This window comes from Vombatus ursinus, unplaced genomic scaffold (genome assembly GCF_900497805.2).
Source record: "Vombatus ursinus unplaced genomic scaffold, bare-nosed wombat genome assembly UNPS02014811.1, whole genome shotgun sequence".
Taxonomy (NCBI): domain Eukaryota; kingdom Metazoa; phylum Chordata; class Mammalia; order Diprotodontia; family Vombatidae; genus Vombatus; species Vombatus ursinus.
The window spans coordinates 8,248,719-8,320,807 of NW_020954589.1; the positions used below are offsets into that span (position 1 = coordinate 8,248,719).

Genomic DNA, 72,089 nt, shown 5'->3' on the forward strand with positions numbered 1-72,089 from the left:
AAACTGTTTATATCTCTACAAAGGAAGATGACACTTGTAACTCTTGAGAACTCTATTGTTATTACACCATGTTAAAGGGGTATACATAAAGAGGGGGGTGACTTTGATGTAATGAGAAAAAAAATCTAATCAAGTGGGTTAAATGGATCCAAGTAAATGGATTAATCTGATCTAATTAAGAAAAGGTACTGAGAGAAAAGGAAAGGAGGAGGCAGACAAAGGTAAATTACATTACAGGAAAAGGCACAAAAACCTATTCCAGGGAAAGAAGGGAGGGAGATCAGCATTGTTTGAACCTTAATCTCATCAGATTTGGCTCAAGAAGGGAATAATATAATCAGTTAAGTATAGAAATCTAACTTGCCCTATAGGCAATAGGAGGGAAAAGGGGAAAGAAAAGGGAGGGAAGATAGAAGAGAGGGAAGAAGTAGTAAGGATAAAGGGCAAGAAAAAGGAGGGGGCTAATAGAAGGGAAGCAGGACTGAGGGAGGTGGTGGTCTAAAGCAAAACACTATTGAGGAGGGAAAAGGAGGAAGAAGAAAGAAAAGCATAAACAGAGTGGGGGGAAGGATGGAGAGAAAGACACAGATAGTAATCATAACTGTGAATGTGAATGGAATGAACTCTCCCATAAAACGGAAGTGGATAGCAGAATGGATTAAAAACCATAATCCTACAATATGTTGTTTACATGAAACACATTTGAAAAAGGGGGACACACACAGGGTAAAAGTAAAAGGCTGGAGCAGAATATATTATGCTTCAGCTGAAGTTAAAAAAAAAAAGCAGGGGTAGTAATCCTGATCTCAGACAAAGCAAAAACAAAAATAAATCTTATCAAAAGAGATAAGGAAGGAAACTATATCCTGCTAAAAGGCACCATAAACAATGAAGTAATATCATTACTAAATGTATATGCACCAAATGGTATAGCATCCAAATTCTTAGAGAAGTTCAAGGAGTTACATGAAGAAATAGACACCAAAACTATACTAGTGGGGGACCTCAACCTCCCCCTCTCTGAACTAGATAAATCTAACCACAAAATAAACAAGAAAGAAGTTAAGGAGGTGAATAAAATATTAGAAAAGTTAGGTATGATAGACCTCTGGAGAAAATTGAATGGGGATAGAAAGGAATATACTTTTTTCTCAGTGGTACATGGCACATATACAAAAATTGACCATGCACTAGGGCATAAAAACCTCACAATCCAATGCAGAAAGGCAGAAATATGAAATGCATCCTTTTCAGATCATGATGCCATAAAAATTATATGTAATAAAGAGCCATGGAAAGATAGGCTAAAAAATAATTGGAAACTAAATAATCTAATCCTAAAAAATGATTGGATGAAATAAAAAATCATAGAAACAATCAATAACTTCATTCAAGAGAATGACAATAATGAGACAATATACCAAAACTTATGGAGTGCAGTGAAAGCAATTCTTAGAGGAAGTTTTATATCTCTAAATGCTTACATGAACAAAATAGAAAAAGAGGAGATCACTGAATTGAGCACACAACTAAAAAACCTAGAAAAAGAACAAATTAAAAATCCTCAATCAAACACAAAATTAGAAATATTGAAAACCAAAGGAGAAATTTAGAAAATTGAAATTAAGAAAACTATTGAACTAACAAATAAAACTAAGAGCTGGTTTTATGAGAAAAAAAATAAAATAGACAAATCTTTGATTAATTTAATTTTAGAAAAGGAAGAAGAAAACCAAATTACCAGTATCAAAAATGAAAAGGGTAAATTCAGCACCAAGGAAGAAGAAATTAAATTAGGAACTATTTTGCCCAACTGTATGCCAATAAATTTGACAATCTTAGTGAAATGGATAAATATTTACAAAAATATAAATTGCCCAGATTAACAGAAGAGGAAATAAAACACTTAAATAACCCCATCTCAGAAAAAGAAATTGAACAAAATGTTGATGAACTCTAGGAAAAAATCTCCAGGGCCAGATGGATTTACAAATGAATTCTAACATTTAAAGAACAATTAATTCCAATACTATATAGACTATTTGGGAAAATAGGTGAAGAAGTCTTACCAAATTCTTTTTATGATACAAATATGGTGCTGATACCCAAACCAGGAAGAGTCAAAACAGAGAAAGAAAATTATAGAATTTAAATACCAATAAAATGGACAAATAAGAGGATTGGACATGATAAGATCTCTTAGCACAGCTTGCTTTTCTTTTAAAATATCCTGAGTTCTACCTGTAGATTTCAAAGTCAATATGGTTGTGCTTCTTAATAGCCTTCCTTCTGTTCTCTGTTGTTTTTCTTTGAAAATGCCTCCATGACTTTTATTTGTTATCTCCTTTCCTCTCTCACATAACTCCGCCATTACCTTGCTCCCAAATAAAAAGACAAAAAGAAAAACCAAGGCCTTAAATAAATATGAATAGTGGAGCCACCCAAATTCTCCCATTTTCCCTGTCTGAGAAATGTCTGGCTTATTCTGTGTCTTGCATCAATCAGTGTGTCCATAATGGGGCAGCCTCCATCAGTCCTCTAGAATCGTTGAATGACAGTGATCTGAGCTTTTCACTCTTTCAAAGTTGTTTTCCTTTACAAGGTTGTAGCAGCTGTTCTTTTGGCTCTGCTCACTTCACTCTGCATCATTTCACAAAGGTCTTCTCAAATGTTTTCTGAAATTGGCAATTTTTTCATTTCTTAGGATACAAATAGGATTCCATCCCATTTGTATACTGTAATTTCATCAGCCATTTTCCAATTGATGTGTTCCCCTTCAATTTCTAAATTTGGGGTGCTACAAAAAGAGCTACTGTAAATATTGTTGGTTCTTTACCTCTTTCTTGGAGGGGTAGTAATCCTGATCTCAGACAAAGCAAAAACAAAAATAAATCTTATCAAAAGAGATAAGGAAGGAAACTATATCCTGCTAAAAGGCACCATAGACAATGAAGTAATGTCATTACTAAATGTATATGCACCAAATGGTATAGCATCCAAATTCTTAGAGAAGTTCAAGGAGTTACAGGAAGAAATAGACACCAAAACTATACTAGTGGGGGACCTCAACCTCCCACAGGTTATAAAATAACCTAAAGAGGTTCTTTACCTCTTTCTTGGAGGCAGCTGGTTTGCCCAGTTGCTAGAGCACTATACTTCTAAGTCCTTTCCCCCTTTCTGTCATAGGTACCATAGTACCACTAGTAGTGGTACTCATGGGTCAAAGGATGTGCACAGTTTAGTGACTCTGGGGCATAATTTCAAAATGCTTTCCGGAATGACTGGACCCACTCACAGCTCCCCCAGCAGTGCATTAGTGTGCCTGTTTGCCAGCACCTACTCCAACATTTCTCATTTTCCTTTCTTATCCTCTGTGTGTGTGTGTGTGTTGGAACCTTTAGTTTGTATATTTCCAAATATTCATGATTTGGAGAATTTTTCATGCTAACCTCTACATAAAATAGATACCCTAGGTCACAGATATGAGGCTGCTCTTAGGGAAGTTGTCAAACAGGACACCAAGTTGGCTGGGGGAGAAGCTCAATCAGACTGCCATGTATTCAATCTGGCTTTCTAAGGCGAATTTGGCCTTTGCTTAAGCCAGTATAGCACTATCCCCATTTAGAGCTGTTTTTGTTCTTGTAAACAACCCATAATGACATTTCAGATTCTCAAAAATCCAGAATTTCCAGACCTTGCTTTTGTTTCATGTGTAGCTTCCTTTCATGCCCACAGAAACAATAAGATGGATTGCATGAAATTTTCCTTTGTGTGTTTCCATTCCAGTGGGATACTCCCGGTAAAATGTAAGCTGCTCCTTCTACTTCTTTTTTTAAAATATCCTTTTACTACTATTTCCACAATGCTTTATATTAAACAGATCCAGGGTCAAAAATAAAAACACTGGCAAGTAATTTTTACATTAATAATAGTTGTAGCTGAGAATTCATTAGGTTTTTTGCGGCAGAGCAAGGTCCTGGTTGAAGGCTCTACTCTGTGCACTTTTAAATTGCTATATAACTTTACTTCAGTTGAGGACATAATCTATCAGAATCACACATTCATTCATACTGCTTTAATAACACTAAGGTTAGAAAATAATCAACATGTCTTTAAAAATATTTTTATTATTGCCATTGTTAACAAACACGAACATTTTCCTGTACAAAGAAGAATGGAAAAAATAGGACTGTACCTAAAACTGTGACTCTCCAATATGCACAGTTGGGTTATTTTCTAGGTTTATTTCAGTCTTAACAAGATAGCTCCAAAACTGGCCTGCTCTGCTGTTTTCCCTTCTGAAATTCCTTCTGTTCTTTTCTATATTTTAAGGATTCATTGATGCTTTCTTTGAAAGAAAGAATTTATTGTAAGGGGAGAGAAGGGACTAGGCAATGAAAGCCTAGTTGTGGAAGCACATGCAAACACTGAGGTTTGTGAGCATCCTTCTGAAAGTTTGTAAGGATATAAAATGGAGAGGACTAGCTGCCCACTAAGAAGAGGGTTCACCAAATCCTAACTAGTTCCAAGAACTAGTTTCCTCTTACTCTGTCACAACAACTATTGCTGTTACCTTCCTCCTCCAACCTAAAGTTAAGAATCTGCTCTCACAAATGAGTGTGATTACCAAAAACAAATCTGCATATGAAAATTCATGTCTCACCCTTCACTTTTTTGGCAAGAGGTGAGAATTATCAGTCTTCTGCAGTGAAGATTGGTCATTGGTTTGATCATGGTTCTTAAGTCTTCCTCTGTTGTTTTCCTTTGCAATGTTTGATTCACGGTTCTCCTCAATTCACTCAGACTCAGTCCCTCTAAGTTATCCCAGTTGTTCAGAATAGTCCCTTTTGACATTGCACAATAATAGTTAATTATGCTCACATACTATACATTTTTCAACCATTCACCAGTTGATGAACATCCACTTTGCTTCCAGGTCTTGGTTACAACAAAACCTTTCAATATTTTTGTATGTACAATTCCTCTCTTTCTTTCTTTGATCTCTGGGGTCTTTATCTAGTAGTGGTCTTGGTGGGTAAGAATAATGGCAGTTTGGGGGCATGGTAGACCATAATCCACAGTTTTTAAAGAGTAGCTATTCCCACCTCCCAACCTGTAGAGCAATTTGTGTCTAATACCAATCTTAGCTGTATTTATTAGTAACCTCTTGTGTCATAGTGTTATGTCCTGGAGATACAAGTGAGGTCAAAACAGAGAAGATTGATAGTCCTGAAATACATCCACCTTAGCTTGCTTTTATGGGCCGTGAGAAGAGTTAGCTGCTCCTCAATCAGAAGAAGTTAATTTGTGCACTATGATCTAAACTGAGGACTAATCTGATCCAGCTGCTCCTAATATTTTTCCCCATTTATTGACTTGCTTTGTTTAACAAGTCAAAAATAATGTGTTTTGGGGACACTGATGCACACTCCTAGTTCCAGACTATTTTCTGGTGATTGGGGAAGATCCAGTTGTTTATACAGGTCCTAATCTCCTCTTATCGCATGTTGAACTGAGCCTTTAAGATGGCAAGGCACTTCCCCTCCAGAAATTCCTCTTTCCTTCTCTTTGCATTTCCCCCCAACTCACCCCCAAGAGAATGTGAGCAACCTTAGCTTTTGTTCCCAATTCAATAGAATACACAATACTTAAGTGACACAATTTTTTGGCAATTTTTTTTATTTTAAACTTAAATACAAAATGAGAAATGAAAAAAAAACACACTGTCATGTACACAGCAAACCATAATAGAGGATTCAATATAAAACAATAAACTTCCATTCCAAGAAAACATGTATAGTAAATGCTACACATTGTTTTCAAAGCTGCCCAGCTTTTCTTTGCTAATTTCCTTTTGTTCTCTTTATCCTTCCCTCCCCCCCACCACCACCATTGGGAAGATCAATGTGTACCATTACTGTCAGAATCTGTTATAAAATCTCTGAAAAACAATATTAACCCATCCCCCAATATTGCAGTAAAGTATTCCATGTAACTAGAGGAACAGGATATACCCTTTCAAAACACCAGGAAAAGAAAATCCTCCAAATCTAATCTCTCTTCAATAATGACTGCTTTATAATCTTTTTATTTATATATTTTTGGCAGGGAAAAAAATATACATATGTATTTTAAAATAAACAAATACACATTTCCAAGGAGGTAAGCCTGAAGAAATAGGTTAAAGAGTAAATGGAAGGCTAGGGCAGTGCCACCAGTGGACTCTGCTGTTAAGTCCTCAAAAAGTACTAGACGAATGGGTGGGCATATCAGTGCTTGGCATGTCAGGGTCCTCTGGCTGAGGATCTTATAGGATGAGCTGTTTAGAGATGTAACAATTCCTCCCTGCCCATCTCTGTAGAAAAGATACTACATACCTGTCATGCACAGACCCCAAGCTCATCCCAGCCAAGGGATATATCTCACGGCCAGGATGAGCTCCTGTCTTCCAAGGAAAGAAATGAGAATCAACTTCAGGACATCCTGATTTGGCTCTGGGGCCTCTCAACTCAAGGACGACTGTGCTCTCAACAAAAGCTGTGCCTTTTCAACAAAAGTCACTAGAGTCCTCAGTCCCATAGGGGGGACCTGAAACTGAGCACTTGTGTGTGAGGGGCAGATGAACTTGTCTCTCCAATAATAATCAGGATCTGATTGTCATGGAAGAGCCTGGACAAACTGTTCTTGAAGTTTAAAGATGTGGATACTTTCTCTCTGCTCTATGATTGACAGCTAGGTCTTTTTACCGTATACTTTGTCGATCCCCCAAAGCATGCTTTTTCCATTCTGGGGATGTCAGACATCATCCCAAAGCCCGGTGTGTTGGAAGTAATCTGCTTCCAATCCATATCAGGCTGAGGATACACCCAGCATTTGTTGAATCCTATAGGAATGGAGTCCATCTCTATTTCACACTGGGCCTGTTTGAACTCTCTCCTTTCTTTGGCCAAAGCACTCTGTATCATTGCTGCCTGGGACAGGGAGGCATCAGGATTCTTAACCATTTTAATGGGGCTCATATCCATGCTTTGTTTGGTGTGTCCTCTGAAGAATGGAGATTCTTCCTCAACCAATTCAATCTCCAAGGTTTCATCTTCTTCATCTACTTAAGGAAGGATTCCCATCTCTTCATCAAAGTATGGAAACTCTTTTTGGGAAAGTACATTGACTGCAATCATCTGTTTGAGCTCCCACTTCTCAGGATCTGAGATTAGGGTGAGGAGTTTCATTTCAAGAGTGTCATCTACCACTTCTGGGGCACTGATGAAGGAGAGGTGAGCAGGTTTATCAGGGTTCCTCATAGAGGTCTCAGTATCCTGATCCATATCCTTCATGCTCAGGCTGGTTTTGGTCCCAGTGACCAAAACAGGACTTTTACTTTAACGCTCTGGTCTTTGCTCACTACATTGACCACTCAGTCTTCCCATTGAAATCCAGAGATGTGAACTAAACCTTCCCACTATTTCCTTAGTCCTTTCAGTTGCAGAAAACATCCAAACTGCATGATACTGGTAACTTTGCCATTGTACATTTCCTCCATAGAAAGCTCTTCAGGAGGTGGGTCCACTTGTTTGTCTTGTCACATGTCATTATTCTTCTCCCCATATTTAACACAGTCCTCATGGTCTTTGATAGGACTTTGACTTCTGCTCCTAGATTGCTACACAAAGTTCCCTTTATTCCTATCTCAAGTCCTAGAATATGACCTTGATAGGGATTGATATCTCCATTTGTGGTCTCTGTCTTGGCTTCAACTCTGACTCCTACTGCTTTTCTTCTTTGCTGTATCACAGTGCTCAGAGCCTCTCTGCTTCTTGTGTGCTGCAGCACTAGGCATTAGAGCTTGTAGCTCTTTGAGGATATCCATAGCTACTTTCACATCATCTCCATCAAGCATGATCCAGACTATAGGATTGTCTGGTCAGCAAAGTGGTGGGAACAGGTCCTGGAACTTGTCCTTTTCTGTCTTTGGCTTAACAACTGGGTCTTTGTCAGCAGAAGGCTCTGCTGGGGGCTGCATGATCTGTATGAGACGTAACTAGTGACTTATAAAAGAATTCGGTACCACCTATGTTGATCCCTAGGCGGTTGTCCAGATTGAACACTTTGGATACCAGGGACAGGTACTTGAGTTTGATAAGCCCTTCCAAAGGTCCTGGCTCAGCCATGCAGCACCACAGCCTCCCATTAATTTAAGCCCAGCTTCTTTGCTCCTGTAATCTTTCTTGTTTGCTTGTTTTGGGAAAACTGGTCTGTTTTAATTGCTTTTTTTAATTCTAAAACTTAGAACAGGTCTCATTTCCTTTTTATTTATCTACAATTCTTACCTTTTTCATTATCTACAGTTCAGTCACAACCAAGCAACATTTCTATAATGAGAAAAGTAAGACAGTCTCCTTTGCGGCAGCAGAAAATTAGATAGAAACACATGAAGGTGCAAGTTAAACAAAAACCCTTCCATAAGTCACAGATAAGCTATGCAAACAAAATAAAAGGTTTGTTCATGTCATACTTAGAAAGGTTAACATCTCCCTCATGTGAGGACGCATGAGCTTGCAATGCAGGCCCCAAAGTTTTGTGAAGAGATGGGTCACTTTGGATGGCAGAACATAAACAGGAGTTTTCTTAAGACTGAAAAGAAGTTGGTTTAGTTTCCTTGGCAGAGTTTCCTTTAGCAAAAGGAGGACAAAAGATGAAAGAAAGTATCTAGGGGTGTTTGATTTTCAAATTTTGACCTTGGGTAATAGGGAAATAATACTTACTGATTCTTCTTAATGACTACTACTAGAAAAAGAATTATTTTAAAAATATTGTCAAACAATTGCTTTCACTCCAGGTCAAAGTTTGTGAAACCCCAAACACACAGAAAAATACATACAAATGTACAAAACTTACATACAAAAATACAAAATGAGAATTACAACTCCCTTAAAGGTTCTCAGAAGCTCCACACTCACCCTGACCTTCTTTTTTCCTGTACCGTTTAAGAAGCAAAGGACATTGTTACACTAGTGACCATTTTTGTTAATATCAGTTTAGCAAGGCTCCTCTACCTGCCCTGTGCTGGGGGGGGGGGGGGGGTTCCAGCTCTCTGGCAGTATCTCAGTACGTTATATGCTACCATGGAAACTTAAAGGAAAAAAATTACTCAAAGATTTATTTATTCTGTTTCAAAAGCTCCTTTCTTCCTCAGAACCTAGTCACTCTAGCAGGATGTTAGGGACCGCTGGGCTTTCCTGCATGAGCCCCCATCCTCATGGGATCCTGAGAAGGATAGTAGATGGGTCCTGGAGTTTCCATGAAAGGAGGTAGTGGTGCCATTGAGTGGCATTTGTGTGATCCAAAACCTGGTGGGTGAGGAGGTACAATCCCAGAAGGAGGGGGCAGGGCAATATTCATCAATACTGGAGGAACACTTGGGAGTGAGATTAAAATAATTGGTAAAGGCTTCTTCAGCTGCTGGAGGAGGAGGAAGAGCTCTGGGAAGTCCTGGGACAGGTACCAGCTTAATTCCAGAGTCTGTAGTTCCTTCTTTTTCCTTTTCTTTTCCTCTGGCTGCCTGAGATCTTCCCCATTTCCCATGAAGCCTGCATCCATTTACAATCAGTTTGTTGAAGGACTTCTCGGCAGCCATCTCTGCAGCTTGCCTTGTAGCAAACTGGATGAAAGCGCACTGCTGTCTCTGTTTAACTGTTATCGTTCGAATCTCACCAAACTGGTAAAAGTGATTTCTGAGATCCGTCTCACTGACTGTATATCCCAGGCCACCAATATATAGAGTGGTAATAGTCTTATCATCTGGAGGGGCCAGGTGATGCATTGTTGAAGCCTGCTTTAGAATCTTTTCTGCCACAGGATCATTAATACCGTAGTATCGATCTTTGGTGTTCTGATCAGCAAGAGGATCGTCAGGGTCTGTAGGCTTCTCATGTCTGTAGGGACATTCCTCTCCTCTTTTGCATTCTCCTTTCACCCAAAAGGAACAAACTTGAGGACGATTGCGTTTGTAGTAAGGAGTTGTCCAAGCCAATTTGAGCAGCATGTCACTTGCAGTTGTAGCCTTCCCAAGAACACCAACTGGTTGACTTCCATCAGAGTTAGAAATCTCTCGTTCAGCATTTTGGGTGTAGAATTCTTTGTTCACATCAGATTTAGGCATATCATCCTTAAAGGATAGTCCTGCATCACGGACCTGAATAGGTAAGCCATATTCTAGGTCTAAAAGGCAGGTCTGACATACATTTTTTAGCTTGCTGCAGGTTTGGCACGCTTCAGTCTTCTTAAAACGCATGCGAAAACCAGGGCACCAGCGCAACACTGTGAACGGCCTGGCACAAATTTTGCATTCTTTTCCATACTTTTCTTTGGTCATCCGGATGTAGGGGTTTTCTCCAAGGCACGTCTGACACAGAATAGGGAAGTCCGAATCCTCCCAGTTCTGCCTGTTGCAGGTGTTGGAGCCTAGAGATGTTGCCATCTTGGAAGTGGCGGCAGCCACAGCCTTGCCAGTGCAAGTAGGAGCAGCTCCAACTCACCTTAACCTAAGGCCGTCTTCTTCGCCTTTGACAATCTATTGGTTTTTTGCTTCCAGTGTTTTGAAGGTCACTTAAGCTCCTTCAAGGGTGCATTTATCGCTAAAGGCAAGACACTGAATTCAAACCTAAGGATAGATGGCACCCTCCTTTAAAAATCCTCCCACCTTTAACCAGTTCTTTCTTGTAGGAGTTTACATTCCCTCCATTTACATAGGAAAAAAGACCTCCTACAAAGGACTGTCATTGAAGGGTGGAGCCTCTTACCTAAGTACTCAGGAAGAGCAGGCTGGACTCAGACTTCAACTGGAATCTCACCCCGCCCCCAACCAAAACAACAATTTAATGGTAGGAGAGTTGAATTGGCCAAAAGAACCTAAATAAATTGAGTAACAGAAAGTTTATAAGAGGATAAAACTATAAAGTACAGAGAAGGTGCTAACTCATCTTATTAGTTAGAAGAAATCTCTTCATCCGGGGACTTCACTAGACCAATGAATTCACAAGTCCACTTCCATCCCTACAATTCTAAAGCCTTCTTTTACAAGGCTGGCAGCTGAATGAAGAGGGCTGGTGTGGAGAAAAAAACAAGACTTCCTTCAGCTTCAATGCCACCAGACCCTAAGCTGCTGGTCCTAAGATGGCCAGGCACTCTTCCTACTGAAATTTATCATTCCTTATCTTTGCATTCTTCCCACCCCGCAACTGACCCACAAGAGAATGTGAACAACCCATAGCTAGGCCAAGCTAATATAATAAAAATGACAATTCTACCTAAATTAATTTACTTATTCAGTGCCATATCAATCAAACTACCAAAAATTATTTTATAGAGCTAGAAAAAATAATAAAATTCAAAAGGAAGAAGAAAAGGTCCAGAATATCAAGGGAACTAATGATAAGAAATGCCAAGGAAGGTGGCCTAGCCATACTAAATCAAAACTGTATTATAAAGCAGCAATCATCAAAACTATTGGTACCAGCTAAAAAATAGTGGTGGATCAGTGGAATAGGTTAGGTACACAAGACACAGTAGTCAATGACTATAGTGATCTATTGTTTGATAAACCCAAAGACTAGCTTCTGGGATAGGAACTCACCATTTGACAAAAACTACTGGGAAAACTGGAAAATATTATGGCAGAAACTAGGCATAGACCAACATCTTACATCATATACCAAGATAAGGTCAAAATGGGTACATGATTTAGACATAAAGGGTGATATTATAAGCAAATTAGAAGAGCAAAGAATAGTTTATCGGTCAGATCTATGCAGAACAGAAGAATTTATGACCAAACAAGAGATAGAGAACATTGTGAAATGCAAAATGCATAATTTTGATTACATTAAATTTAAAAGTTTTTGCACAAACAAAGACAATACACCCAAGATTAGAATGGAAGCATAAAGCTGAGAAATAATTTTTACAGCCAGTGTCTCTGATAAAGGCATCATCTCTATAATATACAGAGAACTGAGTCAAATTTATAAGAATACAAGTCATTCCCCAGTTGAGAAATGGTCAAAGGATATGAACAGGCAGTTTTCAGATTAAGAAATTAAAACTATCTATAGTCATGTGAAAAAATGTTCTAAATCACTATTGATTAGAGAAATGCAAATCTGAGCAGCACATATACTAAAGTTGGAAGAATAAGGAGATTAGCATGGCCCCAGCAAAAGGATGACATGCAAATTCGTGAAGCATTTAAAAAAAAAAAAACCAAAACCCCAGTCACTTAAGTATTGTGTATTCTATTGAATTGAGAACAAAAGCTAAGGTTGTTCACATTCTCTTGGGGTTGAGTTGGGGGAAAATGCAAAGAGAAGGAAAGAGGAATTCAGGAGAGAGAGTGCCTTGCCATCTTAGGGCCATCAGGTTAGAGTCTGGTGGCATTGAAGGTGAAGGAAGCCTTGTCTTTCTCCCCACACCAGCCCTCTTTACTCAGCTGCCAGCCTTGTAAAACAGGGCTTCAAAATTGTAGGTATGAGACTGGACTTGTGAATTCACTGATCTAGGGAAGTCCCAGATGAAGTTCCTTCTAATTTATAAAATGAGTTAGCACCTTCTCCATGCTTTATAGTTTTAGCCTCTTATAGCCTTCTTTAGCAGGCTTATTTAGGTTATTTTAGCCAATATCAATTTTCCTTCTAGCAAACTGTTGTTTCAGTTGCTGGGGGAGGCAGGAATTACAATTGAAGTCTGAATTCACACCTACTTTTCCTGAGTACTTAGATAAGAGGCCCACCCTTCTTAGGAGTCACTTTTCCCAACAGAAAGGGAGGGAATGCAAACTTGGTTTCTTTGTGCTGCTGAAGAGGACAACAGGGTCTACATTTCAACCTGCAAGAGGTGGAAGAGGAAAAAGGGAAGATGATTTGAGTCAGCTTTCCAAACAATATTCAAACAGAGATCTACCTTCTTACACAAAGATCAAATACAGACAAACTACTAAGGATGCTCCTGAAAAGGTGAGCGACTGTGATTTCTGTAGAGAACTAGAAGAGAGAGAGTTGTTGCAAGAGAAAGACATAGAGATGGTCTGACTAGAGAGCATGCAACCTCATCTTCTGTGTCTAACAAACCTCAGATCAGATTCCTTCAGCGAACCTTGATGCAGATGATTCCCTAACAGATAAAGATGATGAAGACTAGGATTTTGAGGAAGAAAGTGTTGCTCTACTGGCAGAACTGGAGGGGGGGGGAACAACAACAAAGGGTTGAAGAACAAGCCCAGAAGAGACAAGAACAAAAGGCTGAAGAAGAGAGAATTTGGTTGGAAAATATCCTCAGGGGAAACCCTCTTCTTAATCTCACTGGTCCCTCTCAGCCTTAGGCCAACTTCAAAGTAAAGAGAAGGTGGGATGCTGCTGCGGTCTTTAAGAACTGTGCCAAAGGAGTAGATGAGCTAAAAAGGGACAAAAGATTTGTAAATGATACCTTTCAATCAGAATTTCACAAAAAGTTCATGGAGAAATACATCTAGTAATACATTTTATTTGCTTAATTATTAAAAAAGGGGCTCATTCAAACTTTAAGGGTCATTCTGGCTTTAGTTTGGTCAGAATTTTCTTTCCATGTTTTTATTGGCTTATAGATTTCCTGCATTTAAAATTCTAAAATACCTTTGTTTTGTCACTAATACTTTATTTAATAATGGCATCCTAGATCTGGGAATTGGTTGAACTCCTTTTCCTACACTCTTGATTTATCATTTAGTAAACCAGGTTGAGTTCTGTGAACATTTCCAGTTGTTTTATTTTTTCTTGTAAAAATGTTGTATGGGAAAATCTTGTTTTCAATAAAGATTTTAATTGCCTAAAAACAAAATCCTTGCTCTAATAGAGGAAATGCTCCTGTCACCCTCCAAAACCTTTCTTTCCTTTTCTCCTTTAACAAGGTCCTGCCTCAATGAAAAGGAAACAAACAGTATTTAGCCAGAAACAGCTTCCTGTTCTCATCAATTATTTTGAAGACCCGTATTGGGGCAGAGCCAAGATGTTAGAGAGCAGCCAGGGAGTTGCCTGAGCACTCCCTATTTTCCCTCAGAAACAACCACAAATCAAGCCTCTAAATGGGTTCTAGATTGACAGAACCTATAAAAAGATGAAGTGAAACAATTTTCCACCTTAAGTTAGAATGATTTCAGGAAAGGTCTGTTTCATTTGGGCTAAAGGGAAGTGCAGCCCAGCCCAGACTGTGTCCAGGCAAGCCAACTGGAGGCTCATAGCCACACCACAGAGCAGCAACCAAAATCCCTCCATCCTTGCTCAGCAGGCCAGGAACACAGGCGGCCAAATGTTAGGCCTCCAGTGCTAGGTCAGAAGGCAAGTTGCCTGTAGCTCTATCCATTGCACCACTAGGAGAATGGATTAAAAGTGGATGAGGAAAGACTTTTATGCTACCAACTTGAGCTTGCTTCATTGTTGAATACCCTCAGTTCGAGAGATAGAAAAAGGAAGTTGTTCCTTAAAAGAAAAGAGACTTATTTTCCTCAATATGAGGATAGAGACCAGTCAACCAAAGGGATTCTGAAACGTCATACTTTCAGAATGTATTTGACTGTCAGTTGTACACTAGACATAGAGAGACTGGAAAGTAAAAGAAAACAAAGATAAGCTCACCTGTGGGAGGAGGTTATGGAAGAGGGGCAGAGGGACATTTTATCCCATTGGGCTTTAGTTAATGTCAGGGTTAGCTAACTGGCTTTGGGGTAGCAAGATGCCGAGAGGCTGAGCAGCCGATTAGTTTTTCCTGGTGTTAGAGGATTTCAATTTGCAAACACAGACTCCATCTTGCAAACCCAGGAGGATGCAGTTTATTCTCTCAAAGTTGGCAACTCCCAGACAGACTAGATCCCTAGGATGCAGAGACAAAAAGATAACCTCCAGACTTGGAGCCCCATTCTTTACAATGTTACATACCCAAAGTCGCCCTACTCACTGAAATCATGGGATATCTGACTTAAAAAATGGTCCCCAGAAATCACCAAGTTCATTCTCCTTCCTTTTTCGATAAAAAAAATGAAACTTTGTGTGGTCAGGTGGGTTTTTTTGTTGTTGTTTCTAAGGCAATTGGGGTTAAGCGATTTGCCCGGGGTCACACCGCTAGCGTCAAGTGTTTGGTCTGAGGTCGGATTTGAACTCGGGTTGTCCTGACTGCAGGGCCGGCGCTCTCTACACTGAGCCACCTAGTTGCCCCTCAGTTGGGTTTCTTAACACCACAAAGCTTGTTATCACCAGAAGAAAGGTATTAGTCCGTCTGTTCGTTTGCTCGTTGGTTCATTCAATCGGTTAGTCAAATAGGCAGCAAGAGCAGCGGTAACAGAGACTCCTCCAGTTATTCAGAACAGCGGAGAAATTCAAGGAAGTTTAGGAGCCATACATAACCAGAGGTGGGAGAGGGCAGTTTTCTGGTTTACTTTCCTTATTTGCCTGTTCTTCCTATTTTTGTAAAGAATGTGGGTTCTGAAGGTGGCATTGCCTGAATCCCAGTAAAGAGCCTGGAATTTGTCCCTGATTGGGGCCACCTGTAGGATGAGGTGGATGATCAGGTCAAGGAGCGAACTGTCAGCCTGCTCTGCTAGAAAGCATAGATATTTCTGGGAAAAAGAAACCAAAAGTTGAGCTGATTCCTTTGATCCATCCAAGTACTGGAGGCACAAGTAGAAGATCCCCGAAGACTGAAAGTGGGGAAAGTCCAACCTGAGCTCCAGTCCCTGCTTTCTTCGGTTCTGGACTATTTCTCTGTTCCACCCCCCACCCCCCACTGCCCTCCCGCCCACAGATTTTAAACTTCACTAGCCAGGAGGCAAATCAAGCTTTGAGCTCAACTGATCACCGAGAGAGCGAGGGAGCTCCTATAGCAAATGGGAGCGGGGAGGGAAGGGCTGCGTGGTCTGGGCTCCAGGCTCCTGGTCGGAAAGCTGAGTGGGAGCCTGGAGCCAAGCTCAGTGGCTGGACGATGCAGGAGGGTGAGCTTGCTGAACACTTTTCCAGAGCCAAGATATGTGTACAACAACGGAAATGGGTATTTCTAACACAAGCGAAGAGGGATGGAAGAAGTTCCAAAGTGGGGGTCTGGCTGAGCCTGAGAGCTGAGAGACGACAAATGAAGCCTTTCCTCCCGGTCACCACCCCACTGAATTCAAGGATGGGTAAAAGAAATATGTGTGGGGTGGGCGGGTCCCGGCTGGGCTTTGGCCTCTAGGCGAAGACTCTCTCAAGCCATTTCATTTTTGCTCTTCTTGGGAATGTAGGGGCCATCGAGAGGGGAAATCTGGGTAGGAGTGAAGGGAAACTATCTTTGGGGAGCAGTGTTGCATTGGCAGGGGAGAAATGGGTATGCAGTAACTGTGTCCTGGCTAAGTTAAATCTTGCAATGGAGTGGGAGTAGAGCATTCGTCTGAGAAGCATCAGTCATCCCGCTGACTGCTTCCCAGGACCCTTGTGAGGGGACAGATCTCTGTGGAGGCAAATGGAGGAAGTTGCCTGGTCCAATAGTGCCCTCTATACATGGCTCTTCCCACAGGACTTGTGTTTCGGGGTGGGGGTGGGGGTGGGACTTTGCCTATGGAGTAAGTGCCTGGGGAAAATGAGCAAAAAGAAGCCCGGTGACTGCCAGCAGTCTGCATTCATTGCCACCATTCAAGGGCTGAAGGAGGGGCAGCTCTGGGGCTCGCCAAGAGCCAGAGGATGGAGCTACTCCTAGTAACTCTTCTTGGTTAGTTTAACCCAAAAGAGCACCCATTCTATGGAGAGCCTGTGCAGTGACAGAAGCAATCAAGTACAGCATGGGCCCTGCCTTTTTAGAGTCAATCACTCTAACATATAAGCAGCTGGTATATAGGAAATAGAAGTTTTCACAAAGTGCTATTTGAGGCCTGTTAATGAAATAATCATTTCCAAGTGAGGGCATCTGGGAAGCCATCTTGGAAGAGGTGACATTTGTTGTACAGGGTCTAAAAGAATAAATAAGATTTCTACTGATTTGGTGATAGAGGTGCATTCTGGGCATAGAGAATGGTATGGACAAAGGTATAGAGATAGTGAAGTACATGGACTCATAGGAGGAAGACTGATTTTTTTTCATGTGGGGGCAAATATTCCTCTTTTATTAACAATTTGGGTGGAGGTAAACTATGTAGACTTGAAGACTTCTCTGAAAGGGAAACAAGTCACTATTCTGCCTCTGGGGGCAATTGTTTTCCTCAGTGACATGGATGTCTACACCTTGCCCTCACTTAGTATGAGGGAGAGATTGGCCCCTTTTAGAAGAAAAATCTTCTCATTCCTCTACCCATGATGCCCTAGCAATCATATAGGACACTGAATTTATAAAACATACTTTAGAGAGAAAACCCTTATTTGCAGTTAGGAAGATGAGGTTCAGAGACATATTGCAATTTGCCAATGCCCAAGCATTAGCAATAGAACCACGATTCATCCTTGAGTCTTCTGCTTCCTGTTGGAACAACAGTGAATAGGAAGTAGAGAGGGCTTGGGAGGTACTAGTGGGAAATAAGGTCAGGAAGGCAGGTTGATTTTGGACAGAGTCTTCAGTTGGATAAAGTACACCGTAAATCACTGGGACAAGAACACAATATGAGCTGGTCCTCCAGAGCTCAGCAGTAAAGCCTTCACCACAGTCAGCTGGAATAATAATAGTAACAGTTCATAGAATGGAGAAAATCTAGTGGAGTAGACACAGTGTATCTCTGTCTGCCTTTGTCTCCCAGGGGTGTTTTCTTCCTGGTCAAAATGTTCTCATGTAAAGATCTTCATTCTTTTTAAACTGCCTTTCTCATTTGCCTCTTTATTCAAATTCACAGTCAGCTCCCTAACTAGTTATGCTGTAAACAATTACTCAATTAATTAACAAGCACTTGCAACCTGCCAGGCTCTGTACATAAGGATCCCTGGGCTGCATATTGGCTTAGAAAACCACATATTAACATTATTTGTGTTTTATTGTATCTTTATTTATTTTGTTAAATGTCCCAATTACATTTTAACATGATTCTAACCAGTTTTTGATACCTCTTATCTAGATCATTAAGATCTGAGACTCAGTTCATCTAAAGGAGAGAGGAAGTCTAGAATTTCTGGCCTTTTTCATCCTCATTTTTTTCTTTTTCTTTTGCTTTGGGGGGGGGGGGCATAGTATTTTTCTTTACCTCTTGTATTCCTTGGGCCAGGAAAATTGTCCAATAAAGTCCTAAAAATATTGAAATGGTGGAAGGTCCTTTAGAAGATCTGTGGGTCTTTAGGGGTGATATGTGTTTCTGGTTTCACCAAAACAAGGATTAGTTTATCCTAAAAGGCAACAAAGCTGTCCCTAGGATTTGATTGACCCTTGTCTCCCTTGAAGTAGCTTCCTGGTGGGCACCTAAAGTCCCATCCACATGGAGTTGTGGCTCCTTCAACTTGCTGTCCTATTGATCAGACAAGTTTCCACATGGAGATAAGAGGGGCCACATCCAGAAAAGTGTCACTGTGTCCTTTTTCCATATCTTTGCTGTGTTAGGGTGAAGTAAACCTCCTTTCTTTAAGTATTCAATGATGTGTGAGTGCTTCATTTCATACAAACATTGAACCTGAACTGCTGCATAGCTGTTGTTAGAAAGGCCCCTAGCAAGAGGAGCAGACGAGATCTCAAATATCTTTGGGAAGAATAAAGACTCCAGAATACCATAGGCAATCACTGAAAAGGATGAAAAGACTATATACAGGACTTTTGTCCCATTTCTTTTCTGTGTTGCCTTCCTCCTATCATCTCTTCCCTTCCTCTTCACTCAGAGTGGTCCTAGTCAACTGGGATCTTGACAAGTTGAGCAGCCCAATACAACAAAGACATAGCCTAGCATCTGGCTTGGTCACTGATGCCCAGCCTATAGCTGGCATGAGCCAGTTGTAACTTGATGAGAGTTAGTCAAAACTAGTACTGAGATTTTTCACTGCACTTGCCCTATAGGCCCTGCCCAAACCCATGTAGCTCCTTCTTCGTACTGTTGCCACCTCAGTGCCCCTTATACCTACAGAGTTGAGGACTGTGGTGGGGAAGTTACAAAAGCAGGAGACATTATGACTGTGATCACCCGCAAGGGTTGGTACTTAGCATCCTCCAAAAAGAATCTGTTGGTTCACTGTGGGCTTCCCACAATTCATTTTGGGGAGGGGGTGAAAAAATCAGAAGCTTCTAGAAGTGTTGGAACTTTGGCCTGAGAATAGCAGTTGAGTTTGAACTATTACAGATAGGGGATTTTAGGCGCAGTTTGGCAAGAGTGATTGGAGGGACAGAAGATTTCCATTTCAGGAAAGGTGAAGGAGGAAGGGAAGAAGCATTTGTTAAGTACCTAATATGTGCCAAGTGTTTTACATATATTATTTCATTTGATCCTCACAATAACCCTGGGAGGTAGATGGGTTATGGGAGTGGAACTTCATCTACTTGCTTAGGCTCAATTTTGCTTAAAGCTTATGTTTTTCTCTTGTAGAGAAAGGAACTATTGGGTAGGAAGGATGGGTCATTGGGAAATGAATCTTGTCAAAATTAAAATGTATTAATAAAATATTTTTAAAACTATAAATGTATAATATATTTGAATTAAAACAGCACTTAAAAAAACAGAAAACCTGGGAAGATTTATGAATGGATACAAAGTTGAAATGAGCAGAACCCAAGAGAATTGCTTTTACAATAACAAAACTATTGTAAAAACAATCAACTTTGAAAGACTCAATAATTCCGATCACTCAACTGACCAACCAGTATTCCACAGAACTCATAATGAAACACATTACCCACTATCAGACAAAGAGGTCATGGGAAGATTGGAACATATGATTTTTTTGGACACAGCCAATGTGGGAATTAGTTTTACTTGATTAGCAATATTTGTTACAAAAGTTTTGTTTTTGTTTTTGTTTTGTTTTGTTTTTATCAATGGGGAATGGGAGGTAGGAGAAAGAAAAATAAACTTTTGTTTATTAAAAATTAATTTAATTTTTTAAATTTAATTTTAACCATTCCAATAAATCTATCATGAAAACTGCAAAAATAAAAATAAAGTAAATCCCAGAACCTGGGAAGATTGTATAATTTACTTATTTGTTAGATGGTGTTTGGGTCTGGAGAATGGGGTAATTTGGGAGCTGCTAGTACCAGTGACTTAAAAAAAGAAAAGAAAGAAAATATCATCAAAGAAGCATATAAGTGCATAGAAGACAGCAGAAATAAATTCAGAAACACAGAAAACAGGTCAGTTTGGGAAATATTGTATTTAATTCTATACAAATTTAAAATATGAAAATAAGCTGCATGCAATCAATTCACAATTTAGTCCATTTTTCTGTTCTTTGTTTAGGGAAAGATCATGTTTGTCAAGTTCATAATAACATAAAAGTAAAAACAGCAGTGCTCTGTTCAAATGCAGTGACAGAAAACCGGTCCTAGATAAACTTTGACAGGATGTAAGTCCCTTAAAGGTAAGGGTTATTCTGTATATATCTTTCTATCCCCAGCACTGAGGATCAGCATATAGCAGGCTTTTAATAAATATTTATCAATGAATTGATTGATTGGTTAGCAGTTATTGTCTCCCACACATATATGTATATGCATACATGTATATACATACACATGTGTGTATATACACACTCATATGTTCAAAAAGTGCCTAAGGGGACCTAACATACACTTGTATTTCTCTGATCATTCTGGTACAGGGAAACAAGTCTAGTTCTCAGTATTGCTATAGTCTGAAAGATTCATGCCTATGTATACTGATATATTTTATCTAAAATGACTTGGCCAATATGTTGATATTGGTATGGTTGTTGGTCAGGATCAACAATTAATAGAACGACATTTGCCTAATAACATATTCCCTAACCATTTCTATTGCTGTACCATCTACCCTCCACCTAGACCAGGACATCTTAACCTCTTTGTGTGTCTTTTGGTGAAGTCTATAAATGCCTTCTCAGAATGTTATTGTGGTTTTTTTTTTAATTTAAGAATTGAAGAAACTATTATATTTCAATTAGACGTTTATCACAATAAAGATGTATTTTTTCCCATCTAAATTCACAGACCCCCTGAAAACTATCACCAAATTCCTCAGGGGTCAATGTACCCCAAGTGAAGAACTCCTGACATAGATAAATATACCTTTTACTTTGAAATCAAAGTCCCATTCTCACTGGGAAGCCTTCCCTGGGTATCCCAGACTATCTTTTCTGAACTCCCATGGATGACCTAGCCTGGACTCATAAGCTAACATCCAATCACAATCCTGTGTTGTTTACTATTATTCCATATGTGTGCATTTTATTTCCCAGTCACCTGAAAAGCAGCTTAAGGGCCTTCTATTTCTAGAATCTTCATTCAATAATTTATTTATCATTGTTCTACTTAATAATCAGGTTTTTTTTTAATTATCAAGCAGAATTTCACTTTCATAGAAAAGTCCTAGACATCAGAGGAATGGATTTGAGGACTGGAGCCAGTCAGGTAAATAACATTTATTAAGAATCTGCTATGTACTAAGGCATCTAAGCAGCTGGACCATATGGCCTCCAAGGCCCCTTCAGACTCTACACTGATGATCCTATTGGAAGTCCCCAAGAAACATGAAGGCTTCAAGTGCTAGTTTTTCAGAGGACTGTACCCTCACTTCCCTTCTTCACACACATCATTTTAGAAGAGATGCTACTATGATTCTATATCCTATAATACCATGAATATCCATTGAGTAGAAGAAGTATCCCTATTTAAGAGATAAATGACTGATGCCTCATTCACACTGGGAGGAATGCTTTTTTTCTTAAAGCAGAGTAATCTTTATTTAATAACTTTTGATATTTAAAATACAACTGAGTTGTTCATCCACTAAAAAAAAAAAAGATAGAATCCTTAATGTTCAAATAGTACTTTGGAAGTCTGACTTTTCTAAGGACCAGACATGAAAACCGTTGTGTGTTAATAATTCCAAATAAAATCAGGTAAAGTTTCACACGCTAAAAGGCTGCAGACATGGGCCCTGAGAAAATTGTACTGTCCCAGGGCACTTCTATCATGGTCAATACAAAATGTTTTGCTAGTATGATGTTTTTTCATAAATTCTATGTACTTAAAATTTTTATTTATACAGAGTGTTAGTTACAAAAAGCTATTAGAAATCAATCACATTTTAAGTTTTTACTGGGAGGAATTCTTAAGGTTCTGAAAGGATAGGATCATGATCATAATTTTGATGAGTATCATGATGATTGAATGACTATTTGGAATTGGCAGAATCATAAGAATTAGTCCTTGAAAGCTATAATAACAACAGTAGTATTTCTATAATAAACTTTGCAAAGAACTTCATAAATATTATTTCATTTGATCTTCATACCAACCCTGGGAGGTAGGCACTATTATGACCCCCATTTTACAGATGAGGTGAGAGGTTAAATGACTTGCCCAGGGTCATACAGCTATGAAGTGTCTGAGACAGGATTTGAATTCAGGTCTTTCTGACTCAAAGTCAAAGGCTCCATTGACTGAGCCACCTAGCTACCTTGAAATCTGGACCAATTCTCTGCTACAAATGAGGAAAGTGAGCTCCAATTTCATCTCACATGGACACCTATGAAAATAAAATTTGGCTGCTGGCTTGATATTCCACTAACTTTGGATAGGGCCAATTTGATTGATTTCAGGCATGCCATTGAGGCTCAATGGCAGCAAACACAGGTGCTGGAAGCACATGGCTGTGATACACAGGGATGCCTCCTCTCCCCTCCCATCCTGCTTATACCTTTATCAAAAGATTCCAAAGATATGTACAGATTCCAAGGAAGATCACTGCTATAAAAAGGGTATTCATGAGAGGGAAAGCCACAGAATGAGATATCAATATTTAAGGGATTAAGTGGAGATTCAGAGGAAAGATTTCTGAGTTAGACCTTCACAGTTCTATCCATGCCATGCTTCAACCAGGGCTGCTGCCAGGATTTGGAGTGTTGGGCTTGAGAAGCACCATGGTGGAGTGGAAGACCTGAGGTCAAGTCATAACTCTGCCTTTCATTGGGTGTGTGGTTCTCAAGAACCTCATTGAACTTCTTTATGCCTCAGGTTTTTCATCAGTAAAATGAGGAGAATAGAAGATGACACAGAGAAAGCAGGGACTCACCTGAGCTCTCTCCCAAATCTCTCCAAAGACCTTTAAATAATGCCCTAAGACAAATCCTGGAGTGGCAGCACCCACAAAAGGATGGGATGAATCAATTTTCCAGCCCAAGACAATTTAAAAGATTGTCAGGAAAGGTCTGTCACATCAGGGTAAGAGTGGAGCACAGTCCAGTGCAAACCACACCAGCACAGACCAGGGCCCAGAAAACCAGGAGCAGGTTTTGGGAGTGAATTAATCAGCAGCAGCAACACCTGCTTCCAGAGCTCTCAGCCTACAGACAGTGAGGGGTTTAAACAACTGATCAGAAGGAAATTACAGGGGTCTCTTTGCTGGCACTGGGGGCAGGACTCTATGCTTTGCTCATACTCAGATCCAGGTCATAGTCCTGGGTGGCAGTCCCAGTGGGCATGGAGGAGCACTAACACATCAGAGTGGCTTCAGTGGAACAGGGACCCTCATCACATTTCAGGGCAGGAAAGAGTGCTTGTGGCCACTCACAGACCATAGCATAGGCCAGGAGAGTAGTAAACACACCTCTCCTTAGATCACACCATCTTGGAAGAACTGAAAACATACAGGTCCCTAGAAGTATGCCTGAAAATAGTTGTACAGAACCCCTGAAGCTTGGAATAGTGTGCCCTCCACCCTGGAAGCAAAGTTCCACTTTAGCAAAGGGTTAAAAGTCAAGAAATAGGCTGGGGAAAATGAACAAACAACAGCATAAAATTTTGACCATAGAAAGTTACTGTGGTGACAAGGAAGATCAAAACACATGCTCAGAAGAAGACAGCAAAGACAAAATTCCTACATCCAAAGCCTCCAAGAAAAATATGAATTGGTCTCAGGCCATGGAAGAGCTCAAAAAGGATTTTGAAAATCAAGTAAGAGAGGTAGAAGAAAAATTGGGAAGAGAAATGAGAGTGATGCAAGAAAATAATGAAAAGTCAACAGCTTGGTAAAGGAGACACAAAAAATACTGAAGAAAATAACACCCTTAAAACAGACTAGGCCAAATGGTAAAAGTACAAAAATTCAGTGAGGAGAAGAATGCCTTGAAAAGCAGAATTGGCCAAATGGAAAAAGAGGCACAAAAATTCACTGAAGAAAAGAACATATTAAAAATAGAATTGGTCAAATAGAAAAGGATGTATAAAACCTCACTGAAGAAAATAATTCCCAAAAAATTAGAATTTAGCAAGTAGAAGCTAATGACCCTATGAAACATTAAGAAACAATAAAACAAAATCAAAAGAATGAAAAAACAGAAGACAATGTGAAATATCTTATTAGAAAAACAGATCCAAGAGAGATATTTTAAAAAACATTGGACTTCCTGAAAGCCATGATCAGAAAAGAGCCTAGACATCATCTTTCAAGAAATTATCAAAGAAAACTGCCCTGACATAGTGAAAATAGAAACTTAAAGAATCCACCAATCACCTCCTGAAAGAGACGCCAAAATGAAAACTCCCAGGAGTATTATAGTCAAATTCCAGAGCTCCCAAGTTGAGAAAATATTGCCAGCAGCCAGAAAGAAACAAGTCAAGTATCATGAAGCCACAGTCAGGGTAACACAAGATGTAGCAGCTTCTACATTAAAGGATTAGAGGGCTTGGAATATGATATTCTGGAGGGCAAAGGAGCTTGGATTGCAACCAAGAGTCACTTAGTTAGCAAAACTGAGTATAATCCTTCAAGGCGGGGAGGGATGGACATTCAATGAAACAGAGGACTTTCAAGCATTCTTGATGAAAAGACCAGAGCTGAATAGAAAATTTGACTTTCAAATACAAGACTCAAGAGAAGCCAAAAAAGGTAAATAGTAAAGGGAAATCATAAGGGACTTAATTAAGGTTAAACAATTTACATTCCTACATGGGAAGATGATACTTGTAACTCATAAGAATTCTCTCATTATTAGGGCAGTTAGAAAGATATATAGATAGAGGGCACAGATGTGAGTTGAATATAAAGGGATTATATCTTTAAAAAATAAAATTAAGGGGTGAGAAAGAGAAATCACTAAAAGAAAGATAAAAGGAGAGGTAGAATGGGGTAAATTATCTCACATAAAAGAGGGAAGAAAGAGCTATTACAGTGGAGGGGAAAATGAAGGGGGTGGTGGAGAACATTTGAACCTTAGTCTCCTTGGAATTGGCTCAAAGACATAATAACATACACACTCAGTTGGGTATAGAAATCTATCTTATCCAACAGTAAAGGAGGAGGAGAGGGGGATAAGGAAAGAGGGGGTGCTCATGGAACAGAGGGTGGATTGGGAGAGGCAATAGTCAGAAGCAAAACACTTTTGAAGACGGACAGAGTGAAAGGAAAAAGAGAATAGAATAAATGGGGGGGGAATAGGATGGAGGGAAATAAAGTTAGCAATCATAACTGTGAAAAAAAATTTTGAAGCAAGTTTCTCTGATAAAGGCCTCATCTCTCAAATATATAGAGAAATGAGTCAAATTTATAAAAATAAGAGCCATTCTCCAATTGACAAATGATCAAAAAATATGAAGTCAATTTTCAGATGAAACAATCAAAGCTATCTATAGCCTTGCAGAAAAATGCTCTAAATCATTATTGACTGGAGAAATGCAAACTAAAACAATACTGAGGTACTACCTCACACCAATTAGATCAGCTAATAAGACATAAAAGGAGAATGTTAAATGTTGGAGGGGATTTGGAAGAATTGAGATATTATTGCACTGTTGGTGGAGTGATTCAACCATTACGTATAGCAATTTGGAACTATGCTCCAATATTTGTAGCAGCTATTTTCTGGTGCCAAAGAATTGAAAATTGAAGGGATGCCCATCAATTGTGGAATGGCTGAACAATTTGTGGTATATGATTGTGATGGAATATTATTGTAATATAAGAAATGATGAGCTATGGGGCAGCTAGGTGGCACAGAGGACAGAGCACCGACCCTGAAGTCAGGAGGACCTGAGTTCAAATCTGGCCTCAGACTAAACATTTGACACTTACTAGCTGTGTGACCTTGGGCAAGTCTTTTAACCCCAATTGCTTAAAAAAAAAAAAAAAGAAGTGATGAGCTAGATGCTCTCAGAAAAACCTAGGAAGACTTCCATGAACCGATGCAAAGTGAAATCACTAGAACCAGGAGAATATTGTACACAGTAACAGCAACATTGTAAGATGATCAGCTGTGAATGACTTAGTTATTCTCAGCAATACAATGATTCAAGACAACTCTGAAGGAGTTGAAAAATGCTATTCATCCCCGGAGAAAGAACTGATGGAGTCTGAATACAGATCAAAGCACCCTTTTTTTTTAACTTTCTTTATTTTTCTTGGGTTTTTGTTTTGGTCTATGTTTTCTTTTATAACATGACTAATATGGAAATATGTTTGCATGATTACATATGTATAACCTATATCCAATTGCTTACCTTCTCAATGAGTAGGGTGGGAAGGGAGGGAAAAAATTTGGAACTCAATTTTAAAAATGAATGTTGAAAATTGTTTTTACATGTAATTGGAGAAAAATAAAATATTAAATAAATAGTTTAAAATGAGGAAAATAATAGTTGCATTATCAGTGATACTAAGGCTAAGAAGCAAGCTCTCTTGCTTTGAACCTGTGAGCTATGGCGAGACTGTTAGGAAAGGTAGAAGGCACAGCAAAGGGCCTCATAGGTTAAGCTAATATTTGGGATTGGAAGGCCTTTGTTTGCCAGACCCCGATCCTGCACACATATATGTGACTCTAGAAGGATGCTGACCCAACAATTGTTCACTATGGACAGCTTCGACATCCTTATATGGTCCTATACGTGTTGAGTGGGTAGTAGCAAAGAGCCATGGAACCCCTTAATATTAACCAACCATGAGTTTAGGGGAAATCACAATACAGAATTTGAAAGTTATTAGGCCCCTCAGAGGGCAACTAGTTCATCCAATGATATCAAACTCAAATAGAAATTTCTGTTGTTGTTGTTCAGTCATTTTCTGTCATGTCCAACACTTCATGACCTCATTTGGAGATTTCTTGGCAAAGATACTGGAGTGTTTTGCCATTTCCTTCTTCAGCTCATTTTATAGATGAGGGAACTGAGGTAAACAAGGTTAAGTGACTTGCCCAGGGTCACACAGCTAATAATTGTTTGAGGCCAGATTTGAACTCAGGAAGATGGGTCTTCCTGACTCCAGGCCCTGAATTCTATCGACTGCACCAACGCACGCTTGCCAAAACGATTTGTATGGAGAATTCACACAGGGCAAGCATTCACATGGTGGTCAGAAGAAGCAATACAAGGACATTCTCAAGGTCTTTCTTAAGAACTTTGGAATTGTGTGACATGGGAGATGCTGGCACAGGACCGCTCAGCATGGTGTGCCCACATCGGAGAAGGTCCTATACTCCATGAGCAAAGAAGAATTGAAATAGCTCAAAGGAAATTCGGTATGCCAAAATGTTCACACAGACTGTTTGTGACCTGTGGTAGAGCATTCTGAGCTCATATTGGTCTTTTCAGTCACAGTCGGACACACTGAAACTTGACTCTAGCATAGTGATGTCATTTTGGTCATCTTCAAGAACAAAGGACAACAGCTAACCCCACAATGGGAGCCACTAATCTGAACATAAGGATTCCTACAGGTCACATATTGACTTAGTTGTCAAATGAAATGTTATCTGCTTTATTGTATTTTCTCTTCTTTGTTAACTACACTATAATCTGGTTTCAAAACACTCCAGAACATTGCAGCCAGTCGGCAGGTTGTGTATTTGACACCTCTGGTCAAACCTATACCTACGTGGAATCCACACTGTTAACAAAATCCACAAGCGTTGATCACTCAGTTCCTCCAAGGAAGAGCTTCCCTGAGGCAGCCCCTTGCTGCTTATGGACATCTGTAATTGTTAAGAAGGGGCATATGGAAAGCTCTGGGGGTCACAGAGTTTATGGATCAGGTCAGAAAAGCAACTCCAGTTCTACGAGAGATATTTCATTTTTCACTGAACTAATTATTCATCAGAGATATAAAGGAAAGATTTCTGTCCTGCTACTTGTAAGCCACTGGGGAACAAGAGTTCTTGTGCGGAGAGAGAAGATAAGCCCTCCATGTACAACCCTCCACAACTGGATGGCTTGGGGAAGAGGAAACTTCTGGGCTCAGAGAGGAATATAGTTCCACTCCCTCTACGCTCTTTTCCCCACTTAACCCTCAGGGTCCAAAAATCATGTCTGGCCATGATATAATATGGCTTACACCCCAGGGGAGGTCATCTACCTACTTATCACAAAATCCCTGGCCTGTGTGGGAAATGAACGGAGGTTCAGAGAGAGGCCTCTAATCTTCTGTTGCAAAAACTATGTCCAGGGTACTCAACGTGTGGTATGAGCCACAAATGCCCCAACACGACCCTAGGATGTGGCGCCACATACATTTAGCAAATGTTTTCTCTTAATTAATTGGCATATATCAACTAGAATATAGGAGGGCCTAAGCTTCTGCTTGTTCTCACCACTTTGTGACTACCTTCCTTGGATCAATTAATAATTGTAATGGTAAACTCCCACACAAGTGGATTCTGGAACAAGTGAACAACACTTGGATGGCCTTGGATGAGTAGAAAGAATAATTGTTCAGTGCTAAGCTGAGATAGTGATTAAGATTGCCCTTTGTGGGGAAAGGAGAGAAATATAATTGAAATATTCCTCTTATTTGGAAAGAAATACTAGGGCAAAATGAAAGAAGGAAAGCCACATTTTCCCAGCAGCGTGGATCATTCAAAAGGGGAAAGGAGTTGGGGAACAGGGAAGTTATAGATAGAGAGGGACAAATTAACTCTAAATATGTATAGGATGGGGACCTCAATGAGTAAGAGAAGGAGAAGGGGCTTCTTTATATTTAGAAACAAGATATTTCCTCCTTGGTTAATTACAAAATCAGACCCTTCCCCTCTTCACAGGGGAAGAAAATCCCTGGAACAGTCTAAAAAGGGGACAAGGCAGTTATCTAATACAGCGACCATCACCAATAGGGATGGAGTCCCAGGGCCCTGTACTGAACTCTGAACAGAGACCACAGAAGCCCTCAGGGAAGCTGCTGCAATGAAAGAAAAGCAAGGGCACATACACAAGGGTGGAAGAAAATGACCATAAAATGGAGAGAATTGAAACTCTTTGAAAGTAGGTGCTGAGGGTAGGCCTATGGGCTAGTCAGCTCTCAGCCTGTTTGTGCATAGCTCCAGTTACAGGAGGAGCATGTAGCCTGGGCTCTGCCTGAAGCCCTGGAACAAGTCAGAATATACCACATCAACAAGTGCACCTGAGCAGTACAAATGGAAGACAAACATCTGCACACTCACTATGTACAATACACTGTTCCTCCCCTTGGTTCCTTCCCATCTTTGGCCCAGCCCCACCTGCAATCACAGACTCAGCAGAGCAAATAAAAGAATTCTTAGAAGTCTTCAACCTTTAACTTATTTTCCTGGTCATATGGTCAGGATATCTCCACATTGTCATCCTGTCCCCCAAACTCCGCCCCTCCCCCCCCCCCACACACACATGTAAAGTTCAATTGAGATGGTGGAGAGAAGTTGAAGATTCAAGAAAAATAATTTATTGTACACGTTTTTGCAGTAGGGGAAAAAAATCACAGTTCAGTGCAACATCAAATGTGACGGAGCGCTTATTTCTTTTTTTTATTATTAATGAATTTATTTTGATTTATCAACAATCACTTCCATAAGCTTTTGAGTTTTAAATTTTTCTCCCCCTCCCTTCCCACCTTCCTCTCCAAGATGGCTCAAAATCTGATATAGGTTATACATATACATTCAGGAGGGCTCATTTCCAAAGCCCTCTGGCTTTTATGGCTGGTTGTCTCTCTACAAAGTGAGACAGGCAGAAAGGAAGAAGGCAGGGGTGGGAGGCCTTAGAGAACAGGGTGAGGGCACTAATGATGCTTCCCTACGAGTTGTGATCTGGAGGTACAAGAAGTCAGATAGGCAAGACAGGAAATGGGTCATTGGCCAGTAGAGTACAATGATGATCATAGAAGCCAATGCTGGAAAGAGAAGCCAGAGGTCAACATGAACAAGACAGGAACTGGAGACTTGAATATCTTTGTTTTCTTTCTCAGGTTCACACAAGGCAATTATCTCAAACTGAAGAAAGACAGATTAAGGGAGATCCTCAAAGTCCCTCATCATTCTAAAGAGCCTGCCTCACTTCCCACCCAATCCTCACCCCAACCACTCACATAACCCATCCTCTTTGCTTGGCCCCCTTTACACCAGCCTCTCTCCAGTTCCACTGCCCCCAGAGTCTCACCTTTGGCTGCAAGAGAGGCCCTGTGCACTGTCACTGTCTGGGGACAAAGAAGGAAAACAACCCAGTTTGGCACATATTTTACAGAAGAGGGGCAGGGGAAGGAAAGAGGACACTGAGGAAAGGATACTGAGGTAAGCCTCTCCTCTGCCTTCTCATTTCTCATGTCCCAAAGATACCATGGGCTGGTCCCTCTTTCTATTCTCCATGTCAACCCTTCACTCACCTGCAGCCTGAACATAGTCCCCTCCTTTTCTACCTGGAAAAGAAAAAAAATTCCAGTTGGGAGTCCAGGAGAGGAGATCATACCAAGGCCCCAGAAGGTCACCAATCTGTCTTAAAGACACAACAAATTACAATTGTGACTCTGCCTCTATCCCCTACTCCAGTTCAGTATCTAGATCCAACAGGAAGATAAAAGAGGCTCCACAAATGGGCATTTTCCAACCTCAGGTCCTGCATCAATGTGTTTCCAAGTCTGGTCTACGACTCCGGGTGGGGGAGCTCTCAGTTCCTTTGCAGAAATCCCTGTATTCATTTCAGATCTGGGTCTGAAGCAGCTTCTCCTACTTAGCCAGCCTGTTAAGCCACTGCAAGGCATCCTCAAGAAAAATGTTTTCTATTTACAGGTTTGTTCATCTAGCCTAACAGTCTCTTAGATGGGAAATAGAGAACTTGGGGACAGAAAGACAAGCCTCCAGTTCAGGGGAAGCTAGATCTCCACTGTGCCTGCTGCCTAATGTGACCCCCTTCCTGTCTTGCCTACCTGAATTCCTGTTCTGGCAGATCACAACTCCAGCAATGACTGCACTGAGGACAACAGCAATGCTCCCCACAATGATCCAGGTGGATGAGGACTGTGGCTCTAAAAATGGAAAAGGGAAATGAAAGGCCCTGATTCCTCTCTGGCCTGAGATTCACTAACCTCTTCTCCAACTCCCTCCCAGTAACTCCACATCCCTTCGATCTTCTTGGGAGGCGGAGGATGGCCTTTTCCCCAGCCCCTCCTCATGGTCCTTACCCCATTTTACAGTGAGGGGCTCAGGAGGTCCCTCGTGCTGAACTCGGCAGGTATATTTCCCTTCCTGGCCCGAGGTGATCCCCAAAGCGGCCCACTTCTGGAAGGTCCCATCTCCTGCTGGCCTGGTCTCAATGAACTCCATGTTCTGGAGCTGTTCCTCCCCATCCCTCAGCCAAGTCAGAGAGATCTCCGCAGGGTAAAAGTCCTGGACCCGGCACCGCAGGGTCACCTCCCCATCGGGGGCAGTGTGAGGGGTCACTCGAGCAGAAGGGGGATCTGGAGGCAAAAGTCAGAGGCATTTCCAGGCTCTCGGGTGATGGTGAACAAACTATATTCGGCTCCTGAGGGTCATGGGGCCCCTGAGGTCAGGGATCGGGGACTGAGGCGGTAGGGGAAGTGGAGAAGGGCCGGCCAGGGGCCTTGAGTGCCACACACATTCGGTCAGGGACCCGTGATACCTGTCCTCTTCAGATCCTCCTTCCCGTTCTCCAGGTACTTGTGCACCCATTGCACACACTCCTCCTCCAGATAGACTTTCTCTCCTTCCATGATGCTCTTCTTGGCCTCCCACTTGCGCTTGGTATTCACAGCCTCGGGCACCGCTGCAGTCCACGTGTAAGTCTCTGTGTCCAGGGCGATGTAGTCGTGCCCGTCATAGGCATTTTGTTCAAACCTGCGCTTGAAGGTGAGGTCGGGGGAAACCTCGCAGCCGTACATGAACTGGACTGTGTGAACCCCTGCCCCGCCCCCAGCCCTGGGGTCAGCACCGTCAGACTTTCCCCACCAGGCGCTGATTCCATGACCCGCCCGCGACCCGGGATGGAATCAGAAGTAGCTCCTTCAGCCTAGGGAGGCTTCCCCCCGCCCCGTGTCCCCAGTGAGACCCGAAGGTGACTAGTCTCTTCCCCACTCTGGTCCGTGAAGGTGATTTGTGACCCCGGGTCACCACCTCACGCACCGCCCTCGCTCTGGCTGTAGTAGCGGCGCTGGTTCTGCAGGCTCACTCGGGCATCCTGTGCGTGCTCCCTCATGTTCCGCGTCTCCCATTCCCAATAGTCCGGATCCACCTGGTCCATCTTGTCCATCCACGGCGCCCGCGACTCCATCCTCAGACTCGCGCTGTCGCTGTCGAAGCGCACAAATTGCTGATCGTCCATGTAGCCCACGGCGATGAACCGCGGCTCCCCGAGCTCCGGCTGGGACACGGCGGTGTAGAAATTCCTCAGGGAGAGAGAGCCTGAGACGTGGGGACCCGGGCCCAGACTCAGGGCAGTGACCATTCAGCTCCGACCCTGGCGGCCCAGCGTCTGCGGCCAAGCCTGGGGTGTGACCCTTGACCCCGTCCCGCCCGGGTTGTGACCACGGACTCCGAACCCAGCAGCCTAGACATGCCTCTCCACTCCCTGCCTCACGGCCTCCCCCCCAACTTCGCTGCAGGTGCACCGCCCCAGGTGGCAGATTCTCTAGACCCTGGCACTTTCAGATCAACAAAATGCCTCACTGACAACAACCCAGGCAGGTCCTAGTGCCCGTTTTTTTAGACGTTGCTCCTCTGTCTCCCCCTCCTCTCCCTACCCCTCCCAGCCCCCACCACCACTTCTGGTCCGGGTCCTGGAGCTCTCACACTCCTCACCCTCAGCACCCCCAACTTGTGTCCTTGCCTGGCCCTACTCATCCCACCCCCCCACCCCCCGATCCTCTACGAAACTCTTTAACAAAGCTGCACCTGGTTCTCTGTCCTCGCCCTTGGATGCCCGGGGCTCCCACACAGCTCTGCTCCTTCTTAACTCCCACAGGACTGTCGAACCCTTTCTCTCTCCTATTACCTTTACCTCAACACCCTATGTCCTCACACCCACTTAACAATCCACTCACCACCACTCCCCAAACTAAGAAACCTACACCAGGACCCCCACTCTGCTACCAAAGCCCAGCTAAAGGATGGCAGGCCACTGGTCTCCCAACTCACACCTAGGCTTATTCATCACTTCTTCCCTTCAAGCACCACCTTGACTTCACCTAAGATTTAAGGAGCTGGTTCCCTGGAAACCCACTCTGGGCTGGTGTTGGAAGAGCTTTCTTTAGCAAAACCCCTCCCCACTCATACATCTACACCTGAGTGCTTTATCCAGTCTCCAGGTGGCAGTTTAGTACTGTTCCCTACTTACCTACCCAGGTCTCTGTCAGGGCTAGGGTCCCCAACCAAAAGAGAAAGCGAATATAATTCTTCATGGTTAATAGGTAGATGGAAGCACAAGATCGTTGAAGTCAGTTTACACTGGATTTATAGAAGGAGGAATCCTTATTGCCTTCAGAGACTCTGCCTTCCAATAGTCATTGGTGAAATCGAAGAATGAACATGCATAATTGAGGAGACCAAAACTGAAACTAACACAGAGGAAATCTCCAGCTTTATAGACCTTTCATCTCTCTGTGTTATTCACAGAACAGCCTCCCTTCCTCCCATTATCACTCCAGGAACAGGTTTGTGCTTCCAGCTTGAATCACATAAAAATAAGGTCCCAGCCCTCAACCCTCCTCTGCTGGCCTTCCAACCTCCAACCCTCCTCAGTGTTACCCTTTCCTTTCCTTTTCTTCCCCACAAAAAATTGAGGGCTTCAGAGGACTGAAGAAATCTGAAGGCTGATTTGTGGAGGGGTGTGTTGCCACCTCCATTTTAGTGACATCCATCCCAGCTCTGACTCAGACAAGTCTTGTAACCTCCCTAGGCTTTGTAGATAACCAAGCAAGGGACCCAAGAATAAAGAGTAAATCAGAGTCCAATAAATGTAATTTGGAATCAGAGTAGAAGACTGTGTCTCACTGTAAAAGGGGCAGGTATAGGGCACAGTGGATAGAGCCCAGTGCCTGGAGTCAGAAAGACCTGAGTTCAGATTCAGGCCTCAGACATTTACTAGCTGTGTGATGCTGGGCAAGTCACTTAACCCTGTTTGCCTCAGTTTCTTTATCTGAAAAAATGAGTTGGAGGAGGAAATGGCAAACCACTTCAATTTCTTTGGTAAGAAAACCCCAAATGAGGTCACAGAGTCAAACACAACTCAATAACAACAAAAGGAAACAGCTTAATTACTAAAATGGGGAGGACCACTATTTCAGTATAACGTTGGTTCTGAATTGCCTGAAATATGAAGGTGTGAATCTCTAGTAACTTTTTTTTTCAGAAGCAAAGAAGCTAGGCATATTTGATAAGATTTTCCCTCTTTCTCGTCTCATCACCCTCTTAACAGAATTTTACTGTAGTAGACAGGACCAGTATCTAACCTGTGAATAGCTGGAGACTAAAACAGAACAGGCTATAGATTTCGGTATCAGGAATCAATTAGCAGTTTACGTAATTTCAGAATGGGGGATGTGGTTTGCAAATCTGAGGTTATCCTGAGGAGGAGAACTCTATATGCTGGAATGAAGGCACAATATATATTGTCAACTGGATCAGAACTGGCCTCTAACTTGTGGATGGGCAGAACCAAACAAATAGAACAGGTCAGAGATAGGAGGATAAGGACACAAAGAGAAGTTGAATTAATTTCAGAGTGAGTAAAATGATGTACTCATATGGAAGCCCCCCCCCCCAAGAAGGAGATGGAAAGGGTTGGCCCACAACACAATCATTCTTAGATCTTGAGATAGTTCTCATGGTTGGCATTTCTTGGGACAATACAGAAATTCTTGGATTCTGTGGGAACAGTCATTGTTTTGGGGGTCACGACCACCCTGTCAGGTACAGAAACTCTGTGACAGGAACAAGAGTACAGTACCAGTCAGTGATTATGAATATGTGATGGATGGCCTTGGGAAACAGAGGAAGCTAAATCCCTCAATGAACTGGTGCTGGTCCAAGCAATGCACTTTGCCAGAGGGTGATATCATCCTGAGCACAAAGCCTGCTTGTTAGGCCTTACCTCTGGAAAACAGGTATCTCCAAAATATTTTGACAATAAACATAAAATCACAAGTAGGAAAGAGGAGGAAGGTGGATTACAACACATCATTTCCAGGGCCTGAGGGTTTCCCACAATAAGCCTGCAGATGCAAGACAATACCTGTGTTCTTGAGTCTTTTGGGAATAGCTCTCAAGTCCTCAAGTCTTGGGAGTCATTACTTGGGGGAGCACAGGACCAGAGTTCTGTGACTGGGAACAGATTCTACAATCTTTGATTTGTCTCACTTAATATTCACAGGCATAGTGCAAGCACAGGAATGTTAGAGTGACTGATAACTCTAAGCTGCATTGCAGAATCTGCTGGTGAAATGATAGCTCTGAAAAAGCTAAATTATTAGTATACCCATTACACTTATCATATTGATTAATATGAAAATCATAATTCCTTTCACAACTCCAACTAGGAAACCATTAAACTCCAAATTTTGTGGAAAGCATAAAGTTAACACAGGGAAAAGATCTTAGAAACAATCTCCTTTATTTAACAGATTAGAAAACTGAAGACCAACAACGTTAAGAGATTTTTGGGGGGGGGAAGAGCTAGGTGGTGCAGTGGATAGAGCACTGGCCTTGAAGTCAGAAGGACCTGAGTTCAAATCTTACCTCAGACCAAATACTTCACACTTACTAGCTGTGTGACCCTGGGCAAGTCACTTAACCCCAATTGCCTTAAAAAAAAAAAAAAGAAATTTTTCCAAGGTCATATAGGAAGGAAATAGCACATTTCAGATTTTAACCTACATCCTATAATTCCAAATTCAATCCTCTTTCCACAACAACCATGCTGGTTTAGAGATTGTCCTGAATTGAAGGCTTATCTGGTTGAGGACACCTTAACACTTCAAATCACATTGAAGTCAATGCTACTTCAACAGGCAATGGAAGAGTTGAATAATTCAATTTTTTATCATTTTCTACTATCAGACCATTCAAACTAAGTCCTATCCCATCTTTGTTCTTTTGGTCCCAATAGAGCTTAAAAATTTTTTCTCCTAAACAGAAAACTCAAAAAATCTTGTTATATTCTATTGTACTTCCCTTCTAAATAGCACAACTGTCTGGGACAACAGTTTTCAAGGAAAAAAGTGCACAAATTCTTTGATTTTTTCCATTTTTTTAGTGACATTGCCCCTGTAAAAGACTAGAATGAAGTCTCAGCCATTCATTCCTTAAGTCGCTTACACTCTCCTCTCTTAGACTATTCCATGTTGTGTTCCAAGACCCAGGATTGGTCAGGCCACATCTGGAGTATATTTAGTATGCCACATCACATTTTAGAAAAAGCATAGACAAACTAAAATGAGTACAGAAGACATATTCAAAAACATAAGGGTACAGGTGGGAGGAGTTGGGGATGTTTACTTAGGAAAAGAGAAGATACTAAGGGGATGAGACAGTTATTTTCAAGTATTTGAAGGATTCTTTGGAAACTGGATTAGATGAGTAGGAGGGGGCAAAACTAAATACCTCCCTGTCTAATCCTAACTCTAATTTCAACCCTAAATGCCGCCAACTCGAAACCTAATCCTAAATGAGTTCAATTCAGACTCTAACACTCAGACTCAGACCCTAACCCTAACCCTAACCTTAACCCTATCCCTAACACTAACTGTAAACCTAACACTAACGCTAACCTCATATAACAACTGGAACCATAACCCTCTGACACTAAAACTAAGCCTAATCCTAACCCTAACCCAAACCCTGACCCTCTGACACTAACCCTAACCCTAACCATGATTCTAATCTGAACCCTAAACCTAACCCTAAATGTCAACACCCTAACACTACATTTAACCTCAGATTCCACCAATAACCACAACACTCAGACATTAACCCTAACCCTAACCCTAACCTTAACACAAAATGGGTCAGACTTTGACTCTAACCCCAACACTAACCAAAACTATAACCATAACCATGAATGCCTCCAACTCTTAACTATAAGGTGAACTCTAAACCTAATACTAACAATTACCCTAACCAAAGCCTAAATCTAAACCCAAACAATAAACTTAACCCATAACCCAGAATGTCTTCCGTGCTAACCATGGGAATAAAAACCTCATACTCGAACTCTAACTTTCAAACTCTAACCAAACACTCTGAATGTAACCTTAAATCAAACAAAAACGTTAACTCTAACCCTAAAGCTAACCTTAAAAGGGCTGTAACCAAAACCTTAACTTGGAATGCATGTGAATCTAACCCTAATTCCCATTCTAATCCTAACCCTAAAATTAGCTCTAACCCTAACCCTTAACTTAACCCTAAAGGGACTGTAACAAAACCCTAATGCTAAATGCACTCTAATCTAACCCTAACCCTAACCTTAACCCTAACACTGAATACCTCAGATTCAGACTCCAACCATACTATTCTGACACTAAACCTAACCCTAACAATAACCCTAACCATTCTAACCATAGCTCTAACCCTACCCCAACCCTAAACCCTAACCCAAACCCTAACCTAACCTTAATCGGATTCTCTAACCCTAACCCTAAATGCTCTCTAACCCTAACCCTAAATGTGACTCTAACTGTAACATCCTGTCACTAACCCCAACCTTGACCATTCTAACCATAGCCCTAACCCTATCCCTAAACCTAACCCTAATCCTAACCCTAACCATCTGACTATAGCTCTAATGTTGCAACTCTAATGTTATCACTAACTGTAAACTAGAACTTAAATGCCTTCAACTCCAACTCTAACCCTCTGACTCAAATTTAAGCTTACTGACTGTAAGCTTAAATACAATCATAATTATAATCTTAACCTCAACAGTAACACCAAATGACTTGGATTCTAACTTTAACACTAAATGTCTCCAATTCGGACTCTAAAACTCTGACCCTAACCGAACATTTCAAATCTATGGCTAACAAAAACACTAACCTTAATCCTAACCCTAACTCTAAAGCTGTCCATAACTCTAACCTTACACTAACCCTAAATATAAACATAACTCTAACCCTAACCCTAAGCCAAATCCTAACCCTAAATGGCCTAACCCTAACCCTAACCCTAACCTTAACCCTAACCCTGATTGCTCTCTAACCCTAATTGCACTCTAACCCTAACCCTAACCCTGACCCTAACCCTAACTCTGACCCTAACCCTAACTCTAAACCTGTCCATAACTCTAACCTTACACTAACCCTAAATATAATTATAACCCTAACCCTAACCCCAAGCCAAATCCTAACCCAAAATTGCCTAACCCTAACCCTAAAATTAACACTAACCCTAATTCTAAATGAGCTCTAACCCTAACCCTATCTCTAACACTAAACCAAAGCTCAAAACTAAGCCTAAGACTCTAAGCTTAATTGTATGATTCAGACCTTGAATCTAACCCTAACCCTAACCCTAACCCTAACTCTTAACCCTCCAACTCTAACCCTAACCTGTTTATGACTCTAATAGTCTCCCTAACCCTAAAACTAACCCTAACTTTAAACCTAACCCTTCTAACACTAATATTAACCCTAACCCTAATCCTAAACCTAACCCTAACCCTAACTTTAACCCTAAACCTAACCCTAACCTTAACTGCACTCTGACCCTAACCCTAAACAGAATCCTAACCTGAACCCAAACCCTAAAACAAACCTCAACCTTAATCCTATGATTCTAAACCTAATCTTATGATTCTAAATGTGAACCTAACTGTAACTCTAAATATCTCAGATTCTGACTCTAACCATAACACTCTGACGCTAACCTTAAACCTAAACTTAACATAAACCCTAAAGATAACCCTAACATTAACCCTAACCCTAACTCTAACCCGAATTCTAACTCTAAACCTAAACCTAACTCCAAATCTAACCTTAACCCTAACTCTAAACCTAACCCTAACCCTAAGCCTAACCCTAATCATAAATGCATTCTAACATTAACACTAACCCTAAATCCATATGTGCCCTAAATCTAACCCTAACCCTAAAACTAACACTAACGCTAATCCTAAATTCGCTCTAACCCTAACCCTATCTCTAACCCTAAACCAAAGCTCAAACCTAACCCTAAGACTCTAAGCCTAATTCTATGATTCAAACCTTGAATCTAACCCTAACCCTTATCCTAACCCCAACCTTAACACTCCGACCCCAACCCTAACCTGTTTATGACTCTAATACTCTCCCTAACCCTAAAACTAACCCTAATCTTAACCCTAACCCTTCTAACACTAATATTAACCTTAACTCTAACCCTAACCCTAAACCTAACCCTCACCCATCCCCAACCCTAAATGCCTCTGACTCTAACCTGACTTTAACCCTGACCCTAACCTTAACCCTACCACTAATCCCAACCCATAACCCTGAATGCGTCCAACAGTAACGCTAACCCTCACCCTAACCCTAAATATAACCGTAATCATAACCTTTAAACCTAAGTATAAATAGGTGCACTCTAACCCTAACCCTAAATGTGCGCACTTGGACTGCAACTCTTACCCTACGGGTAGAGAGAGACAGAGACAGAGACAGACAGGGAGAGACAGACAGAAAGACAGAGAGTTCTGACCAGACCTGGAGTGGAGTGAAACAACTGAAAACAGCTTCCTAAGGAATGAAACCTAGGATATTAATTGATTTGGCTGTCTAAGCAAAAGACCTACAAGGACCAGAATAAAAAACACACCTAAAAGAGTCATTTTAATATTCAATAAATAACTCTTCTAATTTATAGCTGATTGAATATTAGCAGGAAATGCTGCTCTACTAATAAGTGACCAGAATTATAGGCTGTCCAAAAAAGAAAATGACAAATGTTGAGGAACTGCAGGTAAACAGGCACATTGGTGCACTTCCGGTGAGGCTGTGAATTGGTGCAGTCATTCTTAATCCATTTTGCTATCCGCTTCCGTTTTATGGAGAGTTCATAGCATTCACATTCACAGTTATGATTACTATCTATCTTTTCCTCCATCCTTTGCCCCCCGTTTATGCTTTTCTTTCTCCTTTCTCCCTTTCCCTCCTCAATAACGTTGTGCTTTTGACCACCACCTCCCTCAGTTCCACCTCCCTTCTATTGGCCCTCTCCCTTTTCTTCTCCTTTACCCTTACTACTTCTTCCCTCCCTTCTATCCTCCCTCCCTTTTCTTTCCCCTTTTCCCTCCTACTGCCTATAGGGCAAGTTAGATTTCTATACCTGATTGATTATGTTATTTCCTTCTTGAGCCAAATCTGATGAGAGTAAGGTTCAAACAATGCTCACCTCCCTCCCTTCTTTCCCTCTACTGTAGGTTTTTGTGCCTTTTCCTGTAATGTAATTTATCCTCTTCTGCCTCCTCCTTTCCTTTTCCCTCAGTGCATTTTCTTAATTAGATCAGATTAACCCACTTACTTGGATCCATTTAACTCACTTGATTAGATTTTTTTATCATTACATCAAAGTCAACTTATACCTACCCCCTTTATGTATACCCCTTTAACATGGTGTAATAACAATACAGTTCTCAAGAGTTCCAAGTGTCATCTTCCCTTGTTGGGATGTAAACAGTTTGCCCTTATTAATAACATGTTGCTGTTTCTTTCTGTCCCATTTACCTTTTTATGCCTCTCTTGAGTCTTGTATTTGAAGATCACATTTTCTGTTGAACTCTGGTCTTTTTATCAGGAAGGTTTGGAAATTCCCTATTTAATTGAATATCCATCTCCTCCCCTGAAAGATCATGCTCATTTTTGCTGGGTAGTTGATCCTTGGTTGTAATCACATTTTCTCTCTCAAGAACATCTGACACTTTGGCTTTTGTCATTTTTATTGCTGTTTTGATGAGAATTTTGTGGCATTGGATGGACCCTCTTTTGACTTCTCATTGTGCCATTTTCCTAGAAGCCTCAATTATTAAGATCCTTGAAATAGAGGGAGATTCCAAAAGAATTGAAAGGTTCTGAGTATTTTACCGCCACCACCATCCCAAATAAATAAAGTCAATGAAGAAGAAAAAAGTAACTATCAGCAACCCATCAGCTTGTTGTCCCATCTTTGCAAAATCATTATGAGAATAGTCTCTGAATACTTAGAGAACAGTTTCTATTAAAAACTGAGAAAGGACAGGACTTTTCAAGATAGTTTCAAAGCACACATCTTGTCAGGTAACCAACTGAAAAGTAGAGCATATGAGATCCCATGATGTCCACTGCTAATATTTTTTTTTAAAAACATTTGACTCAGTAGAACTGATGTTCCCTTGAAGGTTCTCATCAAGCAAATCATTTCCCATCATATGTTAAAAAGATAGAAGATTCTTTGATAGATACAATAGAGAAATGTTACATGAACTACAGAGCACTGCCATGAAATGAAAAATAAAACAAACATATGTTCACCTATAGTTATATGACATAGACATAATTGAGGTTTTAGACATGATTTATACCAATTCTTTTACAGGGAAGGAAACTGACTCTCAGTAAGGTTGTAGTAAAAAAGAACGCCAGGATTGAAACTCAGAAAGTTGGATTTTAAACATTATTTATGATCCACTACACCAATCTGCCAGTAGCATGGAGTATGTTATGCACAGAATTTAAACAAAAGAACAAGCTTTTCTGGATGCCAGGATTCTCCAGTTCCTCCCATCCACACAAATTAGATCAACACTACAGAGCCTCTGAAGTAAAATCTATGGCAATACCAAAAAGATTGCTCTAACCATGTATATAATGAAAGAGCAAAGAGGAGAAAACCCCAATATTGCTTAGACTTTCTATGACATGCACCTTGATGGGTAGTTTGTTTAACCAGGCTGTTTGTTAGTCTCTTGGACAGGAACATCAAATGGACAATGAACTGGATCCAGAACTGAATCAGAGGAAAAGAGTAGACTATATTTCATTTGAAAAATTGTGTGGTACTTTCAATAATTACAAATTGCCCATCTCATTAATGCTATTTCTACTGATGACATGCATGCCTAGGAGTCACAGAACACCACAATCTAGTGGGAGGAAGCAACAGAAAAAGGCATAATTTGGCATAAATAGCCTGCAGTGGGTTACAACAACTTGTCCAGGCGATGGCATGAAATCCATTATTAGGTATAGAAATAGCATGAAATTTATTATTAGACCAGAAAGGACATGACCATTCATGTAGTGATAATGAGAAACAACAGATGGGTGGACATTAGCAAGATATTAAGAGAACCAGAGGGGAGCCTATGGTAGATTTATGGAAAGACAAGCATCAAGGAAGGAAATGTCCCTCCTTAGCCACTAACTCACTAAACAGCTGTTTTATTTTTTTTCTATTTTTCTTTTTTTAGGCAATTGGGTTAAGTGACTTGCCCAGGGTCACACAGCTAGTACATGACAAATGTTTGATCTGAGGCCGGATTTGAATTCAGGTCCTCCTGACTTCAGGGCTGGTGCTCTATACACTGCGCCACCTAGCTGCCTCATTAAGTAGCTGTTTTACCTGGGCTTTAGGTTCCTCACCTGTAACAGCAAGAAGGTTGGAACAAATTATGTCTCTCCTTTCCTTCAAGAAATCGCTCTTATCACTGGAATATGGGTATTAGTTTAGGAAGTGAGAAATGCCATGATTTGCCTGCTTCTATATCAAATCTAGAAGGTGCTTGCCTATTGCCTAACTTCAATCAAAGAATCTGATGGGAGATGGTATACAGACATAAAAGCAGATTGCCCCTCCTAACAAGTTGAGTGGGGAGCAAGAAGTAGTGGTTTCATGGAAAGAGATCACCAAAGTTTGTCATTTTTACCTTCACAAAAGTTCTGCTGCATGTCTCCTTCTCTCCCTTCACACAAATGTCACCCTGGTGTGTCTCCCTGCCTCAAGCCTCTTCTCACTCCAGTCCATCCTCCACTCAGTTGCCAAAGTGATCTTTCTAAAAATAAAGGTCTGACCATATCACACACCCAGCCCCCCCATTCAATAAATTCTAGGGTCTCTCTGTCACCTGCAAGATCAAATACAAAATCCTGTTTGGTTTTGAAAGCTCTTTGTAACCTGGCTGCTTCCAACCTTTCCACTCTTTTTTTAAATGGAATTTTTTTTCTCACAATTACATATCAAGAAAAATTGTAGCATTCGTTTTTATAAGATTTTAACTTCTAAATTTTTCTACCTTCCTCCCTTCCTCTCTTCTGAAAATGGTAAGCAGTTTGATATAACTTATATATATGCTATCATGTAAAATGTATTTCCACATTCATCACAGTTGTGGAAGAAAAACCAGATCAAAATGGAAAAAAAATGAGAAAGAATAAAGCAAGTGAAAAAATATACTTCAATCTGCGTTCAGAGTCCATCAGTCCTTTATCTTGATATGGATAGCATTTTCCTTCCTGAGTTCTTTGTACTTGTCTTAGATCATCATGTTGCTGAGAAAAAGCTGAGTCATTCAGAGTTAATCATCACACAATGTTGCTAATACTATGTACATTGTTTTCTTGGTTCTGCTCTTTTCATTATTCATCAGTTTGTACAAATCTTTCCAGGTTTTTCTGAAATGTGCCTGTTCATCATTTCTTATTGCACAATAGTATTCCATTACATTCATATACCACAGCTTATGCAGCCATTCTTCAATTAATAAGCATCCCCTCAATTTCCAATATTTTGCAACCACAAAAAGGGCCGCTATAAATATTTTTGCACACATAGGTCCTTTTCTCTTTTTTAATGATCTCTTTGGGATGCAGACCTAAGAGTTGTATTGCTGGATCACAGTTTGGTTGCCCTTTGGGCATAGTTCCAAATTGCTCTCTAGAATGGTTGGATCTGTTCTCAACTTCACCAATAATGCATTAGTGTCCCAATTTTCCCACATCTTCTTCAACATTTATGATTTTCATTTTTTGTCATGTTAGCCAATCTGATTAGTGTGAGGTGGTATTTCAGAGTTGTTTTAATTTGCATTTCTTTAAACAAAAGTGATTAGGGACAGCTAGGTAGTGCAGTGGACAGAGCACTGTCCCTGGATTCAGGGGCACCTGAGTTCAAATCTGACCTTAGGCACATAACACTTACTAGCTGTGTGACTCTGGGCAAGTCACTTAGCCCCTTTGCCTAGCCAAAAAAAAAAGTGATTTAGAGCACTTTTTCATATGCTTATAGATATCTTTGATTTCTTCATCTGAAAACTGTTCATATCCTTGGACCATTTATCAGTTGGAGAATGGCTTGTATTCTCATCAATTTGACTTAGTTATCTATATATTTGAGAAATGAGGCCTTTATCACAAACACTGGCTGTAAAAATTGTTTCCTAGCTTTATGCTTTCCTTCTAGGCTTGGTTGCATTGGTTTTGTTTATATAAAAACTTTTCAATTTAATATGATCTAAATAACCTGTTCTACATTTTGTAATGCTCTCTATCTCTTGTTTGGTCATGAATTCTTCCCCTCTCCATAAATCTGACAAGTAAACTATTCCTTGCCCTTCTAATTTGATTGCTTTGTTGTCTATGGTACTTTTTAACAAAATGTAGTTTCCTTCTTTATCTCTTTTAATTAGGTTTATTTTTGCTTTTACTTTGTCTAAAATCAGAATTGCTACCCCTGCTTTTTTTTTATACTTCAGCTGAAACATAATAGATTCTGCTCCAACCTCTTACCTTTGTCCTGTGTGTGTCTCTCCACTTCAAGTGTGCTTCTTGTAGGCAACATATTGTAAGATTCTGGTTGTTTATCTATTCTGGTATCTGCTTTTGTTTTATGGGAAAGTTCATCCCATTGACATTCACAGTTATGGTTACTACCTGTGTATTTCCCTCTGTCCTATTCGTCCACCTATTCATTCTCTCTCTTCTTTCACCCTTTCCTACTTCACTAGTGTTTTGCTTCTGTCTACCACCTCCCCTGATCTACCCTCCCTTCTTTCAGTGCCCACCATCCCCCATTACTTCATATCCTCCCCTACTACTTCCCTGTTGGGTAAGATAGATTTCTAAATTCAACTGATTGTGTATATTATTCCCTCTTTGAGCCAATACTGATGAGAGTAAGGTTCAAGCAATGCCCATTGCCCTATTGTAATAAGTCTTTCGAGCCTCTTCATGTGATATAATATACCTGATAATACCTCTCCCTTCCTTTTGTATCCATTGTACTCCTCTTTCTCATCCCTTAATTTTTTTACATCATTCCTTCAGATTCACCTTATACCCATACCCTGTTTATGTATATTCCTTCTATCTGCACTCTCAGTGATACAATTTTTAAGAGTTACAAGTATCATCTTCCTGTGTAGGGATGTAAACAGCCCTATTGATTCCCTTATGTTTTCTTTTCCCTTTTTACCTGTTCATGCTTCTCTTGCATCTTGATATTGGAGCTCAAATTTTCAATTTAGTTCTGGTCTTCTCCTTATGAAGGCCTGAAATCCTTCTATTTTGTTGAATGACCATTTTCCACTTGATGTATCATGCTTAGTTTTGCCAGATAAGTGATTCTTGGTTGTAGTCCTGGCTCCTTTGCCTTCTTGAATTTCATGTTCCACAACCTCCAGTCCTTTAATGTTGTAGCTGTTAAGTCCTGTGTGATCCTGATTGTGACTCCCCAGTATTTGAATTGTTTCTTTCTGGCCGCTTACTGTAGTGAAATTTAGCTATAATGTTCCTTAGGGTTTTTATTTTGGGATCTATTTCATAAGGTAATTGATGGGTTCTTTCAATACCTATTTTGCCCTCTGGTTTTAGGACATCAGGGCAGCTTTCCTTGATAATTTCTTGATGACCAGGATCTCTTTTTGATTATGGCTTTCAGGTAGTCCACTGATTCTGATATTGTCTCTCCAAGTTCTATTTTCCAGGTCAGTTATTTTTCCCATGTGATATTTTATATTTTCTTCCATTTTTCCCTTCTTTTGAATTTATTTGATTGATTCATGATGTCTCATAGAGTTATTTGTTTCCACTTGTCCAATTCTAATTTTTAAGATGTTATTTTCCTCAATTAGCTTTTGTATTTTGTTTTCCATTTTGCCAACTGTACATTTTAAGGAATTTTCTTCAGTGGATTTTTGTATATCCTTTTTCATTTGGCCAATTCTACTTTTTAAGCAGTTTTCCAAGCTGCTGACTCTCTTTTTCATAATTCTCTTTAATCACTCTCATTTCTTTCCCCAATTTTTCTTCTACCTCTCTTTTTTCTTTTGTCATTATCTTATTTAGCCATGTGTTTGTACATTTTGTATATTAGTTTATGAATGACTTTTTTCAGTTAAAAAATTACATATCCAAGGGAAAAAAAGGATAGAACAAAGAACAGAAGTTGGTATGTGGGGAAAACAATATAAATGGTTAAAGGACTGATAGCATCATGGGGGCAGGAACAATATGATTGGTGGAATGTCTGAAATTTGGGCTGGTAACAACCCTTCTTTTCATCTTGAAAATGTTGATACTTTCCACATGCATCTTGCAGAAATAACTAATGATAGATAACAAAATTCCTGTAATTGTACAAGAAAACCTAGAGACAATATTTCCAGGAAGGGCATCATCCTGGCTGGTAGAGATAACAACAAATGTCCTAGAATTGAATCAGTATAGTTAAAGGTATAGAAGATAATAAATTTCCTTGACATGAAGTAATTTACAGGTGGTACTGAGATAATAATTCCTTCCGAATTAAAGTGTTTTCTGAGAGCACTGCACTGTTAAAGTTAACTCAGAGTTTTTCTTCAATTAAAAGTTACTGATAGAAAAACTGAACTTTTGCATTTAACTGAGAGAGGAACACTGAATTTTTGGACTCATGAGCTTCTTCACCCACAGATTGTTGTTGTTGGCCCTTTGTTCTTGAAGAGGACCAATGACTTAAGGGGGATGATGTCTTGACTTGCAAGTGAGTAGGATTTAAGTGAGGCAGAGCTATGCAAAATCATCAGCCTCATTCTCTCCTCCAGAGTCATCAGAGTCCAGTGGCAAGACACGGTGACAACTGGTGATGGGCCCCACCATTTCTACCTAATCTATAAATATATCCACAACTGACAGATTTTAGGGTCCCAAAGTCATGGTTCCATCACTGTTTACAAAAACAAATTACAAAATTATAAGATTTTACAAGCTAATTTATGGTCCATGTTGGTGTCACCTTTGGCAGCTACCTCTCTCCATTTGTCAAGGAAGTCAGATGTTGCTGATCAGTGCACTTCTAAACTCTCTTGGTCTCCTTTGTTGGAATAATTTATATTGCTTATATTTCTCATTAAGGAATTGAAAGATAAGAAGAGAAGATGAGCTGGCCACATGGTGAGGAAGAGAGCTGTTAGGTGGACAGCCAGAACACTCCACAAATTCCCTTGAGATGTCAGGAGAAAGGAAGGAAGGACTCCATCATATTGGATGGATCCTCTGTGGTGAACTTATGAGAGGACATAGACAAGAGTCACATAGAATGGAAAGATAAAAGTGGATGGTTTGAGATCTGCATTGTTGGAGATTCCAAATTGAAGAAATCACAGATCTGGCCATCAGATTATATAAGTGAGTCACTGTGTATATTGTTTTTCTTGGTTTCTTCTACCTCTCTTATATGATTTTTAATCTCCTTTTTGAGTTCTTCCATGAGTTCTTTCTGGGCTTGAGACCACTTCCCATTTTTTTATGGTTTTACCCATAGGTATTTTGACATTGTCCTCTTCTGAGTTTGTGTCTTGGTCTTCGCTGTCACCATAATAGCTTTCTATGGTCAGATTCTCTTTTGTTGTTTTTTGCTCATTTTTTTTAGGTCTTTTTCCTTTCTTTTAAATTTGATCTCTGCTCCCAGGGTAGAAGGGGCTCTGTCTTATTTTTTTTGTGCCAGTGACTACAGGCCCTGGCTGTTTACCTGGTGCTGTGCTGATGTTGCCCTAAGGCCCACAGGAGACCCTTGTGTCAGGTGCAGTGTTGAGGGAGTGGGGTGTGGGATGGCTGGCACTGCTGGAGGCTGTCAGGGTCTCATAGGTGCTGAGCAGGATTCCTAGTGGCGGTGTCTGGCATGTGCTGAGGCCAGGTGATGTTTTTCTTTATTTCCCTGGAGCTACATTGAAGCCCATGGAGATCTGGCCACTGGAGGGTGCCTATTTGCCCTGGGCTGCACAGAAGCATGTGGTGGCTCTTAGAGCTGGAGTCTTCCCATTCCCCTGGCTATGCTAAAGCACATGGTGGGGGGTGGGGTCCTGCTGTTGGCATTTGCCTGCTCCACCACACTGAGGTTCAGGACATCCCACTGGGTCAGTGAGGAGGGGCTTGCTGCTGGCTTGCTGGGATGCTTTCCATCCTGGAATACACTCCCCTTTTACCTGAGTAAGACAGACCTTTCTTGTGGATCTTTCAAGTCTCCAGGGCTAATAGGCCATTCCACCTCAGAGAGAGCCCTCCTGGAAGTTCCCCCTTTCCAGTCTTCTCACACTTTACTCCCCTCCACTTACTTTTGGATGGAGAGACACTGGACTTTTTTGGCTGTTCTTCTGACAGGACTCCATCTCTCAACTTTGTGTTTTTCACTGGCTGTTCCACATGTCTGGAATTTGCTGCCTCCTCACTTCTGTTCTCTGCCTTCCCTGGCTTCCTTCCAGATATAACTCAAATTCCATCTTCTGCAAGAGACCTTTCCTGGTACCCCATCCATCTACTGCCTTCCTTCTGAGATCACCTTTCATTTGCCTGGTATATATCGTCTATGCACATAGTTGATTACATGCTGTCTCTTCCATTAGACTGTGAGCCCCTTGGGAGCAGGATCTATTTTTGCCTTTCTTCTCATAGCATAGTGCCTAGCACATAATAGGTGCTTCATAATTGCTTGTTGACTGATCGGATTTACAATTCAAGGACCTACTTTAGAAATCAAGTTCTGATTCCTATTACTTGTATGACCTTGGGTAAGTCATTGAAAACTTCTTCGCTTTATTTTCTTCATCTGTAAAATGAGGGAGTTGGATGGCAGGATCTCTAACATCCCTTCTACCTCCAAATCTTATAGCCTTATGAGCTATTATATACACACACAGAGGCAGTGAGTGCTTCAGGTGGTACCTGGCTGGGGGGTTGGGGTGGGGGTGGGGAGGTGAGGAGGTAGCTGGAATATCTCATTGAAACACAAGGTGGCACTCTAGGCTTGAGCTAACAACTCATGTAACTACGACCATAGACGACCTATCAGTTCCAGCACTGAGAGAATGTACTTGGTTACACCAGTCCCTTGATATCTACCCTTAGTCTCTATAACTCCCTAGCTGCCTCCAATGTTAAAGTCTACGAATTTTAATATTTCCTTAGTATTTTGTAACTCATGTAGCTCATTATCCTCATCTCTCTTGGTTCCCAGATCTCTTTTCCCTCTTTATTGTAACTCCAAAGAATTACTCACTAAGAAACTAAATGCTTTTTTTTTTTTACTATAATGAAAAAGAAAAGACTACTTGCATCAGACCAGACATTCCACATGGATAGCAGCTCCTCTGGTTAAAATATGCAGTTTTTTTTTCTTCTACATGCATCCTTTCTTCTGCACCTGGGTTTGTTGCTGTTGCTGTTGTTGTTATTTTTCCTTTTTAAAAAAATTATTTATTTTATTCTGAACTTAAGAAATAAAACAAGTACTTCCATAACAAAGTGTACTGGCCGCACACCGACCTTCTGCCAGCCGTGCGCCAGTACCTACTTCTCTTATAAGAAGTACACTACCAGAGTCTTACCCACACCTGGGTCTTCGGTCCTCAGCCGGATCACCACACAGAGACGAGCCATTGGGAGGTGCCAACACCAGAGCTTTATTCAGAGGCCAACACAGCAAGCCATCATAGCAAGCCCAAGCAGCAAGGCCAGAGCAACAGGGCAGGAGCCAGGGAGAGCGCATGTGTGATCTGACCACGCTTGTTCCTAAGTACCTACCTAGCCCCTCCTCCCCAGCCCGCTACTAGCCAATGATTGTAGGGTCAGATACCGGAAGGGGCTGTCTGAGTTTAGCACACCAAGGGGGAGGGAGTGACGTAGGAGGCTAGGATTGGATACAGGAAGGAGGCATCTGGGATTGACGCATAGACAAGAATATGTGACCTAGGAAGTCAGGCTCAGACACTGGGAGGAGGGGTCTGGGTCAGTGCTGCACAAAGGGACCCAGGAAGTCAGGAAAGTCACAAGAGGCATCTGGGGATGACGTTGCATATAGGGAGGGGACTAAGCAGAGGGAACTCAGTCCTCTGCCGTCCCACTCCCACGTGGCACCGCCTCTTGCCTCAGGAGCTCAGGCTCCGACTACTTCCTTGTACCCAGCTTATCTCACAAAGCATTGCCCAATTGCCTCAGGGCTTCTCCGTATCCAGCCCATCCCAGTACACACGACTCTGCCTACCACAGCCCCTGCCTCGACTTCCAAAATACCCAGATCCTACCCTACCCTTGCCACAGTGCCCAACCTGGTAGCTGCCAACATCAGACAGTCCCTCACAACAAAGTACGATAGAAAAACAGAGGATTGCACCTGAAATTGCAGGTCCATTATGTACAAGTTGCTATTCCTTTCAAATATACAAGTTATCATGCGACATTTTTTCCCCTTCCCCCCACCCCAAACTTTGAGACGGCTACCATTAGACACAAATCTGTATGTGGGTATGTACTCACACACATACATAGGCATATATGTACATACATACACATACATATGTACACATATATATGTCAGTTCTTTTTCTGGAATCAAACAACATCTTCCTTCACAGGATCTTTGTGTTTAATTTGGGTATTTATAGTAGAATGATTTGGTTGCTCAAAGCTATTCTTAAAACAATACGGCTGTTATTATACACAATGTTCACTTGGTTCTGCTCGTTTCATGGAGGTCTCTCCATGCTTTTCTAAAATCATTGAGCTCATCATTTCTTATAGCAGAGTAATATTCCATCATGACCATATACCACAATTTGTTTAGTCATTCCCCAATTGACAGGTATCTCTGCAATTTTCAATTCTTTGCCACCACAAAGACAGCTACTATAAATATTTTAGAACATGTAAGTTCTTTTCCATTTTCCCTAAACATCTTGGGAAACAGACTGTATCACCGATAGTGGTATTGCTAGATCAAAGGGTATGTGGTTAGATCAGTTCACAGATCTGCCAACAATGAATTAAGGTCTCAATTTCTCCACATCCCCTCCAACGTTTGTTACTTTCCCCATCTCTCATTTTAGCTAATCTGATAGGTTGTAAAATGATATATCAAAGTTGTTTTAATGTGCATTTCTCTAATCAATAATGATTTAGAACACTTCTTCATTTGACTATAAATTGTTTTGATGTCTTCATTGGAAAACTTCCCATTCATATCCTTTGACCATGTTATCAATTGGAGAATGACTCACATTCTTAAAGATTTGACAAAGTTCTTTATCCACTTGATATACGAGACCTTTATCTGATGAACTGTCTATAAAAAATTTTTTCCCAGGTTTCTGCTTTTCTTCTGATCTTGGCTACCTTTGTTTTATTTGCACAACAACTTTAAATTTTTTTGAGTTTTAAGCTTTTTTATTTATTTAAATATTTATTTTTAGTTTTCAGCATTCACTTCCACAAGTTTTTGAGTTCCAAATTTTCTCCGCAGGGACAAGATAGATTTCTGTACCCCATTGCCTGTATATCTTATTTCCCAGTCACGTGTAAAAATAATTTTTAACATTTGTTTTTAAAATTTTGGGTTCCAAATTATCTCCCTTCCTCCCTCCCCACCCACTCTCATTGAAAAGGCAGACAACTCGATATAAGTTATATATGTGTAGTCACGCAGAACACTTCCATAGTAATCATGTTGGGAAAAACTAACTATATTTCCCTTAATCCTATCCCACCCCCTATTTATTTTAGTCTCTCGTTTGACCCAGTCCCTCCTCAGACATGTTTGCTTCTGATTACTGCCTCCCCCAATCTGCTTTCCCTTCCATCATCCCCCCTTATCCCTTTCTCCACCTGTAGGGTAAGATAGATTTCCATATTCAATTGAGTATGTATTGAGTATTATTCCCTCCTTAAGCCAATTCCAATGAGAATAAGATTCATTCATTCCCTCTCACCTTCCCCCACTTCCCCTCCACTGTAAAAGCTTTTTCTTGTCTGTTTTATGTGAGATAATTTACCCCATTCTACCTCTCCCTTTCTCCTTCTCCCAGGATAATCCTCTCTCACCCCTTAATTTTATTTTTTAGATACCACCCCTTCATCTTCAACTCACCCTGTGCCCTCTATCTATCTATCTATCTATCTATCTATCTAGTTATACCTATATCTGTATCTATACACATATATAAATTTTTCCCTCCAACTACCCTAATACTGACAATGGTCTCATGAGTTACAAATATCATCTTTCTGTGTAGGAATGTAAACAGTTCAACTTTAATAAGTCCTTTATGATTTCTCTTTCCTGTTTACTTTTTCATGCTTCTCTTGAGTCTTGTATTTGAAAGTCAAATTTTCTATTCAGCTCTGGTCTTTTCATCAAGAATGTTTGAAAATCTTCTATTTCACTGAATGTCTATTTTTTCTTCTGAAGGATTACACTCAGTTTTGCTGGGTAGGTGATTCTTAGTTGTAATCCTATCTCCTTTGACCTCTGAAATATCATATACCAAACCTTTCAGTCTTTTAATGTAGAAGCTGTTAAATTTTGTGTTATCCTGATTGTATTTCCATAGTACTTGAATTGTTTCTTTCCGGGTGCTTACAATATTTTCTCCTTGACCTGGGAACTCTGGAATTTGGCTATATTATTCCTAGGAGTTTTCCTTTGGGGATCTCTTTCAGGAGGTGATCAGTAGATTCTTTCAATTTCTATTTTACCCTCTGGTTCTAGAATATCAGGGCAGTTTTCCTTGATAATTTCTTGAAAGATGATATCTAGGCTCTTTTTTTGATCATGGCTTTCAGGTAGTCCAATAAATTTTAAATTATCTCTCCTGGATCTATTTTCCAGGTCAGTTGTTTTTCCAATGAGATATTTCACATTGTCTTCTATTTTTTTCATTCTTTTAGATTTGTTTTACAATGTCTTGATTTTTCATAAAGTCACTAGCTTCCATTTGCTCCATTCTAATTTTTAAAGAAGTATTTTCTTCAGTGAGCTTTTGCACTTCCTTTTTCATTTGGCCAATTTTGCTTTTTAAGGCATTCTTCTCCTCATTGGCTTTTTGGACCTCTTTTGCCATATGGGTTAGTCTATTTTTAAGTTGTTATTTTCCTCAGTATTTTTGGGGTCTCCTTTAACAAGCTGTGGACTTGTTTTTCATGGTTTTCTTGTATCACTCTCATTTCTCTTCCCAGTTTTTCCTCTACTCTTCTTACTTGCTTCTCAAAATCCTTTTTGAGCTCTTCCATAGCCAGGGACTGATTCATATTTTTCTTGGAGGCTTTGGATGTAGGAGTTTGGACTTTGTGGTCTTCTGTATGTTTTGATCTTCTTTGTTACCAAAGAAAGATTCTATGGTCTGAGTTTTCTGTGCAGTTTGCTCATGATCCCAGACAATTACCTGAGTTTTAAACTCTTTGTTAAGGTAGGGGGTCTGTTTCCAGTGTGTAGAATGTACGGTCCCCAGCTTTGGGGGTTTTGTGCAGCTGTTTTCAGAGACATTTCTAGGGACTTATAAATTTTCAATTCTTCCAAGGTGGTATTATCAAAGGTGATGTCTTTACTCCTTGCGTGGCCTGGGCTCTGGTCTATGATTGACCACAAGCACTCTTTTCTGCCTTGAAATTGTGAGGAGGATTCCCTCTCCACCAAGACACAAGCTCCACCATGCCAGCGTTCCTCCTCACCCAGAACTGCCACCCAGAACTGCAACCCAGATCCAAGCACAGACAAAGCAAAAGAATCCTGCTTCAACACCAGCAAAGGGATCCCCGCAATCCCCTTCTTATCAGCCATTTGATCCCCTCTCTGTCTGTGGGCTGAGAGCTCAGGAAGCAGCCGCCATCTCGGGGCTGTGCCAGGACTGGGGCTGGGACCAAGCTCCTTTCTCATCTAGGTCGATGGACCTGTCCTACTAACCTTCTAAGTTGTCTTTGGTGTTTGTGGGTTGAGAAGTCTGGAAACCACTGCAGTTGCCCCTGATTCAGTCCCCTGAAGCCTGCTCTAGAATCTCTGAAGCCTGGTCTTTCTCTGCATGGCCCACACTGAACTATGCTCCTAAGCCTGGTGCCTGGTGCAATAGACCTTTCCAACCAACCATCCAAGTTATTTTGAACTGGAAATTTGTTTCACTCTGTCTTTTTGTGGGTTCTGCTGCTCTAGAATTTTTAGAGCCATTTTAAAGGTATTTGGAGGGGTTTGGGGGAAATCTCAAGTGAGTCATTGCTTTTACTCCACCATCTTGGCTCCACCCTACAACAACTTTTTAATTTAATGTAATCAAAACTATCTACTTTACATCTCACAACACTATCCCTTGTTTGTTCATAAATTGTTCATCTATCTGTAAGTCTGATAAGGTAATGTGTTCTATGTTCTTCAAATTTTCTTGTAATATCTCCCTTTATATCTAGGCCATGCATCCATTTTGACCTTATCTTGGTAAATTGTGTAAGATATTGGTCTATGCCTAAATTCTGTCATACTGCTTTCTAATTTTCCCAACAATTTTTACCAAATAATGAGTTCTTATCCCAAAAATTTAAGTCTTTACACTTGTCAAACACTGGGTTACTATACTCATTGCTGGTGTAGATTGTATTTCTACTCTGTTCCACTGATCTACCTTTCTATTCTTTAGCCAGTACCAAATAGTTTTGATAATTACTGCCTTATAATATAGTTTAAGATCTGGCACTGCTAAACCTTCTTCCTTTACATTTTTTCTCATTAGTTCCTTTGATGTTCTTGACCTTTGTTCTTCCAAATGAATTTTGTTATTTTTTCTAACTCTGTAAAATAAATTTTTGGCAATTTAATTGGAATGGCATTGAATATATAGATGAATTTTGGTAAAAATTGTTATATTTAACATACCCACAAAAATAATATTTCTCCATTTATTTAAATCTGATTTTGTTTGTGTACAAAGTTTTTTATGGTTTTGTTCATTTTGATCCTCAGTTTGTTTTGGTAAGTGTTTTCCCAGGTATTTTATACTTGTCTAGAGTTATTTTAAATGGGGTGACCATAGGTTTCTCTTCCTGAAGGATCTTGTTGATGATATATAGGAATGCTGAGTATTTATGTGGGTTTACTTTATATCCTGCTATTTTGCTGAAATTATTATTTCAATTACCTTTTTCATTGAGTTTTTAGGATTTTCCAAGTATATCATGATATCATTTGCAAAAAGATAATAGTTTATTACCTCATTCCCTATTCTGATTCCTTCTATTTCTTTTCCTTCTCTTATTGGTATTGCTAGGATTTCCAATACAATATTAAATAATATTGGTGACAGTGGGCATCCTTGTATCACGCCTGATCTTACTGGAAAGTCTAGCTTATCCCTATTACAAATAATGCTTGCTTATGGTTTTAGGTAAATGCTTCTTATCAATTTAAGGAAAAATCCATTCAAGTGTTTTTAATAGAAATGAGTGTTGTATTTTATAAAATTTAGCAAAATTTTAGCCAAAAGCATCAACATGCTTTTTCTGCATCTCTTGATATTATCGTATGATTTTTATCACTTTTGTTACTGATAAAATCAATTATGTTAATAGTTTTCCTTATGTTAAGCTATTGCTGCATTCCTGGTATGAATCCCACTTGGTCATAATGTTTAATCTTTGTGATATATTGTTGTAATCTTTTAGCTAACATTTTATTTAGGATTTTTGCATCCATATTCATTAATGAAATTGGTTTATAATTTTTCCTCTGTTTTTACTTTTCTTGGATTAGGTATCAGTTTATATTTGTTTCATAAAAGGAGTTTGGTAGGATCCCTTCTTTGCCTATTAGTCCAAATAATTTATTTAATGTAGGAATTAGTTGGTCTTTAAATGTTTGATAAAATTCACTTGTAAATCCATCTGGTCCTGGTTCTTTTTTCCTGGGAAGCTCATTGATGGCCTGTTCAATTTGTTTTTTGAAAATAAGTCTGTTTAGATATTCTATTTCTTCTTCTGCTAATCTAGACAGTTTATATTTTTGTAAATATTCTTCTATTTCACTTAAGTTGTTAAATTTATTGGCATATAATTGAGCAAAATAACTCCTTATAATTGCTTTGATTTCATCTTCTTTAGTAGCACATTCACCCCTTTCATTTTTGGTACAAGTAATTTGTTTTTCTTCTCTTCTTTTAAACTTATTAACCAATGGTTTATCTATTTTACTGATCTTTTTCAAAATACCAATTCCTAGTTTTATTTATTAATTCTGTGGTTTTCTTACACTCATTTTTATTAATTTCAAGTTTAGTGTTTAGGATGTCCAATTTAACATTTAATTGGGAATTTTTAATTTGTTTTCTATCTTTTTTTAAATTGCATCCCCAAGTTCATTAGTCTACTCTCTTTTTTTATTGATATAAGCATTTAGAAATATAAATCTTCCTCTGATTACTACTTTTGCTGTATCACATAGGTTTTGATATGTTGTTTCATTTTTGTCATTTTCTTTAATGAAATTGCTGATTATTTCTATCATTTGTTCTTTAACCCATACATTCTTTAAGATTAGTTTGTTTAGTTTCCAATTAGTTTTTTTCTATGTTTCCATGGTCCTTTATTGAATATAATTTTCATTGCACTGTGGTCTGTAAAGGAAGCATTTCAGATTTCTGCTTTTAGCTATAAAATTTTTGTGCCTTAATACATGGCCAATCTTTGTAAAGGTATCATGTACCACTGAGAAAAAGGTGTATTCCCTTTTTATTTCCATTAACTTATCTCCAGATATCATATCTGGCTTATCTACAATTCAATTCAGTTCCTTAACTTTTTTTCTTATTTTTTGGTTCATTTGTCCAATTCTGAGAGGGGAAGGTTAAAGTTCGCCACTATTATAATACTACTATCTATTTCCACCGAGAATTCATTTAGCTTTTCTTTTAAAAATCTAGATCCTATGGTATTTGGTGCATTTATCCCTCCTCTAGTTTACTTCTAATACACTAGCTCCATACTCCACACACTTTTAAAGAATTTCTCCCTTATCCTCTCCCCTAACCTTCCTTTTCCTTGTTCTACCCACTCCTCTAAGGGTACTTCCCTGTTTTTCTTCCCAACCAAATTTGGAGGGTAGCATATTGGTGCTGTAGGATGGTGGTGAGCAGCTGCAGGCCTGTGGGGGGGATGGTAACAGGACTAACACTACAGGCTCCTATTCTAAAACCCATTTTTGTATCAGGATCTGGGGAAGCTAAATTCAAGGATCTCATCTTCCCTCAGGCTCCTCCCATCCAAGAAAAGGGGCAATGAGGATGCTTAACTCAAATGCTCTAAACCTGGGTGCACATGGTCATGAGAGGTGTGTGTGTGTGTGTGTGTGTGTGTGTGTGTGTGTGTGTGTGTGTGTTTACATGTTGTCTCCCCCATTAGCTAATGACCTCCTCAAAGGCACGGACTCCTTTAACATCCAATATGGACTCCTAGGACTACACACAAAGATGATGGTGAAGATTGAGAATGTGTAATGCCATGCAGTTACCAATATGTTCCAACCATTTTATCAGAGACATTTGAGGAAAATGCTTTTACTACTTATGAAAGGGCTGTGACTTGTACTAATTGACAAACTCTATTCATATTTGGAATACATCAGAGTGAGCTTTCCTAAAGAAGTTGTTAACATCAACAAGAAGGTGGACACTGTAGCTCTGGTAGTTGAGACCCACCAGTTATATCTAAAATGTCAACTCCACTAGAACCAATTTAAGTCTATTAAAAGTGGAGCTAATCAAAATATTTTTAAACAAGTTCATAGTCTCCTGATTACAAACTCCTGAGCTAAAGGATCTGGGCCTTTTCCCTCTTTTGGTTGGGTCTCTGAAAGACTTGAGGAGGAGTCCTATGATTGGAAAGCAGGGTCATGAGCTCCAGGACTTCTATTTCAGGACAGGCCTTCTTCCCATTTACTCCCAACTACACCATTTTGGACTTCTCTGGACCTCTCCACTAAGCTTTCCTTCCCCAGGAAACTTATCATTTAGAAATCTTATTATCCTGCAAGATTGAATCAGCCTCAGTACTCACATGTTATCAATATCCTCTGTCCCTCTGATTGGACCCTTGAGAACAGGGTTATAGGCTCCAAGGCCTCTGTTTAAGGAAAGGGGTTCAGTCTAGTGTTCTCCCCATTTACCACAAGCTACACTGCTTTTGGACCTCTCCATACTGCCCCCTCACTGGGTACCTTCTCCTCTGACCTTTCCTTCCATACCCCGCCTCCCCACTCATCTTCCTTTTGTGTGTTATCTTCTCCCATTAGATTGTAAACCATTGCAGAGGAGGAACTGTCTTTGTTTTTATTTGTATTTCTATCTCCAGCATTTAACATAGTGCCAGGAACATAGCAGGTGCTTAAGAAATGTTTATTGACTGGCTGCCTGAAATCAGTACCCAGATTTATAGAGATGCTAAAGGAAACAGCCTGTGACAATGCCTCTTCTTCCTAGTATCCATCTCCCCACACTCATTATGGGAGGAAAGATCACTTGGAGGGTAAGCTCCCCAGCCCACTTCAGCTGCTACTCAGGAGGGAATTCTGGCCCTTTGCAACACCCTTCCTAGGGTCAGGGTCTCAGTATTAAGAGGGGGAGATGGTAGGGGCAGCTAGGTGGCACAGTGGATAGAGCACCGGCCCTGAAGTCAGAAGGACCTGATTTCAAATCCGGCCTCAGACCAAACACTTGTCATTTACTAGCTGTGTGACCCTGGGCAAGTCACTTAACCCCAATTGCCTAAAAAAAAAAAAAAACGAACAAGAGGGGTAGATGGATATTTGTAGTCTAGCCTGCACACAGGCTATATGGGTGGTCAAAATGCATAAGTGTGGTCAGAGTGATGGGGTTGGGATCTGGACCCCAGAAAGGAAAAACACTGGACTTTCCCACATGGCCAAATCTCTGGCATTCCCCTGAGGCTATGGTCCCATCAACTGGTCTTTGTGGCTACACCCAATCTCCCCTCCATAGTCTTGCCTCCCTATGGCCCCAGGTCACTTCTCACCCTTTGTCCCACCTAGGCTCCATTTCCCACCCTTGGGAATTCTATTACCTCATGGACTACTTGGCCACTCTCCCACAGTCTTTCTGTATATAAGGTCCATCTTGTCTCCATTAAGTTGCTCAGATTCTTAAAATCTAGCCAAGGCTTAGATTCTTATAATCTAGCCACTGCTTACCCGTGTTCAGATCCCTTAAGAGTCTGCCCAAAATGATGGTTGTTCTAATAAACCTTGTCTTTGGCTGAAAGAAGGCTTGGGTCAAATTCTTTTGGGCAGGACCCACATGTTATGATTTTGGGGTCCCAGCACCCCAAACCCCTAAACCCCTAAACGGTATCAAGAGCACTGTCTATTGGGTTCTCTTTCATGTAGAATAGGCTAGTTTTCCCCAAAAAGGCAGGAAAATTGTCCCCAAGTTTTGTTTGGTTCAGGCAACTAAGGTTTGAGCTATAAACATAGTTTCCCAGTTTTCTTGGTTGTTGTCCTAGAAACCAGGAGATGTAGATGAGGAGGCAGAGTGTTCTATTGTTGAGGGAGAGGAGAGATGGAATGTTTCCCCTGAGGAAGAGCAAGAAGGTCAATGTCACTGGGTCCAAGGTGGCATGGTGGGGGTGGTGGAAGTGCCATAAAATGTAAGACTAGGGGAATAGTGGGTAGGGATGGGTTATGAAGGGTTGAAAACCAGATGTTTTCTGTTTGATCCTGGAGGTATGAGGAGTCACTGAAATTTATTGAATAAAGGAGTGACATGTTCAAACCTGGCTTAAAAGATAGCTGAGGAAAGGGTGGACTAGAGTGAGGAGAGATTTATGGCAGACAAACCAGAAGACTAATGTAATCCCCTAAGAGTGGTGACATGTACCAGAGTTCAGAAGAGAAAAAGGGGGGAATATGTGAGAGATTTTACAAAGGTAAAATCAACATACCTTGGGAATAGATTGGATATAGGAGGTGAGAAAAAGTAAAAAGTTCAGCACTGATATCTTAGTTTGGAGCCTAGAGGACTGAGAATGGTAGTGCCTTGAACAGTAATATGGAGGTTTGGAAGGGTAAGTGTTTGGAGATAAAGCTAATGAATTCAGTTTTGAATGTGTCGAGTTTAAGATATCTAAGACATCTATTTCTAGATGTTCAATAGGTAGTTGGAGATGTGAGACTATAGGTCAGGAGAGAGGTTATCAGCATAGAGATGATAATTGAATCCATGAGAGCTGATGAGATCACCAAGTGAAATAATATAGAGGGAAAGAAGAAGGTGGCCCAGGATAGAACCCTGGAGGTAACCCACAGTTAGCAGCCCTGACCTGGATGAAAATCCAGCAAAGGAGACTGAGAAGGAATAGTCAAACAGGTAGAAGGAGAAATAAGAGATAGTAATGTCATGAAAACTTAAAGAGAAGAGATATCACCTTTTATGTTTAAATCATGTACCTATTTTGAGTTTATCCTGGTATATGGTATGAGATGCTGATCTATGCCTAGTTTTTGCCAGACTACTTTCAAATTTTCCCAAAAATTTTTGTCAAATAGTGTCCTAATAGCTGGGATCTTTGGGTTTATCAAAAACTAAGTTACTATGCTCTTTCAATTCTGTATATGGTATACCCAATCTCTTCCACTGATCAAACTCTCTGTTTGTACCAAATTGTTTTCACAATTACAGTTTTGTTGTATAGTAGTTTGAGATCTCTTATTGCTAGGCTTCCCTACTTTTCTTTTTTTGTCTATATCTATTCTTTTGATATTCTTGACCTTTTTCTTCCTCCAGATGAATTTATTACTATTTTTCAGATCTATAAAGATACCAAATAAATAAATTAACTTATGTAGCATCATCATTTTTATTATGTTGGCTTGACCTGCCCATGAATCCACATAGGAAAAGTATTTTGTAACCATGTTCGTATAGGTGCTATTATTATCTCCATGTTACAGTGGAACAATCTGAGGCAGAAGTTAAATGACTCACCTAGGATTACACAGCTAGTAAATGATTAAGGTCAAATTTGAATTCAGGTCTTCCTGACTCCAAGAACAGTTCTCTATCCAAAGTACCACCACAACTACCAAGCTGTCTCTAGCCTGACTTCTAAGCCTAAAATCACAATACCTTTTGGAGTCTGTTACCTCACATAGCTATTAAGATTAACCATTGAAACTCATAGGTTTGGCCTCTCCTCTCCAACTGGGCTGATCTCTTCTCCATTCCAAGATGCTTGCTGCTGTCACCCCACCCCCACCCCCATCCATGCTCATGCACAGTCCTTCCCACCTGGAATGTCCTCTCCCCCTTTCATCCCAAGACTACAGCTTTCCAGATATGCTTCTTTTCTTAAGAAAAAATGGTGTCAAAGTACTTCTGAAGAGACAGTCTCTGACAGAGGCTGAGAACAAAGGCAGAATAAGTTCCTCCACTTCTTCATCCCTCTCCAAAGAATCCTCCATGACTCCAGGTCATGTTCTCCCATGCCATGTCCATTGCTGATAAAGACCATACACCTCATGACCCAATGTCTTTATTTTAACTCCACCTGTTGCTCAAGCAGGTGGTCTCTATAACCAGTCTTGTCAGTCCTTCCATCTGTGCCAGTCCAGAAATAACAGTGTTCCCAGGGTGAGGAGCACCAGTCCATGCAGGCCCATTTAAATGAGGTTGCCTATAGTGAAATCCTATGGAGTGAACCCTAGAGGCACAGTCAGAACTGTTCAGATCAATGAGTATAGCTCCATGAGTACTGGGGAAACTAGGAGGCTGGCTACATGAATCTTTAATGGATTTAAGCTGGGATAAGGAGAGGGATGGATTCCTGGCTCTGTTTCAATTTTATTAAAAGAGAAAACAGAATACCAGGATTTTTTTTAAATATTGGGAGCTAGAAAGAGTGACAGGTTCCCAAAACAGTTGTAAGCTAGGCTACATGGTGACCAGAGAGATGGGAAGGGAAAAGAAGGAATAGAGGATAGGATGCCTAGATACCAGAAGAGATCTACAGCCTGTGGATGGGATGCTAAGTACCCTGAGAAATCTATGGAACATGAAATGTGGTTTCATGAGAGAATTAGAGGGATATCATTCAAGTTCCTGGGTACCCTCACCTAACCAACTAATGACCAAAGGATCACTTTTCTGTGACAGGAGCTATGGAGCAAAGGTGATATGATAATAGCAACTGTAGGTGCCAGGCTGAGGGACCCTGAAGGGGAAATATTTTCATAAGAGCCCCTTAAAATGCCACCTAGCTGAGTTTGCGGTTCTCCAAATTAATTTGAATGTTTGTACTTACCTGCTGATATACATCTCACATTGCTCTACTCTGGAAACTACCTACTGCCTACCTGAAGCCAATCAGGCCAATGTTCTTAAGTCCTTGTCTGAGCTCTGTTGTATGTAACCTCACAAAGAACTAAGGAGGGAGCCACACCTTTTTCCAGCTTTCTCCTTTGCCAAATGACCTAATAATATTCCTTCAAAAACCATTTAAGGTTTAGGGGTTTGTTCTGGACTAACAACATCCACACACATATACACATGCACACATGCACACATAAATGTGCACACACATACCACTATCACCACCATCAGAATAATCCCCTGAAGGACTTAAGGTCCTAAAGTCCCAGTTTTTGTGTGACATCCCCTACAGAAGAACAGCTTCTCAGATCTTGATGACCTCATCCATGTAATGGGGCTGGGTGATGTCAAGGTCAGTTATAGGTCATCTCCAGATGAAAAGCAGTGATCTTAAGCAGGAGGAACATTAGGGTCATGGTGTAAGAAAAACAAGAGGTTGTACCTTTTAGGTAACACTCCAAGATCTGCAAAGAGTTTTACCTATATTGTCTCATTTTATCTTCATGCAAACCTGGGAGGGGAGTGCTATTGTTATCCCCATTTTATAGTTGAGGAAACTGAGACTAACAAAGATAAAGTGACTTGCCTTGGATCAAACAGCTGGTAAGTTCTCAAGGCAAGATTCAAACACAGGTCTTTCTGACTCCAAATTCAGCACTCTAGACAGTGGCACTTCTGGCATAGTGACGTGTGCTCATTATATTTCAGGATCATCTCTAAAAACTTAATCACAGTGCTAAGAAATCATGGCATCCTTGTACACAACTTGGACCAGGACCTGATTTGCTGCCAAAATTAGCTGCATCCCACTGTCATTGTGATGTTCTTGGCCCACCAGCCAGAATTGTCCCCTCCCTGAAAATCTAATCAGGGAAGTGATGTTAAATCTTGGCCCCTGTATAGGTCTTTGCTGAGTTACTGTCCTCTTTTTCTATGAGAGTTGGGCAAGGATTCTCCCTCACCTTCATTCAGAGACTCAGGATTGCCACCAAGTTGGCTAAGGGATCCCCTTTCTTCCAAGTCAATTCACATGTTCCATAGTTATCCAGAGACTGTGTAACCTCCCTCACGTCATTAGAAAGCTGGTTACACCACGCAAAATTCTACCTGCTGAGTCTCCAAGGCCTCCTGGGAAATTTTTGTCCAAACTGTGGAACACTCTGAGGGGGCAGGTAGCTCGACGCCTGGATGACTCCAGAAAGGGGATGAAATAAAGAAGGCCAGAGAGAATCTAAAAACAGCCTGTCTTCACTGAATAACATTTGGGAATGAGATCCAAGAAAGTGCTGAATTGGAGAGTCTTCCCTCCCTTCCTAGGCAGCTGGGTGGTACAGTGAATAGGGCACTGAGCCTGGGACCAGGAAGACCTGAATTCAAATCCAGCCTCACTTTAATAAAGTGCCATTGGCTCAGAGTTCTGCCTCAGTTTCTCTTATTGTAAGTTGAATAACTTTAACCCCACATGAACTAGGGTGACACTATGGTCAGACCTGTGTTTTCAAAGGATCACTGTGTTGGGATATGAGAAAGGGAGAGGCTCTTGCCATCACCTAAGGATGAGGTGAAGAGGGTCTGGACCAATGTGATGACTGAATGGGTAGAGAAAAGGGGATGTATAAGAGATATCTTGTGCAGATCGAAATAAGAAGGTTTGGCAAGAGATTGTTTACATGGACTGAATATTCACAGAACTCATGGGAGCTGTTATGATTACCAAGCAAGAGAGTAGGGAGGAAGAAGTAAAGAGGGAAGAGGAGAAAGCCTTGGGGAACACACCCATCCATGCTGAGTGGGGCATAGCTTGGATGAAGAGCCAAGAAAAGGAGACTCCTATGGACTGACAAAACAAAGAGAAGTCTAGGCTTCATAATATAAAGCAAGGGTGCAGGTAAATTTTGCCATGCAGGATAGAAATTTAATTTCAGAGGGAATCTTATGGGAAGGTTGTCTGCCAAGTAGCTAGGAAAGGTATTCTACATGTCTTTTGCCATTTGATATGCTAACAATTATGCATCTCAAATGAAGTTATCTTAATGCCGTTCAAATTAAAAATGTTCTTCTCTAGAGCTATTTCTTGAACAATTAAATCCTAAAATAGAACAGGTGTATCTCCAGAAGGGAGCTGATGGAGGAGAACCAAGATGTGGAATAGCGGGGAAAAGTACAGGAGAGCTTCTGATATAACTCTTGCATAAGATGGAGAAAACACGACAACCCTACTGCTGTTCAGGAAATCCGAGCCCAAGTTAGCATGTGGAGAAAGAGATGCCTGTTGATATTGAGTATGAACTATGACCAGGGGAGCATGCCACACTGGGAGCATTCTAGGACAAAGGAGCTAAAAAAGGTGAGTGAGGCTGTGAATCTGGACAACAACAAGACCCAGGCTTGCCCTTTTGCAGAATATGAGAAGAAATGCTGTCTGTGAGCTTTTTCATTGACTTTGGAGTTCTATGTCACAAATCCAGGAGTAACTAAAGAGACAAACATGCACCTGGGCATGGTGTTCCCAAGTATTGTATGGTTGCAGGCCCCAGGCAGACCCTTGACTGCATACCAACTGAGCAGCAAGTTCAGAAGCAAACTGCAGCTTTTGAGGTCTGACCCTAGAAGCATAATGAGTCTCAGTTCCTACCTCCAATATGGACTGAAGTTTGTAATGGAATAACCAGGCCAAAGACGAGCCTATATAGAATTTTCTAATTGGCAAGCCTAGCATAAATCTACCAGAATGCTAAAGAGGGGCAAGCATGCAGGTATGTTGCACATACCCAAACTCAAGTCAGGAACTTACAGAGCTCAGATCAGAAGTTTAGTGTTCATACATTTCCCTGAATCAGCACACTTGGGAGTCCTGGAAACATGTAGGTTTCCAGCCTGAAGTGTTCCTGCAATCCTTAAATATCACAACATAATATTTCCAAGAAAGTAGGAAAATGATTCATGAGGACAAAATTTCAGACCACAAATTGCCCCCAGAAGTGAACATATCATGGACCCCAACACATCACTTGAAATCAGGCTAGAAAGGTAGACGTCTGGAAAAGAGTTAATAAAAAAATGCCACTCCAAACATCTATTATGATAACAGGAATGCTAAAGAAACAAACTCAGGGCAGGGGTAGGAGGGGAACCTTCAAAACATTCTACAAAGATCCAAATAAAAATATTGCTAAGGCACAAAGCCAACTAGAATTTATGGAATAGATGACATGAGTTTTTTTTTCTTTCTGTTTCATGACCTAGAATTATTTTCAAAATAAAATCGGTGTTGGAGAAAAAAATGAGAAAAAAAATGAGAGCAATGGAACAAAGACTTAGAAAGAGAATTAAAAAGAGCGGAATAATAGGTAAACAGTGCTCTGCAAGAAATGTATTGAAAATTGGAATGGCCTAAATTGAAATAACATACATGATAATGATATTATAATAAGCCTCTCTATGTCATAGGTCAGTTCTTTACTATTACTGTGCAGGCACCATCTTAGGAGGAGTCACTTCTATGAGCATCTTGGTCTACATCCTAGTGGTGCTGCTTTCTGATTGACTGGCTATTGTGGTCCTCACTGGGCAAGACAGTTAGGTATTGTGGTCCTGCCTTGGGCTAAATGGATGATAATGTGGTCAGGTGATGTTTGTTGCTCAGTGAGGCATATGGAGAAGTTAAGAGAGTTGAGTAAGGGGTGGAGGCAGTGGCTAGCTAGGGGCAGTGGGCCTGCTGTTCAGTGAGGTCTATGACTGAGTCTAGGAGTCTGTGGTGTGGTTAAATCAGGACATGCCTGCTGTTCAGTGAGGCCCATAAGCAAGTTGGAATATTGGGGATTGGGGGCAGCTTTGTTAGGATTCCATCACAATAACATGCAGTCATTCATCATATCTGTGCTCCCATGATCAGCTTTTTCCATCTCCTTAGGACCTTTCTGAGCCTAAACTCTATTGGCATTGCCTTTAGGAACCCAGTATCATCTCCATTTCACCAAAAGGCATCAGAAATGAACTTTGGTGAAGGATATTCAACTCAAAGACGAAGATACCTGAGAAATCAAGACAGATGCATACACACTCTCACAAAATGAAATTTTGAGTATTTCCCCCCTCTTTACTGCATGTAATATAAACCAAAATGCAAATGCTATCTTTAGAAGCTGATATCAATTACTCCACGGAGGGGTCAATTCCCATTATCAGAATTGTGGGGCTTAAATTAGAAGGCAGATGATTTAGAATCTGCTCTTTGACCACCATGTTGAAAGCACTTTTGGTGACACTTAACAGAGAAATGTGATAAGAACAGGAGAAAAAGAGGGGATCTAAGCCCTCAGCCTGGCATTGCCAAGTTGGGCATAACTAAAGTAGGCACAAATAGGGAAGGCAGGAGGGGAAGGCGTCAGAAGAGCAGAGCAAGAGTGAAGCAGAAATGTTACTTTTTGTCTTGTTGAATTGTAATCAAGAAACTTCCACCCTTAGACAAGAACACTGATATTTTCTTTAAAGTAAAGTATTTAACATATTGAAGGTTAGAAGTTTCTGTTTGGTTTTATTTGGAAAAATATCTATGAGAAAAAGAAAATCAACTTAGTTGGACTTTTGGAGATGAGAACCATTATCAATGAACATGGGCAGGGAATCTATAATTTGATATCATTTAGAATTTATCTTATGGACCTGATTCCTATAAATAATAGGCAACAGGCTGGCATTTCTTGACAGAGTTTTTTCTCAGCTAACTGTTTATGAGTTGTTTCTTGCATTATTTTGTAGGTACAGATGAATCCTACATCCAGGAAGCCTTGTCTTGAACCAGGAATTGGTTTTTAGCCTAGTCAAATCCCAATTATAACCTTGGACTCATTTTCCTAGAGGATAGAGGATAGAGTTATTCTACCTTCTCAAATAAATCAAAGACTGGGGAACAACTCTACATATATCAGAGAGGTTCCATAAAGCCCCTGAAGGCAAGACCTTCCAAATGATATATATTCTAGTAGCAGATAGATGCCCAAGTAACAGAATCTTTGAAGTAAAAGAGTTGGGTTGGTATAGAGGATCTTTACTAAAGACTCTATTCAGTTTCAATTGTTGTGTGATGGGAAATATTGTTAGAGATGATTTGGGAGTGATGACTTTGGAGAGATATTTTCATGACCTTGATTTGTGAGTTTGTGTGTGTGTGTGTGTGTGCCTAGCAGCTTGTGCCCACTTACTAAAATGGTCCAGTTCAAAATCTCTCTTGCATGCTATCTCTTCTTAAGCCTACCATTTGATGATTGAAATAAGTAGTTCACCATAGAAAAGGGAAGTGTTTTGCTACAATTCTGGAGCCCAATGTAATACTCAGCCACCTCAGTGGCAAAGGAAGCTAAAACCACTCTACTTTTCAGTTTGGTAATCTGGTAATCAGTGTGTGTAAAGACCCGTGGACTTAGCAGCAGGACTACTCTGACATCATAGCTTTGGGGAAAAAAACTGACATACAAGCTTTCACATATCAGGCCAGAATCAGATAATTTTCACCACCTAGTCTAGTGGACTTTTTTCCTGTTCTTGCTAAGCACATTGACTCCAGTATTACAGCTTCTACGAAACACATCAAATGGTTTACAATTTGAGCAAGGAGAACAAAAAGAAGTCCCTTGAACCAGATTGAAATGGACACCTGAAGGAGCTGATAGGTGAAGAGGAGTAAGGAATTAAAAAGATGACTCAAGACACCAAAGCTTTACCATCCCTCAAAAAATGTCCCCTCAACTTGTGATTGATACTTGGCAGTTTTTGCAGCCCTCTATTCTTTGGAGCATCAAAGAAATATAGAGAAAAATGATGTACAGCGCCAATAAGATAAAACTGATGAAGTCCTCTAGTATGAACAATACATTTAACGTATGAGAAGCAAATTCTTTAGCAAAGACCAGAGTGTCTTCTGAATTTCCTGATGGAAAAAGAGAAGTATACTGAATTGTTCCCAATGATGTGGGCTGTGCCAACACACTCTCAAAAGATAAAAGGGGAAAGCAATGATGGAATTTGCTTTCACACAAAAAAGAAAAGCATCAAAGGTGATGGAACTTGCTATGGGAAGAAAAATGATAAAAGAGTCTGTGAGAATTAGAAAGAAACCTTTCAAAAGATTGAAATGCTGACATGCCACCCCTCTGCCAATCCAATGCACTGGTTTGCCTTTGTTCTTCAGAAGCAATGGGCCAAATGCTTAAAAGCAGCAGAACATATAAGAGAGAACCTAAGGCCCACCAATGAGGGGACCTCTGGGAAATTTGTTCTATGTAAGGCCAACTATATAGTAAGAATTTGGCATGTCTGAGGAATGAAGAAAAAGCTATTATGAGGCTTTATTTTCAATGAACATACTCAAAAGATGTGCATTTTCCACCTTCTAATGAATAACCATGGAGAACAACATGAGAATATTGTTGTCAAAGGATAGCAACAGAACGAATGTGTTCTGGAAGTGTGCATTTAACTTTGAAAAATCCAAATAGATTCTACACTCTTTTTTCATGAAGAAGTAATTGGAAAGAAAGTTCCAGGAAGACTCTGGTTCCTTTCATGGGTTGACCAGAACATAATCAATTTCTCTAGACTGCATCCATGGGCTCCAGAACAAAGGAATGAATGGATTTGGATGGGAAAAGGGAGCAAATGATCTTACAACAGCTGCGGCAGTGTTTGTGAATATTAATAGATGTGGCTTCATCTCATAAGGGCAAATGTTGCTTCCCATCTTCATCACCTTCTTTGACTGCAGCACCATCCCACTCCTCTAAAAAACTACTTTCCCCTGCCTCCATCCCAACTGGAGACCACTCTTAGTCAATAACCACCAAAATGTAGTAATTAAGGAAGAAAGAAAAGGAAGCCAGTTTGAAGAGTATTTCATTTGTCACTTTCCTGGGATTTGTCCTTAAGAGACAAATTTCCATATGTATGCATGCACTTTGTATGTACGTGCACATATATATATATATATACATATAAATATGCAGTTATGTACATGTATGAGTACATCTGTATGTATGTCAGTATATATGTATATATTGATCGAGTTCACTTTAATTCAAAGTGAGACTACAAGAAAATTTGAAAAAATATGTCGACCAGCATATAGAGTTTGTTCCTTAAAGTGGAATTTTCATTTCAAATTGATATGCACACTTGTTGGTAATGAGTATCTGTCCTTCTGGTGGAATTCCTGTTTTTTATGAAGTACAAGTGCATGAAATAGGAAAAGGATCATTCTGATAATGTAAGAGAATGGGGATTTGCAACATGCAAACCCTACTCAAGCCCCCATATTTACAGTGGAGCAAAGAAAGCAATCCAGAGATGGGGCTTCCTGTGTTTCCCAGAGCAGCAAAGGCAAAGACTCCTATTGGATTTGGACTCTTGGGCTCAAGCAGGCCAAAGGTCAGGCCTAGATACCCTAAGCCCATGTTAGGTTCATCTCCTGATCCTCTCATGAGCCCTGGGTTCCATCCCTCATCAGTCACACACAGGCAATGCCACCTAAGGGATCTTTCCTCCTCCAGGCTTGAATTTGCTTCATTGGGTTGCTTGACATTTTCCTTTCAGCACCTGCCAAATTTTGCATTGTGATTCCATGAGTCTGCATTTTGCCTAAATGACACCTCTCTCCTGACTTGGTTTGCCTGCACTATGGCTGCCTATCCTCAATCATCTCCCTGCTCCCCATATTCTCAGTTGGCACTGCTCTGACTTTCCAGCCACTAGGGAACTACAGGCCAAGCTTCTCCCAGCAAGACAGATACAGACAATTTCTATCAGCTGTTTGTTCTGACCTCTACCTCTTCTGGCTTGGCATATTGTTTACTATATCCTCTCTTCTAAGTCCCAGGCCAATCCAGGTGCATTTGAAACAGAAATTGTCAAAAGATTTCTTTGCACCAGGATCAAATGCAGCCATTCCATCCTTTCCTCTAAATAACCACCCATGTTACAAATTTCTTCTTCTTTTTCTCCTTCTTCTTCTTCTTCTTCTTCTTCTTCTTCTTCTTCTTCTCCTTCTTCTTCTTCTTCTTTTTGTGCTAGGCAATGGGATTAAGTAACTTGCCCAGGGTCACAGAGCTAGTAAGTGTCAAGTGTCTGAAGCCAGATTTGAACTCAGTTCCTCCTGACTCCAGGGTTAGTGCTGTATCCACTGTGCCACCTAGCTGCCCCCCAAATTATTTCTTCTTGAAGCAGATCCAAGATGAGGGACTAAAGACAGAAACTCACCTGAGCTCTCTTCAAAATCCCTCACAATACCTTTAGATCATGACTCTAAACAAATTCTAGAACAGCAATACCCACAAAAAGAGAGAGTAAAACAATTCTCTAGCCCAAAACAACTTAGAAGGTCAGGAGGAAAGGTCTCTCACACTGAGGTGAGAAGGGAGCACAATCTAGGGCAGGCCATGACAGCACAGTCCCAGCCCCAGCAAACCAGGAGCAGGACTTGGGAGCCACTAGATCAGCAGTGGCAGCAGCTACTTCTGGACCTCTCAACCCACAGATGGTAAGGGGATCAAACAACTGTTCAGAAGAAGATTACAGGGGTCTCTTTGCTAGAACTTAGGCAGGACTCAGTTGCTTTGCCTGTACTTGGATCCCTGTCACAGTTCTGGGTGGCAGTCCCAAGGTGAGGAGAAGCACTAGCACACCAGAGCTTGGAACCACAGTGTGGCAGGGACACTTGTCACAATTCCATGGCAGAAAAGAGTGCTTGAGGTTACTCACAGACTAGAGCATAGGCCATGAGAGTAGTAAACACCTCTCCATAGATCATACTACCTTAGAAAACTTAAAATTTACCAAGTCCCTAGAAATATCTCTGAAAACAGCTACACAAAACTTCTGAATCTTGGGACAGTGTGCCCTCCACTCACTTTAACAAAGAGTTAAAGTCAAGGAATAGGCTGGCAATATGATTAAGCAACAGAAAAAAAAGATCTGACCATAGAAAGTTACTATGATGACAAGGAAGATCCAAACACACACTCAGAAGAAGTAAACAAAGTCAAAGCTCCTACATCTAAAGACTCCAATAAAAATATGAATTAGTCTCAGGCCATGGCAGAGCTCAAAAGGAT

At 40.5% G+C, this 72,089-nt stretch overlaps 1 protein-coding gene, 1 non-coding gene and 3 pseudogenes across 5 annotated transcripts; 2 read left to right on the plus strand and 3 right to left on the minus strand.

Moving 5' to 3' along the window:
• Positions 1-6,569: 6,569 nt before the first annotated feature.
• On the minus strand, positions 6,570-8,168 carry LOC114053583 (annotated as a pseudogene).
• Positions 8,169-9,216: 1,048 nt separating this feature from the next.
• On the minus strand, positions 9,217-10,477 carry LOC114053279 (annotated as a pseudogene).
• A 193-nt stretch (positions 10,478-10,670) lies between these two features.
• On the plus strand, positions 10,671-13,522 carry LOC114053584 (annotated as a pseudogene).
• On the plus strand, positions 12,151-12,254 carry LOC114053660. Its single transcript, XR_003570397.1, has one exon. It is a non-coding gene; the product is annotated as a U6 spliceosomal RNA (small nuclear RNA).
• A 16,590-nt stretch (positions 13,523-30,112) lies between the features above and the next one.
• On the minus strand, positions 30,113-33,903 carry LOC114053281 (HLA class I histocompatibility antigen, A-31 alpha chain-like). 4 transcript variants are annotated; one of them, XM_027876208.1, is made up of 8 exons: positions 33,725-33,903; positions 32,511-32,677; positions 32,011-32,225; positions 31,553-31,828; positions 31,298-31,396; positions 30,758-30,790; positions 30,535-30,571; positions 30,113-30,268 (listed from the first exon to the last, which is right to left on the minus strand). In XM_027876208.1, exons 1-8 carry the CDS (start codon positions 33,782-33,784, stop codon positions 30,202-30,204), a joined length of 954 nt encoding a protein of 317 aa, XP_027732009.1. In that variant the 5' UTR covers positions 33,785-33,903; the 3' UTR covers positions 30,113-30,201. The 4 variants fall into 4 exon arrangements, with proteins under 4 accessions (XP_027732009.1, XP_027732011.1, XP_027732008.1 ...); XM_027876210.1 differs by having other exon boundaries at positions 32,011-32,289; positions 32,511-32,789; positions 33,721-33,903; XM_027876207.1 differs by lacking the exon at positions 33,725-33,903 and having other exon boundaries at positions 32,011-32,230; positions 32,557-32,918.
• Between the last annotated feature and the right edge of the window lie 38,186 nt (positions 33,904-72,089).

Bases quoted from the DNA above. Each gene is read 5' to 3' on its own strand.
- LOC114053281 (XM_027876210.1), bottom strand. From the start codon at position 33,784: ATGAAGAATTATATTCGCTTTCTCTTTTGGTTGGGGACCCTAGCCCTG. The intron at 31,829-32,010 runs GTATCACGGGTC...TTTTGCCTCCAG, and splicing joins GGAGGATCTGAAGAGGACAG to ATCCCCCTTCTGCTCGAGTG. The intron at 30,572-30,757 runs GTGAGTGAAGGG...CTTTGTCCCCAG, and splicing joins GGACTATGTTCAGGCTGCAG to ACAGTGACAGTGCACAGGGC.